At 41.6% G+C, this 72,089-nt stretch overlaps 2 protein-coding genes across 2 annotated transcripts; one reads left to right on the top strand and one right to left on the bottom strand.

Moving 5' to 3' along the window:
* The first annotated feature begins 24,611 nt into the window (after positions 1-24,611).
* Positions 24,612-44,643, top strand: cracr2aa (calcium release activated channel regulator 2Aa). The gene is made up of 18 exons (XM_030054125.1): positions 24,612-24,782; positions 28,445-28,855; positions 30,892-31,003; positions 31,096-31,282; positions 32,562-32,708; positions 33,787-33,877; positions 33,992-34,087; positions 36,188-36,375; positions 37,191-37,262; positions 38,031-38,076; positions 38,513-38,592; positions 38,677-39,037; positions 39,986-40,118; positions 41,068-41,149; positions 41,448-41,562; positions 42,189-42,290; positions 42,773-42,849; positions 43,422-44,643. The coding sequence occupies exons 2-18, from the start codon at positions 28,625-28,627 to the stop codon at positions 43,507-43,509; spliced, it is 2,208 nt and encodes a 735-aa protein (XP_029909985.1). The 5' UTR covers positions 24,612-24,782; positions 28,445-28,624; the 3' UTR covers positions 43,510-44,643.
* Positions 44,644-44,728: 85 nt separating this feature from the next.
* On the bottom strand, positions 44,729-65,883 carry LOC115360934 (protein arginine N-methyltransferase 8-B). Its single transcript, XM_030054126.1, has 9 exons — positions 65,776-65,883; positions 64,120-64,275; positions 58,537-58,600; positions 56,918-57,060; positions 56,019-56,106; positions 54,618-54,733; positions 51,823-51,973; positions 47,996-48,117; positions 44,729-47,050 (listed from the first exon to the last, which is right to left on the bottom strand). The coding sequence occupies exons 1-9, from the start codon at positions 65,854-65,856 to the stop codon at positions 46,967-46,969; spliced, it is 1,005 nt and encodes a 334-aa protein (XP_029909986.1). The 5' UTR covers positions 65,857-65,883; the 3' UTR covers positions 44,729-46,966.
* Between the last annotated feature and the right edge of the window lie 6,206 nt (positions 65,884-72,089).

Here is a 72,089-nt window from a genome sequence, read left to right as displayed (position 1 = left end):
CGGGGGGGAAACACAAGAGACCAAGAATACACCAGTCCACAAAGTCCAAAAATAAAGTCCAGGCAAAAGTCAAAACACAAAACCATTGTATAAGTGACAGTAACAGGATGCAGAGCTCTGCTTCCTACTAAAGAGAATAGCCTTTTTTTCTCCTGAATGATCATATTTTTTCTGGAAATGCTCCTTTTTGTTGATGCCGACTATTTTATTATATTGGACTGCATCTTAATTTTATGCAGTCCCTGCAGCCGACATTGTTGGCTTTTGGCTGCCTCAATAACACCTTACACTGTAAAACAATACAAGTGGACCTATTTTGTTGTAAACAAAGTATAAACTATAACGTTCTATAATCTTAAAAAGGAGAAAGCAATGTGAGATGTCATTTTCGATAATCACACTGGATGTTACAGTATAATTGTACATTATAAGGAGTTATGAATGATTAAATTGATGGATTGATGGATGAATGGATGGATGGATGACCAAGGCAAAAGAGTTGTAGTCTGAATTTTCCTACATGTTGAATCCAGTTTGAACTGGAATTTTGCTCATTGGTTTGGGCTTATACTTGGAATATATTTACTGGAAAATATTTTATTATTGATACACTCATGTCCCTAAATGATTCATGTGTGTGTGTGCCCTTTTGCCAAAATAAAAACTCACACATTTAAGTTTACTTTTGAGCCCTGCCACTACTTTTGAGCTTTTAATGTTCACTACTTCAATATTTCTGCTTGAGCTGAGTTGTGAGATTACTCTGTGTCAGCGTACTTCAACTTAACAAAAGGAAATTCATGTGTTTCTTCCACCATGTGCACATATTTGTCAGTGTGTATCTGCCGTGTGCGCACATTTCTCTATACCTGTGCCTGAGCAGGACTTTGCAGCCAGTGGATTATTTGGAGTGGCTGTTCAATTTGCTGTTCAATTTAGACTACTGCTGAGTCTGTGGATGTTCTGTGCTTGCAGGAAACAGTTAAAATAAAACGCATGAAATAGGAAAGACACAAGAACACAGACAGAGATATATAATTATAGCGTGTTTAAATCGTTCGCTGCTCCGTGGAAATATTCTCCCCTCTGTTGCGGTTTGCTGCTACAGGAAAGATGCATGCATTTTGCAGGGCAAGCCGCGAGGTACTGTAACAATGAGAGATGCGCCTGAGCAGATTGACGATCAATAACAACACCATGTTATCGGTGTATGTGATGAACTCATTCGTCGCAAAGGTCCAAACCTCCGAGGGATGGTGCCAATATATTTTCAATCAAAACAAAATATCTTCCACAGCCCTGGCGAGGCCACAATCTCAAGGAAGAGGCTTATTTGATGTTCAAACGTTGCAGCAGAGTAAATGGAGATCTTAAAACAAAGGCCCGGAGGGAGCCATCACCTCGCGATGGCACCGCTTCATCTCCTGTAGCTCACCTCTTCATTCTCCCACACAGCAGTGGGCCGCTGTCCTTTATAGAGAATCCGGCGATATATGATCTGCATTAATACACAAAGGGAGGCTCAAATTTTCTCCCAGCAGGTTTGGAAAAACCTGGGCCCCCGATTGTAAGTGTTTATGAAGAGATTATGTGACAAAGAGAGAATTCCCTCTCTGTCTGAAGCATTGCCTCATCTGGTGACCCGCCTGGCAGGAAGCTGTGACCTGAGCTCGGCTGGCTGGTGATGTTTGCCGCTCTCCTGTGACACAATCATGTCTGTTGTCAACAATATCTGTGTATTTGTGTTTATAGGCCCCCCTTGAAAATAACTAGATCTCAAAGGGCTGTTGTTTCAATAAATTCAAGGATCCCGTGACATCTTATGATTGTACTGTGGAGGCGGTGATGGTTGTGTTGCTGGGGTGATTTCAGTATCCACATGACCCCATCCCTGTCATGACGGCATCCTCCGGCATAGTGCTCATATTTAGCCTGTAGGGTTTCAAAACATAAATAACAAAGAGCGAGCGATGACCCTCAGTTCAAGCCAAATATCAGCTGCAAAGTGCAAAAAAAAAAAAAAAAAAAAAAAAATCTGTATCACTTTCAGTTGTGGAGCTGATTTGTTGCAGCTTGGCCATCTTTGCTGCATTACGGGAAATTCCACGCGATGAAATCCATGATACAAACAGCAGTAACAAAAAAATAAATAAATAAATAAAAATAATACAATACCTAGAAACATCTGACGTGATGATTCAAAGTCCTGCAAAAATGCAGTCTGAATGCACTGTATCTAATGAGAAACAACAAAAGTTCTTTGAATCAGTTGTGTTCATCCATGTAAATCCAATCAAACCAATGATAATCTGATCCTTGATCTCGATGATGATGATGATGCTGTTCTGTATTATTAGACATTTCACCTGATGTGGCGATTATTAAATTTACTCTCACAGAAAAAGAAAAAAAAAATACATTTTCAAGCTGTTTCTCATGATATTTTCTCCCACATTTTATTGGTTGCGGGGAATTAATTAACCACCAACTTATCTTCCAATTAAATGGATTATTCTAATTAATGATATGAGTCGATGAAGACTTCATTCCTGTGGCAAGTGTTCTGAGCCGCTCATCTGAGGGTGATATGAGAAAGAGAGGAGTAGTATTCAAGTCAGCAGATAGTGTTATTTGGGGACATTAAAGCAAGACGCATAAATTAATTACAAGTTGTGCTTCCCAGGCTGCCCCGGGGCCGGGCTACACTACTTCAGAGTTGTTGATGCAGATAATTGTGCATTCGCTGTGGGAAGCACAAACCTCATGACATAAATAATAGCACAGTCCAGATCCCCTCTTTCATTAGACATAGTCTTTGACAGCAACTGAATGCTAGTGGAAAAGTATGTTTTAATAATAATTTTATGGCATCAAAGAACAACATCTGGTTCAGTTCCGCTGCCGCCCCGCAGCATCCTCAGCTAAACACATCTAAATCGCATAAAATCATTTATATTACTTGTGTGTTTCTAGTTACATCTGCTTGGATGCATGTACAGTTCATCTCAAGCTCTCTTATGAGAATTTACCCCCAAAAACTCAGAGGAAGATGATGACTTTGCCTGTTTACATCGCGGAAAAGGTTGAGATATCTATTTTACTGACAATCGGCTGTGCTCACACTGACGGGACAGTAGCAGGGGCCTGTTTTGTGTCCGACACTGTTCCTCCTTCACTTGTTTGACAACAGGATTATTGTCTAGTCCGACAGGCCTCCTCTGCAGTCCCAGACCGGCTCCCTCCAGCCAGCTACACTGGGTGTGGGGTTACAGGAACACCCACAGGCCACAGTGGCTTTTCTAGGACCGGGTCCCTGTCAGCAGGAACGGCAACGACGCACACCGCAACGGGGTGCCATAAATCCACAGATATTGCATCCCAGACAACCGTCCCACTTCCTGGCTCAAACTTTCCACGGCAGCGCGACCACCCTGCAAACAGATTGCCTTCGAATGAAATATCATTTTGTGACAAGACGCAACATTTCGGAAAATTAAATCCAAATGTAGCCTCGGGGACAATGCTGTCTTGCAAAATGAGGGATTTGAACATGGCTGACATTAAGTGGAGCTGGCTGCGCGCATGCTGTTGCTGATACGCCACATGTGATCGACTGATATCTACATTTGAATCTGACAATGACAATCGTCGGCCTGGTTCCTGCTTTGCACTTTTCGTCACCTCTGACAAAGACAAGGTTCACGCAGCTCGGCGTGCATATGGAGGCACTTATGCCATACTATAAAAATGGAAAGAGAGTGGTTGAAATTGCTCTAAATGGCCATGGCTGAAGTTGTGGTAGACTCTAAATTTTCAATGCAAAACGTCTAAAATCCGCCTTGGGACCAGAGAAGAAACATTTCTTGGTCAAACAGGAGGATAAAGATATCACCAGCTGATATAATTTCTACCCAATTACGGTTCATCCGAAGCCAAAAACTTGTTCATGACCGTGCTCACATGTATTCTTGGGGTAAACCGGCCAATATTTTAGACCACTGCTAAGATAAACATTTTTTTGTATACATTGTACAATATCCCCACATAAACACAACTTGTTGGTTATGCTGTCATGTCAGAGTTTCATGTTTCTGATTGGAAAGGCCTCGGATGGCCACAAAACCTATGAAATACGGCATAAACGTCGACCATGATGACTCTCATGATGACTCCGTACTTTTCTGTAAGTCCTCTTGCATATCTTTCATCAGGGCGGTTTAAGAGGCTACGAAATGCATGCACACCAGAGGGAGAAAAAAATGCGGAGGAAAAATAAAAACAATATATAATTTTAAATTCAGAATGAAGAAGTGGATTAGCTTTAGGGTCACTGAGCATGAAGTTACCCTCATGAGACTTGGGCTTGAGAGATTTTTTTCCCTGAACTGTGTTTTTCATGGTGAATGCTGTTCATGCGCATTACGTAGACCTTTAGTTTTTAAAGTGAAACCCCAAAAAGGTTAACATATAGAATCACAGTGCTCAAGCAATACATGCAGCGTCATTTTTTTTCTTTAGTCACAAGTTTGTGTGGATCTCAAAAATGGCGTGTATTATTTAAACAAGACCAAGTACATAAATTCAAGACACAGTGCATGCATACATACACGCAAAGTGGGCCAGTCGTCTAGACTTGAAACTTATTCACATCTACTGTCTTGTAAATGTAGTTTTTGTGGTTTCTGGATGTGTCAGAGAGTTAAATTTTTAAATTAATTAATAATGCAAGAATGAAGTGATGGGAAAATAGAGAATAGAAACATAAAGTCTATAATAGTTACGATACGGTTGCCCTCAGTTCCTCTTGGAGGCCAGATGAAGGGAGTTGAAGACAAATAAAGGGCAAGGTGACTATTTTAGATTTTTGAAAGGATGCTTAGAAAACGGCTGAGTTAAATCGTGTCAATGTCTGTTTAACCATTCCATTCTGATCTGCAGAGCAGGGTTGGGAAATAATGCAAGACCGGATTCCCCCTCTGCATGGAAATACTCATCTCTTCTATCTGCTGTGACACGTCATTCACCATTATTCACTGCTGTAGCTTACAGTGTGTGCGTTCAGATAAAATGTGGCGGGATAATAAAATATTGCAGGATGTGGGATGGCCCTGCATCGGACAAAGAGATCCGAGCGTGGATGATTGCACACGCAGAAAGAAAGCACAGCACAATGACTCATAATCAGTAGCTGCACTGCTCATTAGCTCTATGTGCAATACATCACACAGAATTGCGCGTATATTGAATCTAACTCAAACAGCATAATTTCCTGTGTGTAGGCGAAATTAATTTCCCCTCCCTAAAAAAAAAACCCTCAGGGTAAATTTACCCCTAGGTTTGTCCTGTGTTTCTCTGAGTGTTTCCTCTTTTACTTTTGTCTCTTTAATGTTATGGTGCAAAATCAGACGCAGTTAAAAGCCTCCAAAAAGACAAATAAAGCACAAAATCCCTTCTTGCTCCGTCGACTCGGCTTACTCGGAGTCCGGGAAACTATTTACATCTGAAGTGAGGAGCAGATCCATGCGAGGTGGAAAATAATAATAATAAAAAAAAATCTCACCAAAGGTTGTTTGATAGATAAGCTGCACTGTGGTGTGGAACAGCTGGATGTATTCTGTGGGCAGCTGCGTCTTGGGGCCCAGTACACTTAGTATATTCATCTACATAAGGGGGAGAAGGAAAGCAGAAGCCCAGACCAGATTCATCTTGTCTCTCTCTCTCTCTCTCTCTCTCTCTCTCTCTCTCTCTCTCTGCGTGTGTGTGTGTACTCATCCAAGAGCTCAGCAGCCGATGGATCTCATGAGCTAGGTCGGTGTACACGCCCTGATGTAACACACATCATTCCCTCTCTGCGTTTATCGGTGTGTTTACACGTCCTGCCATAAACTCTGGCCACTGAGGACAAAGGAGATGCTTGCATGTGATCCATCAACACAGCAGATGTCAGCTTTGAGTTTTCACCTAGACAACAGATAACTGTCAAGCTTGAAATGACCCTTAAGCCACACTGAAAAAAATATATATATACATATTGGCGTACTCCATCTTCATCACTATTTTCCGGAGGCTGCAAACGGACACGTTTTAGAAAAATATCAGTGTTGCGTTTTAGATGCGACTCACTGACAGCTTTGACACTGCATCCAGGCAGGCATGATGAATCTCAGATGAAAACAGCTTTCAAGTCTATTTTACAGACACAAAAAAGAGAGAAAAAAAAAAACAATGAGAAAAATGAGATAAAGCATTTTAATGTGCGCTTTTGAAAAATGGAAAATACAAAGAAATATCTGTGTTTGGGAAAAAAAAAAAAAAAAAAAAAAACTTTTCTGATCGAATTCCAAGCAAAGCGCTGTCTCCGTTACCACCGCGGGCGATTGACTCCACAGTTTGTGATCCATGTGAGGGCAACTTGCAGCCATGGCATTTTTCAAAATAAAATACACCCTCAGGACCTTAGATTAATTCACATTAGAGAGCGTCTTGATTACACCTGTCAAAAGGCCTTAAAGGATCATTCCAATTATTCTCCACCTAGGCCATACTCGCCAAGCTTTTGCCATTGTGGTGACTGATTGTGTTGAAAATTTCATGACTTACTTTGTTGTAGAGCTTTAACACCTCAGGAGCACACACACAGAGCCAAATGATAATCTCCAACAGGTGAATAAAAAAAAGAAAAAAATCAATTGAAACACAATAACACTCACACCGCAGTTACTTATACCTCTTTAAATAACTGCGATTGCACAGTTATCACATTATTAAAAGCATGCATATGTGTTTTACTCGTTGCAACACCCCCAGCTATAATCATTTATGTTTATGAAGTCAAAACCGACCAACCAACCAACAAACTATCGCCAGTAATTCTCGCTTTTTGACCGTGATTGGATGTGATAATGCGAATACATCGTATAATTGTGATTTTCCATATTTGGACCATTCATACCATTTATTGCTTGTGTTGGCACATCTATGATGCAGGGTGGGAGGTATCACAGTGTATCAGCCATTCCCACATATTGAAATTACTACATGAGGGTTGACGTGAACGGTTTTCCACAGTCGGCGGTTCATATTTACAGAACATCCAGTGAATGCAACATCAGCCATCTGCTTGCCAAGCAGCTCACACTGGTTTGAATAAAATATTTGATCCTGCTATACGGACAGGCGTTGGACACTGGATAATCAGATATTGTAGAAAGGTCCCACTGAGGTTTGAGTGTTACTGCGTTTTGATTGTTTTTTGGATTCGGCTGTTGGAGGTTTCCCATTGGCCAAGTGTGTCTTTTGGACGGCAGCATTCCCGGTAACCTGAGGGTGTGAAACGTCTACAGGGAAGTAAGTGAGGAAATATGAGCACAATCGATTGTCATGATGGCAAAAGCTAATAAAATAAGATCCAGAATTAAAATTACTAGGATTAACCATAGTGTAAACTGTATGTCGATCAAGCAAAGGCAATATCTGAGTGATCATCCAGCGATAATTAGCAGAAACGTACCTTTAATGAGATAATAATGTAATCAAGTTTTCCTGTAAGCACTTTAGGAAGCCCAACCAAAACACTCTTTAGAGAATATATATGTCAAATTACCTTGAAGCATATTGATAAAATGTTGTTGCCATGTTCCCTCACAGATGATTTTCTGCACATGGAGTTGTGCAAGGGCAATTAAATTTTAATGAAAGCGATGGTTATAACTTCCAGGTCTGGAGCACATATCATGGCAGACTGACACATATACGATCTATCATAACAAAGAGCTTTCAGGCTTAAAATGATCTACTCTGACTGTAATGACAGCTTTAACTAATACAACAACTGGTTGTCATTCATAAAGCAAGCCCACATGAGCTTCAGAACTAACCAAAACATTCCCTCCTCCGGGGACTTTGAGAAAAGCCACATCATCTCACTGTTGCCATCTGAAACTCATTGGCTTGAAACTGACAGAGGTTTTTCTCTCACTGAGTGACATTTTAAAAGACCTCTTTGTTTACCAATCAGCTTATTTTTGATCGCTGCGATATAAAACCCCGCTTTGGTAAGAGGTGCCTTTCAGAAATTTTAAGAATAGTTTTCCCGAACCAAGAGTTAAGGCTTCTGTTAAAGAGTGTCTTTTGAACCTTGTCCTATTCAAATATCCCACCGAGCAAAGTTGGGACATTAATTATACGTCCTTAAGCATAGCTGGCGTGGAAAAAAAACAAACACCGCTTCAGCTCTTTAGAGTTGAACTTGTGTCACTGTGAGTTTTTCTGGTAGGAGAACACAAGTATTCCTCCATTGTGATTTATGTTTTTGCCACTCATTCATCACGACTGCCTGGATGCAATTCAAATATACTTCTCAGTCCTCACTGCTCGGCAACATAAAGCTCGGCATGCAACACACAAAACGAGAGCATTCCTTGGGTTACTTAGAGTTAGGCAAATACATTCTTTCCCCAGTCCTATAATGCACACGTTGATGGATGTTTTCAATCTGGCAGCGCTTCAGGTCATACTTAAACCATAAAAAAAAACATGCAAAAGTAGATATTAGTGCATTTATTGAAGCCGTCGCAGAATCAGATGGAGTGGTGGTGTCTGAAAATGCAGTGCCTGTGCCATGTTTTTGAATTGTTGTCACGTTATCATAGTTTGAGAGCACCGACCTTGACATTTAGAGAGGAATTCAGTTTCGGCTGCATGATTGCAGCGTCGACATGGACATTAAACAAAGACCTGAAAAAATTCTGTCCTTTTCACAAGGGCACGAGTACCTGATGAGCAAACATGGAAAACCACAGTGAATGGAGGAGAAATAAACAGAAATCATCGGCGTTTCTCCAGCATAAAACACACTGATACATGTTTCTGTGCATACGTGTCAGACGAGAGGTTGGTGAGGTCACTGCGAGCGCCGAGAATTGAAAGCAGCAACTGAAGGGAGGAGTTAGGATTTGTAAATGGTTGTGGGCAGAGATGACATCCTGAGACGTTAAGGCATGCACTTGGACGGATCAAACTATTTTATTTCTCCCCATAATGAATGGCTTTTGAGAAAAATAAAAGGAGGCGATTTGCGCTGTGACACTTTGACACTTTCCTCGGTGCCAAAATCATAAGCCCATTTGAAGAAACTGTAATTTTAGTAGATTTCAGACAAGTAGGATCATTTTGAAGCTCAGTATTCATTTCTTTTCAAATGCCACTGAAGCCAAATCTGTGCGAGGATTCTTAATGTTCAAAAACAAGGAGTGGCACTTCTGCTTTTTTCCCACCCTAATCTTCACATCCCAAAATAAAACGCAATTCAGAGTTAATACAAGAAATGATTAAACATGAACTGAGATTTGTTAATAGAGCGCAGATTTTTGAGTAAATTACTTGGCATTGATTTACAATGAGGAACAGGCCTTTCTTCTTCTAAAAATATTGCAACATTAATAAAGCGCTTTGACTTACCATAACAACAGACACTTTGTGGTTTTTACATGATGTGGGTCGTGTGAAGCGCTCATCACATCTATTAGAGAGTTAATCCAAAGGACATCTTGTGCCGGTACAACAATAAGGGGCCTGGAACAAATCACCCTGTGCTAATTTGCGTACAGGAGAACAAAAAGGGAACGGCCACTCCAACAACGATGCAAGCATCAAAGAATGTGTTTTTTTTTACTTTGAATGAATGAAGTTAATGTAACAAAACTCATGAAAAGGGGATTCGTCTACTCTATTGCCTCATCAAGGCGACTGCTCTCCATCCAGAGAGAAATGGGGATTGCATGCTGAAATCTGTAAAGCTTTTTCATCCAGGTATAATACAGCAGATTTTATGGGCCATGTGGTGTGCAGATTCATATAATACTTCATACAGTGGAAAAGGAGGACACTTGATTCATGATTTTTCGGTCAGCTTGATAGCTCTTATCTTCTTCGACAGCATTCTTTGCTTTGCAAAACGAAAATAACAAAGACTGGAAACATATGGTGCGATGGAGCACAACCAGACTGACCCACTGTGCCTCAGCCATGAAAGAGCATTTGTTTTGAAATACCATTTTTCTCCATTTACATCGCTTCTTTGCACTGCACGAATATAAAAAAGTAGCACCTCTTTCAAGCGAATTCTTGGATATCAAACAAGTGCAATTAGCTCACACTTTTATCAGATTTTCTGTCAACTGATCAAACGAAAAATAAGTTTTAAAAATTCAATATTAGTGAAAATGACTCAGGTTTGTTTGTGCCTCCAGGAAAGGCTGCAGTTTGCTTTTGATCTTATGAATCTCATCATGGACAAATGTGTGAGGAAACAGAAAACTTTCATATTTCATCTAGTTACTTGATACATTTTCTATGTCAGTGTCACTTGGTGTTAATTGGGTCCTATGCCAAGTAATTAAAAGTAATCAGTATAAGATGCAATATGTATGTTGTACAATCATTTTTTGTTACCTTTTATTGTAAAATAAACAAATTCTTTTTTTTTTATTTCTGTTGTAAATCACGTCATGCACGGCTACTTGGAAAGTTTTTTCTGTTTTTTTTTTTTCTTTATTCTTTTTTATTTACAGTGTTCTGGCCCAGATTTGACTGCAGTAAATCCATGTAGATGATAAGAACGCACATCCAGGTGGAGGTAAAGCACAGTGCTGCACAGGTCAGTTCAGCAGCCGCCCATTAAAGCGAGAAGGAATTCACCGTGGCTTCTCGAATAGCTCCCTGGCACGGCCTTACAAGACACAGATAAATTGATAATTTCTGCTGATTGAGGCCAAACAAACTCTTGCACCTCCACCAAAATGATCATCTCTTGGTGATTTATTTCCTCACCGTGTTTGTGCTCCCTCTGCCAAACCCAGAGCTTGTTTTAAGGTATTTCCAAAGTGTTCCCTGTACTAGCAACACTCAAAAGTGATTAATATGCTGAGAAGGCCAACACAACCTTGACATTAACAAAACTTTAGCAGCAGAAATTGCGGTCAAGAACAAATCATCCATCACTGATTAAAAATGACTTCATATTGTGTGATTACTTGGGAGGGTGTTATGTGTAGGTACTCTGCATAACTTGACGTATTTCCCTCTGGGTTGCCCGCCGACATCCATAACATTCACTTCATTTGTTTGATTTTAAGGTCAGATGTATGTTTAAAATGCTTCATTTGATATTTTGGACCGGAGTGCGAGAGCACGAGTGAAGGAATGCAGCAGGTTTCAGAGACGGGAAACCTAACAGGGAAAATCATGACTATCAAATTGGCAACAGGTGATCACTGGGATAGAGGTCATCAGTTCCAGCTGAACCCATCTAATCTATTCCAAACATCGGATAAACTTCGCCTGGTAAACAAATCAACAGACTGAGGCTGCACCGACATGTCAACCAAACTTAAGAATCCATTTATCCACCCCTAAGAAGTCATTTTTAAACTTTTTCCGTTTCATTTTGTGACTTGAGAGGTAAGAAAACTAGACATGACACTAAATCAAAGTCTTTATCGAAGCATCTAATTTATGTAGATGGACAGCTCTGTGCTAAGCCTTTGTGGTGGGATTGAATATCCATGATGGGCAAACCTGCAGTGCCAAACACCCAATTATTTTATTTTTTTTTTCAACTGGCTGGGAGGCGCGTTACATGTGGTTCTCCTCAAACTCCAGGCTCTACTGGAGAAAAAAACAACCTGTGTAATGCTCCAGTTGAAAAAGCCTCAGTAGACTCATTAATCGGAAAGTGGATGCATTTGTCTTGATATTGCATCATGATCGTGGGTACTTCGTAACTGTTATGAGAACAGCCCGGAAAACGGTGCACAAAGCACTATGTGGCGTTACCCTGGAAAACAAATGAGTCTGCAGTCACAATTCACACAAAAACCACTTCAGCTCGACATTTCCCACGTGTGAAATCTGAAGAAAAGGCCGAAACCGTGCGACATTTGCAGTTCCGTGAAAAGCGTATGGATATGCCTTTCAGATATGCAGCACAACAAGTGCCAGCAGACATCACACATGGCCTGTTCACACGAACATCTGCAACAACTCCAGAATTTGGGCTGATGAGAGGCTCTATGGTTAGATTTATGTGAGAGTATAATGAAATTGCAGCTAAGTGCCTCGGTTTTCAGATGCAGAGTTGTGACAGTTCCCGTTTCACTTTGCACTCTGACAGGCGTGAAACCGTTCAGAAAGTTGAATTTCAAACACATCAAACGTTCAGTTTTGGTCGGGCTCTGAATTTACTGCTTCACCAAAAATCATATTAAGTTATTTTTTTTGTTTGTTTTTTTCACACAATAGGACGATCTCGGCTCCCAGATGTTGGGAGCTCAAATCGTGTAAATATCATATTTTGGAAATTGCATAAACTGAAGCAAACAATCTACTCGTGGAACGCCAAATCCCTCACCGCAGCAAGGCTTGGATGCTCCTTTACATGGCATGAACTTAGACGTTTTTATAATCTTAATAGTCTGACCTGCCAATCACCTCTCCCTACAGCCAACGGCAACTATTCTAGACCTTTACAAAGAGTCAGGGACATTCGATCTATCTATTTATCTGTCTGTCTACGTCTTTCAATTGTTGACCTCTCGTGAACAAATGTGCTTGTGTCTGTTCGAAATTTTGATTGCAAAAGTATATAGAGGATAGGCTTTGGTAGCTATTCAAGCTAACCAACCCCAGTTCATGTTAAAAAAAAAAAATGTGGAAAAAGCGATCGGTGAAAGTTGAAAGGTGGTATGCATAGGCGATTCCATCCTTTAAATAATTTGCCTACATATATGTTCACTAAAAGCATTGTTTAATCTTCTGTGTATGCTCAGTAGAAAGTGCTCCTTTCATTTCTAGCTCACGTGCACGGAGCATGTTTCCATGTTCTGTGGTGCAACTTTGTGCCAAATGCTGTCTTCCACTATACTTTTCAATTTCAATCTCAAGCGACAAGCCAGTTATTGAGCAGAATTTGAGTGTGCCCTAACAAAACAGTTGTTTTCAAGAGTGCAAATGTTATGGATTTACGGTCATTTTAGGGTAAGTACATGCAGGACTAGTATTCATAAAACCAGATTTGGACATGAATGGAAGTGAATGAGGATGAATTAGCTTTGACTTCTATGCTACGAAAGCATGTTTGTACAAATGTATGCAACCAAAGTCAAATTCAAAGTTGAACACACACTGGACACACAGTCCATGTAGTGTAAAACATTATAAAAATGCATCATCGTTTGCAAAATCTGTACAGCATTGTGTCACGTTTGTTTTTGTGTGAACTGATCACAACCTCAGAAGTCATGTAAAGTTGTGTTATGACTGTCTCCGCAATAACACCACCAAGGAGACTTCTTGTACCTTCACTGAGAAGGTCAAAAGGACTCAGGATATGAAATTCATCCATCTTCTGGTCAGCAAGCAGATCCCAATCCAGCAAAACCAGTGACCCACTTTAATCTGGTGACTAAAAGTGTGCCGCCATCTGCCAACCACAAACCTCTGTGGTAAGATTTTATGGAAGTGACAGGGCAAGAGCTATTTAGACCCTCTGACTGTATCGGACAACCTCCCCTGCCCCCCCACCACCACCGAAAAAAAAAAAAAAGTTGAAACATTACCCTGGATTAACAGCAATTCTCTCATCTGTAAAATACATACCACTACTACAAAGCCCATCCAGAAACCCTCTTTGAGTTATAGCCCACTGCTGGTTGACATTTACAGTTATCATCCTGAGCCAAAAGTTAATAGATCCAATTGTTTTAAATTATCTTTAAAGTTCTCCGTTGGACAAAGGCAAACTATCTTAAATCATGACTTGCACGAATAACAGAGCATTCCTGGTGTAAAAGATGTCTGTGGAAAGTAGAGTGACTTCATAGACGTATCTTGCGGCAATGCTTGATAGATATATGAGTTGGGCAATCTATCAAAATCTATTGCTAGAACAGGAGGTATAATGGATGATGTCAATGAAATTCAGCTCTACTGAGAATCACGTCCATGAATTCAAGGATGGAAGAAGCCATTTCGGGTGCTTTAAAGCAACATGTGCCATATTCTAGTACCACACCTGTGTTAATTCACCTCCGACGGATGCACGAAGGACATCGGGCGCCCTCGCATATCCAGAGGAAACGGCGTTTAAATCTCCCGCTGGGCGGTTGTAATAACAAAGTGCTGGACATCAACCGCTCCCCATCCGCCGTGGTTGAGGTTGAGCAACCTTTCTTCCCCGAAGTTGCCCTTGAGTCTGACTAATGCCATGGCCTTCGGCGGGCCTGGTCAACCACATGGTCGGCGTGGCTGTGGGTGCCTGCTTGTTGGTTACAGCAGAGAGTTACAAGACATGCCACCCAGAGAGACGGCGGTGCCCGCTCAGCACAGTCATTACCAGTGGGAGGTCCAGACTCTCTGTCTCTCTCTTTATCTCTGTGTCTGTCTCTCATTCTACAAAGAAGGGTAGGCACACTTTTGGTGATTTTGCCCATCGCGTGCCCTAACCGAGTCTGTGTTTACGCACACATTCCTCATGACTCCATGTGAAAACGCTCTGCGGTGTTCAAACTCTCATGCCAACAGTGTTCAGATCAAGTGTAACCATTATACACCACCTATGCACTCAGTAACTAACCCTAAAACCATTCCCTGCTTCTTCTTTCTTTTTTTTTTTTTTTTTAACTCAAAGCTGTTTTATCTCTCTGCGGACAGCTGAAAGTCTCTGAGGCTGTTAAGCTATGCGTGCTGTGCTCTGGTTTACAATCTCTCGCTATTTGAAAAAGCTGGCGTTTTGGCAGGAGTGCTGACTGAAGGCCAGGATGGAAAGTATCAGTAGGAGCTTGGCTGTGGAAAAGAAGCTGTAGCTCTGAACTGACGCTCCTTGATCCCTTGAGGAAGATACAGTTCTCACCACACTCTTACTCTGTTGAGGTTCGGGGTGATGTTAAGCTTATTGCATCTACTTGGAAACCAGTTACATTTTGGCACATCTGACATGAGAAATAAGCCAGGACTGTTTTGCTGCATGCACGGTATATGCGGTATGTAAATAATACTCAAAATGAATCTAGAGAGGCAAAAAATATTCTCTTTCTGTATGATTACACTATGACTCTTTTTTTCATCTAACAAACAACACAGTTGATGATTGGTGTATATAGATCAACAGCAATATTTTTTACTGTTTCACAGTTTTGCTTCTAATTTTTCTTACTTTCCCACTGCTGTATATATTTAAAAATAGAAACACCATAAAGGAGATAAGTATAGGGAAATAAGGCAGCATAAATGGGTAACCAAGGGAAACAGTTGTCGCAGCATACAGATTAATATTGGGTCCAGTAAAGGAGAATAACATTAAAGAAAGTTCAAAATGAAGGTCAACCGTCTCTGAGCGACTCTATCCTGATATTATGGGCTTATGTCTAATATGCTGACAAGTGCATGGATCTAGAATGGAACTAGAGTGCATAAATATGTTTTCCCCCGAATTAACAAGTGATTTTTTTTTCTTTTTTCTTTTTTCTTTTTTTTTTTTTTCAGTCACAGTCGCTGTATCTTAACCCCGTGATGGAAAAAGTTCTGGTAATGAAGAGAACATTGAAACACTTGGAACGGACAAACTCTGCATTTCTCGTTTCACAGTGTTTGAAAGCCGTGGCGGGCCAAAGCAACAAGAGGAAGTGTTTACTGTGCCAGAAAGACGTTTGCTTGCTAATAATATCCTCTTTACAGTACTTAATATGCCAACAACAAATAAGAACCAGGGAGAGGAAGGATGTTTGAGGCGTGTTGCCATATGCCAGCTCAGCTTTCAAAACCTTGCGCTGCTAATTTTTCCTGGGATTTTTACAGTCGGATTTAGAAGCAAAATCTTGAAAAGGCATAATAAAACGTTTAAATTTTTAGTGCATTGTTGTAAAATCGCTGAACGCTACAAACAATAAACGATCAAATCAAAGGTTAAAAGTGGCCTGAAGGCAAAAGTAGGTATAATGTCAGCATTTTTTCGCAGCAACGTGGGTTCACAGTTAATGGTGGGTCCTACTATAATTTACTGTACAATTTAAAATAAACACTTTTTCACCGTATGGCCTCGGTATTGAAAAAGCATTATTTCCTATATTCTGTCTCTTAAATTATGTCTTGTAAAACCATTGAATCTCTGGCTAATGCCTTCTGCTCCTTCAGACTCAGTGAGGTGAGGCCTGCAGGCTCAGTTCATTCTTTTCCCAGAGTATTTCACTCCCTGTGCTGGAGGAGCTTATAAACTATTTATTTTGGCTAAATGGTGCAGAGCAAATTACCCCAAAACACTGAGACATAAGCAAAATTTCAGAGGAGCCTGTCACTTTCATTTTGCTTTCTTAAACACAGAAAAATGACAAGTTTTTAACGCTATGATCACCAACACCCTATTTTAAAGAGAAGCCTGTCAGGTCCTGGGTTTGTTGACCGAATAAACTGCGCACTGCACACAGAAACGTCTGACATATTGCTGACTGTATGGGAACTGCACAACCATTTCAAGATGTGTGATGCAGTCTGAGGGATACTCTGCATGCTGTATTGACATTTAGCTTCATCTTATTTATTTCTGGGACTATTTGCCTTTTAGCACATATCTTAGAACAGTGGGGTTTTGATCCTTTCGCCCTCTTGATCTAATTCGCAGACTACTTGACCATAAAACCTTGATGCACCTTAGGATAATTCATGTCATGTGGAGCGTTGTCAGAACGTGGTGGTGATACGGTCAATCAGGGTTTCCAAATAAAATCTACAGGCTGGACGTTATTTAAAGATAATTGAAAGGCCATTGGTAGTCTGCCATTCCTCTGGCATCGCTGATGGTTTCCGCCTCACTCCAGTTATTTGTAGAGTTTCAAAAAAAGAAAAGAAAAGAAAAGAAAAGAAAAGTCTCATGCTGGCTGTCACTACCGGTGCATCTGCTAAATTTATTCCCTCATAAATGTATGTGATGGTGGAACGTTACATCATGAAACTAAGGAGAATAATGGTACATTGGTGTAAGATATCTCAGAAATTATATCCTCGGACAATAAAACCATATGGAAGACATTTGGCACGGTGCAATATTGCAACACACTGCTGTGTTAATATTGGGCCTACAGTCTTTGTGTGAAGTTTATGAATTAGACAAGGCGATTCAAAAAGGTGATGTATCCTTAATGCATGCTGATTTCCGCAACTGATGATTTAAGCATATTTTCTTTTTTTTTTTCTTTAAACTGTAACCCTTCTATCCCACCTTACACTATGCAGAGAATTTAAACCATGCCTTTATTTAAATACCACACTATGTATAAGCATTGAAAGCAGATGTGCACAGTTGCTAGCTTTCTTTTCTTATACTTGGTAGGCTACAACATTGCCGTACAATGAAACAAATCAATATCGCTATTCTTGTCTCCGGTGAATCCACTCCGAATACGCCCTCTTATCAGACGGTTGAGGGATAGGAAGAATCGGAAAAGGATTAAGAGCTGAGGCAAAATTTTAAAACAACGTTGAGAGCCTCTGTGACCTATGAGACAGAAGGGAGTTACCTCATCTGGCCGGCTATCAGCTCCATAAATCAATCAAGTGTTTATGGCAGGCCTGTAAAGAATGTAGTGAAGCTGGAATTTCATTTTTACATACGTATTCACCTTGCATATTGTTCTATATAACAGTGATATAAGTAGTCTTGAAAAGTTTAAGAGATATAGGGGAGGTAAGCTATTGTAAGAGTTCAAGTTCAGAGGGGAATCAGTGGATAGAGAGAAACTGGATGGACTGCGTTAAGATGTTGTATGAGCGTAAGTCACACCTACATTAAAGTGGCCTTAAACTTACAAGAAGATGCCCTTATGTGTGTATAACAGAGGCTAAATTGCTTGTATTTGAGCTGTAAAATGTGTAGGTGCTTGGCCAGCTCATGCTGCCAAAGCATATTTCATTTCACTTATCCACTGACTGCCTGCTCTATTTTATAAGTCACTAGAACTAGCAGACTACTATGGAGGGACCGATCAGATGTCCTTTTTACAAAGGAAAACCTGTGATGTCATCTCACCACCTGGCCCCAAGACCGACACCTTTCCATACAAACTTGGGCGAGGGACCAGACAAGGAGGAAAAATGGCTGGAAAGAGGTTGGACATCAGTGATCCTCGCAGATGAGTCAGTAAAGATTGAGTAGATGATCTCATGAGGGAGGACTGATGGGGCTGCTATCAGATGAACACCACACCACCTTAAATTTGTAGAACACTCAATATATTATAATCTCTTAAAATAGCAACTCTCCATGTTAGATAAAGGAAAAAGCTGATGAATACAAAGGTGTGCGTCCAAAAGCAAGTCTAGCTTTATCTTTGGCAAAAACTGTGAAATTCCAATTCATCTGTACAATGCTCTGTCATCTTCATAAAATGAGACTGTTACACTCTGAAAGGGGTATTTGCCAGGATGGGAATCATCATGTATTCACAGGGTCTGAGTGTGAACTGAGTGAAAGACCTGTTACTTCATGAGGAAAGGACATGCAGTTTTGTTCAGGTCTGCTTTAGGGAGCGAGCCAAAAAATCATACGCTGAGTTTTGTTCTGCTTAACAAAAACTTCAGACTATTTATCTTAAAACATGGCTATGGCATGATTGAAATAACACCTGCGATTCATTTCTACCAGCAACATTTATCTTGAAGCTGTGCAGACCAGAAAATTGGCCTTTTTCCTTCTATGAGCACAAGGTTTGACTCTTGTGGGTTGTTAAAAGGGACTTGTGAGAGCCCCAGCCAAATAAAAGATAAAAAGATAATGTTTTCACTTGCCCAGGTTATAGCAGGGACTGAAAATAAAGTGGCTTTAGCAACTGGGATACATGTTTAAAACACTATTCTTGACGACTGACTGGGAAAGCGATTCTGTGAGGCTTTGGTGTTCTTTCATGAAATGAGAGCATTTTATTGTGGCTCTCAAAGACGATTTGCTCCTTCAGATTACAGTTCATCAAAAGAGAAATCGGCTTTGTGATTCACGCATTTGATGCTAATGCTTTCGGAATAAAAAGTGAAAAGATTATAAGGTTAAAAAAGTATTTCATTCAGTGTTTAAGCATGGCTAGATAGAGAAGTTGGCTCAGCACTTTGCTTCCCATGCTGCTTCAGAAGCATAGCTGCTTCAGGTGATATGATCTGAAAGCAGCTGGCAAACAGGGTAAAGGGATCTGTAGAGGTGCAAATGTTGAATGAGATAGTGGGAAAGTCAGTGTGGCCACAGTGAACGTACGTATGGAGAAACCCATGCAACAATGGGAAACACATGTTCCCACATTCTCTTGGGGAGAGACCTGTGGGGAGTGGTACTTACATGCAATCATGTCTAATGGCATGAATCCAATTTCAAGAGGCAATGGAAATCCCTGATGCAAATGTACAGTAAGGGGTGAGTGCAGACACTCAGCATTAGTTACCATAAGAGCTTGACTAATCAGTTTGGTAGCAATTACGGCATGGTCTTCCTAATGGAATCCAGGGTGCAGGGGATGGGCTGGTGACACTCTGCAATGGCAACTATGGGAGCTTTACTTCATATCGTACAGCAGTCTGCAAACTCTGGCCTTCCACAGTGTACCAAGCAGCCATCCTGAAAATGGAGCGTGTAATTGCTTGTCTTGCATAATAACACTTTACGCGATAAGAGGAGATAACAGCAGCTTGCTCGCTCTGTATGCATGCAGCCTTTCGCTCCGCCTTGGCAGCACTTAGGGGCCAGGTTACCACATGACTGCAGGCCAGCCATGACCACATCCTTGGAAAATAAGTCAGATTGGTCACATCTTTCATCACTTCAGTGTAAAAAAAAACCCTAAGAAGCAACAGCAGGACCAGAGGGACATGAAGCAAGGCGGGGTGTTTGTGACTTAGTGATATGCCACTCGGGGTATTTTTGCTGTGACAGCAAATAAGCCATAGCTTATTGAATCCCAGAGACCTCTTCAGCAGCTCAAAGAGAAAAACATACCAACGGCATTTTCCATTTCATAAGGACATCTGACTCTCCCGGCGAAAAATATTTAAATATGTAAGGCATTTGCATCTATGTAGGAGTATGGTTTTCCATCTGTATCTCTAATGTTTATAACAAAAGGTAACACAAAGAAAGGGCGTACTGGGTCTTCTTCTTCCCTTGCACATTATTCCAGTGGAGGAACAGTGTAAACTTAGATCACCCATTCATAAAAATTTTCTACCACTCAGCAGCGCTAAATGAACCATGACACATACTCTATCTCTGTGTTCAGAGCTCATTAGTGTGAGTGTTTTGGCTGCAACTGCAAGTCAACAGGTGCTGTGCTGGAGTCTTATTCTGCATTAACCTATTTTAGAGTGCCACCTAGGGGTTATAATGAGAAAATGAAACATCAACAGAGGCCACCTACCCATAAATTATCAATCGGGTGATACTAAGGAATCAAAGATTGCAATATTTATCAATGCATTTCAAGAGCATAACCGTAAAATACTGAATTAAATAAGGAATCAAACAAATTACCCATGCATGAAGTTTCCTTTTTAAATAATTTCTGAAGCTCAAAAAATTGGAAGTTCATGTGCAAAAAAAAAAAAAAAAAAAAAAATGCTGCCTCATAACTTCTTTTGTGTTTTCTTCAGCGATGCAAGCAATGACAACCGGGTTAAAGAGCGCAACAGGACAGCTGCCAGTGAGCCCAAAGAAAAGGGGCACTGCAGTTAAAAGGAGCCAGGATGCCATTTGGGAACCTCTGGGTGAAAAGAGGAAGAAACACACTGTATCATGGCTGTCAGAACAGGGCTAAATTTGGAGGCCTTTTGGGTGACAGAAATTAAACAACCCTTCAAAGTAGGTCTGCCCTATATGAAAGTCTTCAGCTTTACACAGACTGCGGAGACACAATGACAAAACACCGAGTACTCTTCATAAAGTTTTACAGTCTGCAGTTTTTATGCGGGAACACATTATCTGGATTTGTAATTTGGAGACTGAAGGCACAATAGAATATGTCCATAAGCACCCATGTCCCGTAGCCACAGCCAAAAATATACAATAATAAAGCCAAAGTCGTGGCTTTAAATCGAAGCACTGTCCACATCTATATTCACCGTCGCTGTCATATATATATCATTATAGCTACATAGCGTGAGCCTAGAGGCACTGAAACACTAGTAAAGCAGTACCACAGATGTCTCCAAGCCCCCAACCACACACCCTCCCATGCTCGGGGATGCAGAGCAAAATGAAGCTCTCCAAGTGTGATGTCAGTCCTTCCAAGCCTTTTAAACCAGAGCAGTGTGGTGACATTGGCTGCACACTCTCTCTCTCTCTCTCTCTCTCTCTCTCTCTCTCTCTCTCTCTCTCTCTCTCTTTCCTCCTATTGTGCTCTGCTTTCCCTCTACCCTTATGGAAGTGGCTCCCAGAGATCACATAGTGGTGGATCTCTTCTAGGCTTCCTAGCCTCGGGTAATTTCCCGTTCCTCCTGTGAGCTTCAATGATGCCAGAGCTGGATGAGCTCAAGTCCTCAGAAGACAGACTGGAGGTCTATAAAGCTCCTGTCCTCAGAGGACAACCAGAGGAGGCAGCCTACAGCTACATATAAAGCAGCAATCAGGCAATGTGATCAGCAAAAGACAAAAAAAGCATGAAAATGTATACTGAGTTCCATTTTTAGGAATGCTGTGTAATCACTATGTCTTATTTGTGTGTATATATGGCTTAATCACTGACATACTTACTTGTGACACCTGAAGCGTCTTGATTTAGATTAAAAGCCTTTTGTATGTGTATCACCAGTGTGCAGTCGTGTACTGTTTCATAGTTACCAACATCACAGTATATCTTGTTCACAGTGTGTCTATCCTGGGCAACATGACAAGGTAACCTTGAAAATTTAGTTTGTTCCTTGGCTCATGATTCATACATTGTTCCATTTTTTTATTGTTAGTCTTTTCACCGTGAATGTAACCTCTGACCAATGCAACAGTATGTTCAGTAAACATTATCATGCTCAAGAATATTCAGTGTTGTAAAACTCAGTTGAAATGAAGAGATTCTGGCTCCCGATCTGCAGACTGAAATATAAAATAAATATCACAGTCGCTGAATGTGAAATATAAATTCAGAGGAATCAAACAAAGGATTATGTCAACAAGTTTTCCTCGAGTGCTCTTCTAGCCGTTGTCTGCTTTCAGTCATGCGAGAAATGAGCTCTATTTCAGTGATCACTGCCCAATAATCCCCAGTGTAAACACATCTGGCACTGAAATCTCATCTGGAACATCACCTCGCATGCATCTGTTTGCAGCAAATCAGGTTTCTGTAACAACATGCAAGGGATGCAGTCAAAGCTCAAGGGCCCTCATCATCGCTCAGCGTGTGGAACATCCATGCAGCTTCAGTCCAGGAACCGGGGAACAGTGACAGCCATTGCCTGGGAGAGTGTTTTTACACCTGCTTGGCTGCTGTGTTATGGAGCAGACACGTTTTTATGGTATAGTTCCCTCGGTAGATTAGACCCCCTCGTTAAAAAAGACTGATCCCAAGCTCATACCATTTATTAGACTATATCTGTCAAACAGGAGAATATAAAACATGCAACAGTATGTTGGAAGGTCAATAAGTGTAATATTAACTTCTTTATATACAACTGATTGAAAATGAATATGAATTTCTTTTTTTATATATAAAGGAAAAACTGGTGTTGAAACGGTAGTTCACTCATTGCGAAGAGTGGCCATCTGTGTTCCTTTCACCGTTACATGTCCTGTAGCGCCCTCATCTGAAGGGCATTGGTACTACAACTGCATAGACATTTCCCATATAGTATAGGAAACCCTCTCTCATGTGCATTCGACGGGGAGTGATATCATATGGGCATTGTTTCTATGATTTGCACTTAAATTAATAGTTAACAAGAAAAGGAGTGATGTGTGTTGCTCTCATAGATAATATGAAATCATGAACTAAAAAAAATGCTCTTCACACCAGGTTGTCTTTCTTTTTTTGTACTTGCACATTTATTTTTGCATATACATTTTTGTGCACATCTTTTTGGGAAGTGTGTACTGTATGCTCTTGTACTGTATGTGTACTGTATTTTCACCTGAAAATCAATTTTTTCCCATCTGCCCTAGAAGAGTCATCACAGAGCTGCAGCATTTGTCTCTGTTTTTGCGTCAAAACCAACGTGCCATCAGTGCAGCATAATTTCAGCACACCTTCCTTCGAGCACTGGCATCCTTTCGTGTCATGAAGAGAATATGAAATAATCCATGAACAGTCTCAACTTTCATCATTATTTTGGTCCTCACCTGGTTGTTTATGAATCCTGGAGCTCTGATCATGCAGGCGTGAATATCATCTGAGCACACACTACACCTTTCTACTCCACGGTGACTGAACAAGGTGGACAGAGCACTTGTGCAGCATAAGCATTTCAAAGGTAACAGTGGCTTTGAAGTGTAAAAGCGGTGTTGCCACAGTTTTCTGAGGATGTAATCTGTCCACATGGGATGCAACGACAGGATGTGAGCAGGCGAGTGGCCGACATTGCAGAGGGGAGGCACAAGCAAAAACACAGCTCTTCACACAATGTGATGTTAAAATGTTTACTTTATATGGAATCATCACTGAAATTCAAATTGTTAAGATTCACTGATAGGCCTGTACCAGACAACATGATGAATATCTGCTATTATATATGAATATTTACATTCCATTCCATCCTATGTCCCTTATTTTAGAACAACCTCCACCACCTCAGCCACCAACTATTTTATTACAAATAGTCATTTCATTCATTTCATTAGTTTTTCTGGGACAGTTCGGCTTCTGTTTTTCAACAGAATTAAGTACTCTAAAATAGCAAGTGTCCAGTACAATGGCATATTAGGGCCATTGTAAGAAAAAAAAATTGAGCCAGTAGGTAATATAGAAGGGAGGTAATATTTAGAGAAAGAAACTCAGAATTTCTGAGATTATAATCTTAATTTACAAGAAAAACGTGAATATTCTTGACAATTCTGAGATTCTGAGAAAAAAACCTGGAAAAATTGTTTTGCTTATACCATCGGACAACGGAAATATTTGAGATTGTTGATGTGGTTCCTTGGCCTTAAAAGATAAATAGATAGATAGATAGATAGATAGATAGATAGATAGATAGATAGATAGATAATATACATTAAAAAAAATATTTTCTGATTTTTTTTCCCTGTAAATTTGTTGACATTATAATTTCAGAATTTTCGCCTTTTTTCTCATAAATTTTTGAGTTTTGTTTTTTGTAAATTTCTGACTTCTATTTCAGAAATTCTGAGGGGTTTTTTTTCTCAAAAAAAAAAAAAAAAAAAAAATATATATATATATATATATATATATATATATATATATATATATATATATATATATATATATATATATATATACATGCTTTTTTTTTTTTTTTTTTTTTTTTTTGAAAAGACGAAAGGAGTGGCACCTCTTGCTTCGTCTGGATTGGCCACTCTTTGCTTCCAGCTTGAAAGTGAGGGAGACTTCCGCTCCGCTCGCAGGTGTTGCCATGGCGACAAACGATGTCTCCTCGAAGTCCCTCCCCTGAAGTTTACACAGCCACAACTCCGTCAAATTCCTGCACTCAGCCGGATACTTAGTAAAGTTAGTGGATGAAAGGCGAAGGCAGCGGTAGATACAGAACACAGGAAGGTTTTGTTCCTGTCCTGCACTTTTCATTTGAATCTACCGGTAAGTCTCCTGAATTTTTCCTCCTGGACTGTCAGTGGGTGAACCGTTAAAAAAACTCTTGCTAGTCCTCTGTTTGCTGCTGTGTGTTAACTTACAGGCGACTGGCTTGCTAATGTTAACGTAGTCATGTTGCTCTGCTTGTTAAAGTTCATGTTTTTAAGGCAATGGAGCCGTCATCCGTCACAGGAAGTTTCATAAGACAATAACTCTGAACTCTAGTTATCAGGAAGGAAGTGATGATGCACCTTGTCACACGTGTTTTCTCTGAATGTATTATTCTATTGTTTTTCTTCTCACCAATCGTCCTCTTCCATCAGCTGTTTTTTTTTTCTTTTTCTGAATAGACCCGCATTGCCCACCACCCCGTGTTTCATTGCTTGTTTTTGTGACACTCCTGTTGCTGCAGTGAAACACATGACAGGCGCTGTGGTATTTACTCAGCAAACTAAGAACCACAACTAAGAATAGCAGCTGTAGATTTGTGTGGTTGCATGAGGCCGTGGCCCTTAGTACCACTCCAGGAAGACAATTCTTTTGGCAACTTGGACCTGTTTAACTTGAAATACTTAAAACAAAGCAGGGGCTGGCAGGGACGGATGAGATCTGACTAATGCTTTGTCGCATGTTTGCTGTAATATCATTGCCTGAGTGGTGACATATTATGTGACTGTCTCTCTGTCAAGACAACAGACAGAAATATAGTCATATAGCCTAGGCGTATGACCTTTATGAAGAGTGACACATGGAACAAGGAAGGACAACTTTAAATGATGCAGTGAATGGTGATGGTGTTGAAGACAAATTAGTTTTTTTTCTCTTCTTTTAAATTTAGCACAAGTTTGTGACCTCTAAATGCAGGGATCCTATAAAGAAGCTCATATTTTTGTTTTCTGTCCTGTGTGTATGGTGACTTCTGTTTTAGAGCTTTCGGAAACAAAATCAGATAACCCGATGAACCATGTTCACACAGAAGTTTGTCAACACTTAGGCTCACACTGAGTTGGATGAACATCCGTTACCCTTTGATTTTAGATTTCTATTGCATTAAAACTATAACCTCTCATTCCATTGTAAATTATTGGGCTCATCTGGGCCATTAGCAGCTCCGTCCACCACCTGCTTCAAGCCAAACCCTGAAACAGATAAGGTAACTGTATGCAAAGCAGTAAAGCTACAGCAGGTGACTTGCGTCAATTGCTGTTCAGTTTCAGTTTGTGTTACTGAGGGAAGCACCATAAAGCATCTCATGGATGACTTGCAGAGGACATGGAGTTGGGTTGGCTCCACTATTGGTTCCCAACGCAGAATTCAGTGATCCTTAGAGAAATTCAGAATCATTTAGCACAAGACGATCAAATTGTGGATAACTTTAGGGAGTTTTGATTGTGTCCCCAGCATTATATTGTTTAATATAAATTGACAGTTATAACCATTTTAATCCCTAAAAAACAATGTGGCACCATGTATCTGAATTACCATTTTGATCAGCTGCTTGCCACCGCTCATGGTTATCTCTTCAGCAGCCGTACAGATGGGTCTGTATCTTTGGGACAACATGCTTGTCAGTGGAATAACAAGTAACGGTGTCCTTGACATGAAAAAGGTTGGAAACTCCTGGCCTGTGCCGTCTGTATGTTGTTTTTCTTACCTGATAGCCTTTCGCTCATTTTCCACCTGTCTCAACATACTTGTGTTGTTTCAACAAAGGATTACATCTTAATCACCCCTGTAAACCCACTGCTAAGTGCCGTAAAGTTTTGCATGGCTTTTAGCTATTAAGTTGGTCCGCAGAGATTAGACAACACTATGCATTTGGGCCTGACACACACACACACACACACACACACAAAAAGAAGATAGACTTGATCTCTCCTTCCAAACAACAATACACCTCAGTTCCCTTTCTTATTTCCTCCATCAGTATGACACACAAACCACGTTTATTGCTTACTTTCCTCGTGAGGCTTTTCACTCATGCTCTGTGTTGCACAATAGTTAGCAAAGTTGCAGGCATGGCATGTGGACAAACAGTTCCTTTTAAAATTTATTCAGAAAAGTCAGATATTTGGTATAGAGTAGGCCAATTGATACTGGTAGTATTTAACAGGTTTATATTCATCCTCAAATACTGCCCTTCTCAAAACCAGTTATTTCAAGAAAAACCTAATATTTTAAATGTTCAGGTTAAGTATAAATATTTCTTTCATTACTGGGGAAATGGTGTCAAATATGGCTTTGAACATCTGAGTTTAGATACTTTACTTCTTGGAGAATACATTTCAAAAGCAGCCAGGATCATACTAACCCCAGTGAATTTAAGTCAAAGTTTATTCAGTAGTCCCAAATCACAGTTTACAGACGAAACATGACGACTCCCCCGAATTAACCCTTATAGCAGGCAAGAAAAAAACTCCCCAAAAAGCCCCAGGGTGGAACAAGGAAAATGGAAGAAATCTTGAAAGGACCACAGAGACAGGTGTGCAACAGCGCCGACCCAGTGAGCAAATTACCAAGGCAGGACAGTCATATTACAGAAGAAGACACACCAGCAGACAAAATGACAACAAAAGCAGCAGGGGGCCTCGACCAAGGTGTGTGTGTGTGTACTGTGTCTCTAGTGCTGTTGGTCTCTCCGCCTGATTTGTTTCTCTCCCTCTGGCCCTGATATCTGTACTTATTTATTAATGTGGGTCATTTCTTGCACAGTCTGATGCTCTTTTCCTGAGTTGACTCAGTCAATAAACCAAGACAAGTCTTCCAAACCAGCGCACACTGAGCACCACTCTACCCGTAATCCCCCACTCTGTGGCTTATACCAGTCAATATTTCCGGGCAGGACCCTCCCAGTCAAACCACAACTTTTTTTTAGTTTTGGCTTTCCTTGTCAGAAGACATTATCCTCAACAGCCACAGGGGCCACAGTCCCTGACGGAAGGTGAGCCGTGGGCTTTTATACTGTAGGTGTACAACACACAGAGGACCATGCTGAACACTATGTACAAGCATATCTAGATTAGATTGGTTATGTAAGTGTGTGTGTGTGTGTGTGTGTGTGTGTGTGTCTGGGAAGTTTTTTTTGTTTGTTTTTTCCAGGTGACGTTGATCTCTCCACTAGGCAGTACTTCCTCTGTTAATGTGTTTACTAACATTAACATATATTCGATTTTGCATAATATAATACAGATAATTGATAAACACAAGAGTCTGAGTGTTCCTGTCTGCTTTTGGTCCACAGCCCTGAGCTGCTGTTAAACTGCCAAGGCATATTTGGTTTACTGGTATAACTACCTGAAACTGTATTGCAGTACTCCTGTGCCTAATACCTGAAGGGCTGAGAAACAAATGCAAGTGGGTCAGTGAATGAGTCAATAAGATGCTGGAGATTACTGTGACATTGTGATGGATTTTTGTTTGCATTTTCTGTGATTGAAAATGCAAACAAAATAAATTGTACTTTTTTTTGTTTTTTTTTTTTTTTAAAGTGCTGTTCTTGTGGGATCCAACATGTTTTTAATGTCATGACCTTATTATTAAATTAAAAATAATTAAGAACAGATAATTACTTTATCACATATAGTATTACAATAAATAAAAGTATATTCCTTGTACAAGAGAGGTTAGACCTAGTTAAAAAGAAGTCTGTCCTCCTGTCTCTCTTCTAGGCTTTATCGACCAATTAAAGAGGCGGTTGCTAAGAGATGACAAGCGGTGACATTGCTGAAAGCCTCTGATGTACAGCAGCCTGAAGCTCTGCTTCTCCTGGATCTCTTCCCTCTGCTCCTCTGTGTGTACCTGACTGATGTGAGCTACCCGGAGCGTACATCAACAGACTCATAAACACCATGGCAGCCTCTGCTGCTACCTGTGCTCCTACCAGTACCACTACCACTGCAGTGGCCCGAACTGTGTGGCTCAGGAATGGAAGCACTGAAGAGGCTGGTGGGCATGAGAGTGACTGGCAGAAGAGCGTGGACAGGGACGCGGGACATAACACTATCCAGGAGAAAACCCACGAGTTCTTCCAGATCTGTGACATCGAGGACAAGGGCTTCATCACCCGACGGGACATGCAGGTGAGATGGCTGGTGTGAGGAGGTTCTGCGAGACTATTGAGCTGTAACATTTTAAATTATTGTGTGTGAAGCTCAGTCCATGCTTGTTGCATGTAAGTGATTAAGTGAAATTAGGTAGTTGTACTTTAAAGGTGCACTATGCGAGATTGCATAGAGTTAATTTAAGTGAGGACCCTGTAGACTCAACAGACATAAACATGGCATAAGCACGTAATATGATCATGGTTGAGTCTGCATCGTTCTCATTGGACAAACTCACTGAGAAATTATGTTCTTATTCTATGTTTTCTTGTCACTTGAGTCTAAACGGTCCTCATGTACAACTATTTAAAGGTGCAATGCGCAAAATTACCGAGGATTGATCTAAGTGAGGACCCTTTAGCACCGTTCAGCAAGAATTCTGATGAATGTAATAGCCTATAAATTAATAAACATGCATTATTTTAGTTTGATAACTTGTAGAGAACATTTTTTTTTTTCTCTTCATTCAATGAGATATCAATACTGCATGGTCCCATTACTAAAAGATGAGCATATCACAACACCTGTAGTGAATCAACTTTAGATTTGTACTATTTGTTTTTAAGGAGAAGCAGCTGCTTATTCAGCCAGGCTTGTCACGGAGTACAAGGACAGTGTGTACACTCATTAATGACGCCGAACAGGACATGCATAGGACATGTGCTCCTCATTCAATATGGCATGAAAAGAGACTGAGAGGGAGCCACAGTAGAAGCCGTCCACAGAAAGCCATGCGGAAGCTTTGTCGTGCGGCTCCTCCACTCACATTATTGTGCAGATTCATTTGCCCCTCAGATATTCATCCCTGTTGTGGATAACCCTTTGATGAAGCACTTGTAGGCTCACGCTCCAACAAGAATATCTCCATAGAGGGAAAGCTTTGATCCGATGTTTATGGTAATGGATTGGAAATTAGACTGCTGACTGGAAAGTGGTCCTCTGCCTTTCACTATTTATATGACAATTGGTGTACATACTGAGAAGTTTGTTATGTAATAGCCTTACACTGCAGCATATGGATTGCATTTTCAGTACTTTAGCTAAAATTACATGTAGATATTTAAAGCAAAAGTGAATTGCATGTAAATAATAAAAAAGATTTATTGTTGTAAATTTAGGCTTCAGTACATTATAGAAAACTGCTTCATTTTTGCACAGTATCTGTTATCAACCCCACTTACATGTGTAGTTTGTGTGCATGTTTTGAGCGTAGTATTTTCTGCTGATGTTCATAGCTTAACAATAACTGTGACACTGTGACCAACAGTGAAGCTTTACACCCCTGCACAGTTTGAACATTGCTGACATAAGGGATATGTTCTGCCCAGATAACAAATTTACAAGGAAGGAACAACTGATGTCTTTGACGGTCTCCTTTGCCCTGCCTTGGATACTATGGGTGGGCTCAGTCAACATTTGGAGCAGAGTAAACATTGCCCTGAGCCCAAGCTTACAGAGGTGTGGCTCTGTTGGAATAAGTCTAACAGTTTGTTTTCATGGTCAGAATGTTTTGTTTTTTTTTTAGAATTAACCTTTTGCTAAGAGAATGAGTGTTAATTCCAACTTCCTCTCAAAAACATCTAAGTCTATTCAAAATCTACCATCAGGAGGGCCTTGACCACCAACTACTGCATTGAGGCTGCACAGTGGTCAGCCTCTGAAAACTGTAGTTGCACTGGGAGTCTCAAACTTTTGAATGTGTGTGAATGTATCAGTCCTGCTGAACAAAAATGCATTCACAGCAAACATTTTCTGGTTGAGAAGATGAGAAGCAAATATGCAAATTAAGTCATGAATTAAATATGTTGTTTGGTGTGTGACATGCATTCTGGGTTATTAGCAATATCTATGCTTAACTGTGACAAGCCCTGAAACTACAGAGGAAGGAATCATTAACACATCCATTGCATGTGAATGCTTAAAGCGCACGTGGCCGCTCTTACATGTAGTAGTTGTTACAGCAGTAGTTAATGTCCTTGAGCTCTTTGTCTTGTGTTTTGTGTCTTGTTAAATAGAGGCTAAATGGAGAGCTCCCTCTCAGTGCAGATGAGCTGGAGAATGTTTTCGACACCCTGGACTCGGATGGCAACGGGTTCCTTACACTGGACGAGTTCTCCTCTGGCTTCAGTATGTTTTTTAATCTGTTTTGTGCTTGAAATGCAATTTATGGTACCATTAATAGTGATGCTGAATATTCATCTAATCTCTTGATTTTCCAGGTGCATTTTTGTCTGGCCAGACAGCTTCTGTAGAGGAGAGAATGGAGGAGGCAAACGGCTGTAAGAACAGATCAGAGGCCCTGTACCAGAGCCAATGGGAGGAGAGGCTGGCAGGCAGCGAGGATGAAGAGGAGAAACACTTTTGCATGCTTATGGAGAGTCTAGGAGCCAGCAATGTGTTTGAAGAGTGAGTGCTACATATGATTTTGCTCACAACACATACTGTATGTATTTCCAGCCCTGTTTGCATGTGTCATTACGTCCATTTCATATCTCCGAGCCCTTTATCAACACCTCCTCTAAGTCAGAGCAGTAATTTTGGTGACTTAGCGTGAGACTGAAATCAGCTGCACAAACCAAACAAGAGTTGGAAGTTTCCACTCTCAAAGCAAAGGTGTTCCTGCCCTCAGTCTGTAGTCTGTGCCTTAGTGTTAGAATCTGACTGCCATGATAGACATTATTATAATATTCATGTTCAGCATATAAATATAGTATGAAAAATAAAGAAATGGGGGGAAGCTTTTGTCATTTATGGAAAATCATCACATTTAAAAAAACAGTCTGCTCACCCTTGACCAAATTGTCATCACTGGCATTACTTTCTAGGTATTCTGGGTGTTTCACAGCAATACTAACCGGCCACTAGTAACTGTAGCTGTGGTCTGTGTAGCCATTGTCATGTAAGCTTGAACAAGATGTAACAGAGCCTCTGTGAATGCATGACTAGACACACCTTTATCAAACAACTGCAACTCGATAAACGTAAACAGGATAGAGGTGGATGTCAGCTTGATAAGTACATCCTATTGACTTCTGCCTACCTGGTTAGACCTGAAGATATGACTACTGACATTTTGGATCAAATCACTTTGTGCAAAAGTAATCAAAGTTGATGTTAGCCATTTCGGACTTTGTACTTGAGAGTTTTCCAGAGATTGGTTTGACCTGTTCCCTTATCAGACTGGCACACATTTAATTGTTTCCTGTATAAATTTAATCACTTGTCAGTTGCGTCTGAATTCCCCTTGGATTTCTTACATAGTGCAGTTTTGATAGTCTGACAGGAGTGTATGATTATGTTTTAGTGCTTAATTCAGTGTTTGACTTCAGCTTTTTGCTTTTTCTGTCTTGTCAGTGCATGGCTTGGAGACCTTGGAACACAAAACATTTCACTCAAGCTGTCATGACAGCCCGCCACATACACTCACACCTCCAACCCCCCAATAGTAAATGGATGTTTCAAGGCCAACAGCACCTTGACCAAATGGTTGCTTTTTAAAAGCAAAGCCTTGGTTTCAGCCAACAAATCTGCCTCTACCTGCTGCCTTTTTCTACCTTGCTAGTTTTCTTGAAAAGATTGTACAACACATTGAAATCTTACAATAAAGACAGTAAATGTGATTAAAAAAAAACATTTTCACAGTAAGACTGAAATTGGTTTGTTCTGTTCCTTCATATCTCCTCAGTCCTGCTGAGGTTCGTACTTTGTGGGCCCAGCTGCGCCGGGATGAACCACATCTCTTAGCCAACTTTGAGGACTTTCTGTCCAGAGTGACTTCCCAGATCAAAGATGCCAACCAGGAGAAGTCGGAGATGGAGAGTGCTCTCAAAAGGTCAAGGGAAATCTTCATACATTTTAATTATGATGACAGAAACATCCATCATTTGATGTGCTTATTTTTTTTTTTTTTTTTTTAAGAAAATTACAGGCTAAAACACTAACACATTTTATAAAACTTGATTGTCAGTTTGTATTGAATTTCTGGTGCCATTTTGTTGTGTCATGTTGTATAGCATACTGTACCTACAATAGGAATAAGAAACCAACTAACTAAAAGTCAGCGATGTAAAACAGAAATGGAAGCTGTTGGATTTACCCAAAAGCAAAAGATTTTAGAGAAAGAGATTCTTTGTAGAGTCACTGCTATGCAGCAGTGTTTAACAAGCATACAGACAGAAATCCAGTATGGAAGAGGGAGAGTACACGTGTTTCTTTCTTCAAGCTCCATAGCAGCCGTCACATGCTGCAGCTGCTCTCTGTATGCATCACGTTTGGCGATTTTACCAGCAGAAAAGCAGAATTACACCCTGAAACAACAAAACCAGAAACACTATGTATGTCAGTAGTCTCTGTTTTTAGACAGTGTCAATGTGATTTAGGGTGGAATTGTCATTTTAAGATGTAGGGAACTGGTTACTGATTGCTCTGAAAGAGGCAAGTGACAGGTATCATGATCAAACACTGTGGTTAAATGCAATGCAGCTTAGCAGACAGAGGTGTCTTATCAGATAATATGACTGTTTTTCAGACAAAACTTAAAGTGCAGACAGACATCACTGAACACATTTGCAAAGAATATTTGATGATTAGTCAGCGTGATGGGCTCAAGGGTTATTAGAGCTATTCTCAGACAGTAGAATTAACACAGGAGTGTTTGGATGGCCAGACTGATAATGAGCTGTGAAGCGGTTCTATATTAAATATGCATCCATCACCTAAGTGGACTGTTATGTCATACTCATTTTTATGCTTTGTGCACTTAAAACATTGATTTGATGTTGTTTTTTTTCTCACGTCTCTTACAAAAGGTCTTTTACAAAGAATAAAACTGAGAGGGAATTAATTTTATGAACTAAAGCAAAATTGGTTGATATACTGTCCCACCTTTTCTTATTCGAATATGCATACAGGAAAGAAGCAACACATGATAATGAGATCCAGCGCCTATATGAAGAAATGGAGCAGCAAATAAAAAACGAAAAGGATCGGATTGTGTTGCAGGTACAGGCTTGTTACTAATGCTGATCAGACTTCTCTTTGTCCCTGCCTTTCTCTGATAAATACTGCACATCTCACTTGCCTTTGTGCTGTTCCTCTGGTCTCTCCCTGCTGAAGGATCATGAGCGGTTCCTGTCTCGCAGTCAAGACCTGGAGATGCAGCTGTCCAGTAAGGAGAGAGAGTTGGAACAGCTCTTCCAGAAACAGAGGAGGGTGAGAAAGACAAAGTATAATATCTAGATAGAGAGAGAAGACAGACAGATATTATCCCACAGGGAAATTCAACTGTCACAACAGGAACGCACTTGAGACACAACTGAACAAAACACTATAATACAGCTAATCCGCTATTTATTTTCACTGTTCAGTCACCAGGGGGGTATTCCACAAAACAGGATTGGAAAGTTGGCCAGATAACTGTGGAGAAGACTAGGCTCAATCCTGGTGGTAGTCATTTGAATCAGTAAAACAGAACTTGAATTTTAGGTTGAGGTTTAGGGATATGATCCAGTTATTCATATTCATTTTTGCAAATAGCCATTTTTCCTGCTTTTTGGAATACCCAGATCTATTGAAATATTATCATATAACACACTAAATGCACACCTCAAAATGAACTTTTTAGCAGTAAGCAGTAATATAAATTCTGTCTCCAAGTATTGAACACTGTAAATTCTGCAATACATTTAGCGCAAAACATCGAGACCTAGAAGAATTGAGTGACCCTGAGGTTTGCTCTGGTGTCACACAATTATTTATCGACAGAGTTGCAGCGTCACATGCTCGGCAGCCTAACTGTTGTCGAAGAACCGGCAACCAAGTGGGTTACATCGGGTTGCATCACAGAAGTTGAATGATTAGCACACTATTTGTTTTTCCACTAGCTCTAAATCAGGTGGAGGTGTTATTTGGGCAGTTTTACACAGTGTTTGTCTCAGGGCAACTAATCAATGCCTCTCCAATTGGTTTCTGTAGCAGCAGCAGCTTGCTTTAATAGAAACTGATAGATCTTAATATGTGCTGTCACTCTTCCATTCACACAAATCCACTCAGGCTTTTAAGGATAATTAGTTGAATTGAAATTAATTTCGGTTGAGTCAACGAGGACTTTTCTTTTCCTCACAGCTCCTTAACACCTCTAATTATTGTGTCAGCAGTTGAGTGCCCCCTCTTTACCAAGCTGCTAGTCTCTGCAGAGCAGGCATCCAGACACTGCAATAAAGGCTCGCACAGCTTACAAAAGCATTTAGCATGATTAACGCTCCCTGTTGTTTTTGCTCTGGGGTTTGTGGCTAAAGCAGCATGTTGAGTTGTATTTAATGGCGGACTGATGGCTGACCGCACTTCTATCTGTGTGTCCTCACAATATGCCATCGTCTCCTCACAGATGTCCCAGCCTCGTCTGTGTCGACCATTGTTATTCACACTATATTCAGCCTTTGACTTTGGGTTATCATGGCCATTGTACATTGATCAGCCATGCATTATCTGTCCCAGCTCACAATGGTTGAAATGGGTCCTCTAGTTTCTAATTAAATATTATCAGATTGTGTTTGCTTGTTGCAGTTTTAATCTTGCAATTGCCCATCTGCTAATTTTGTTGTGATATCTCCACTAATGTCCCCCCAAGGCCTTGGAGTGTTAGGAAACATATTGTAGGAAAAAAAATTCTCATCCATTTTCCCTTTCCTGTCCATGATTCGCTTGGGCTGCATCCCTTACTTTCCCAGAAATTATCCAAGCATTTCTTGTTTTTGAATGTGGACTGGGGTTTGATAATCATGCATTTTTGAAAGCTAGGACCAATTCAGATATTTTTAGGTTGTAACTGCTGATAGGCAACATTTTATGCTATTATAAAACATGTTTACTGTTGACCATTTTTGTGCCAGAGTGAATTAAAATGGCCAGTAATCAGTTTCAGTTTTGGCAGTGTGAAAAAGCCAGAGTGCCAAAACTTTCAACTAAGACTCATACAAATGAAATTTTTGAGTTAGAAGCTGATTTATTGCAGGGTGACCTAAACCACCCAATCGGCTGTGAGTGAAACTCTGGAATGTATTAGGCCTTTAAACATCAACTTGAACATTACTGTAAAATTAAATGAATAAGCAGATGTTAACCTACATCAGATCAGAGGTGGAGGACTCTGGCGGGCCAGTACAATATTTAGTTTATTTAATTCTCAATCCGATAATACTTAGAAGGTCAGTGTCAACCAGATGAATGAGTTTAACCCTGTGTGAAAATAATATCCTACTCTGAAGCATGTTGACTCCCCTTTGATCTTTTTTGATGGTGGTCTCTGTGTAGTTGGAGTGTCAGTGCCAGGAGCTGCACAGTGAGCAGCATGTGACCAAGGTGGAGAATGTCAAGCTGAAGCAGACCAACGATGAGTTAACGCGGGAACTGGAACACACCAACCAAGAGCTGGTGCTGGCTCAGGAGCAGCTGAATCTGCTGCAGGAGCAGTCCTGTCGCCTGCACGAGGAGAAGGAGATGTGAGTCGTAGCTTGGAGCTCGTCTTTTTTTTTTTTAATGACCTCCAACCTTCCTTTTTTGACACGTCATTTCTTCTTTCATGATCAGAGTCTAATTACAAAGTTTCTCATGTCCAGAAGGGGGAGACGTGTTTGCTCCATGTACATAGAGAGGCAGGAAAACAAATCAACTGTAGTGCTAACCCTAACCCTAACCCTAACCCATACTCTATTCATAAATTTCCTTCCTAACCATGTATCTTTATACTGTCAGCAAACCACAGCTAAAATCCTATTTTGCATTTTTTGTTAGCCTGTCAAGGCAGTACCAATGTCAAGTTCTCATATAATTGGCTGTCTCTGCTGTCACCAAGCTGTAAAATTGGAAAAATCCATCTCTTGTAATGCTGACAGGCAAGAAGAGAGACTAGCAGCTGTAGTAGCCATTTTGCTCCTACCCTGCCTTCATGATGTACTTGTATCTGCACTACAGTACATCCTCATGATCCCACTGAAATTTGTCTTGCTTATTGCGCATTAATATGCATTGATATTGATTCTTTTGGCCCTGATTTTTGAGTGGTGTTATATTTTAAACAGAATAAATATCACAGGATGTGCGTCACATTAATTCACTCCACAGAAGTTGTTTTTGCCTTTCCCAGTAGAGTCTGATAAACTTTTAGTAAATGGTGCTAATCCACTTGCTCGATGTTGTCATCAGACCTAAATTATCTCAATTCCTAATGAAGCATCAGCAGTCCACGTGTCAGATTAGTCACAAAGCGTTTTCCGCAGCCACAGTAATTGTGAATGCATTGTTGTTTGACACACAGGGAGGTGTACAGGGTGACCGAGGGACTGCAGAGAGAGCGAGCAAGCCTGCTGAAACAACTGGACCTGCTGAGGTATGGATCAAGAGAGTAACATGAGAACAGAAGACATACAAATACACATATTTAAGCATCAAATCATTTAATCACTATCCAGTCACGCTGACATAGATAGTTATGTAAATTGCATACCAATTTGCAGTATTTTTTAAAGACTTTTAAAGTGTTTTTTTTTTTTTTTTTGACAGTTTCGTTTAACTGCCTTAACTTTTTGACAAATACCATGCGGCGTGGAATGCCTCAGAACATTGTTACTCAGCCAAAACTGCTGTATAATGTACCAGATCACTTTTTTTGGCAGTTACGTTTCCTCCAGAATGGTCACACTGCAAAGCAAGACTGATGCATGTCAGAGCTGAGAAAAGGTTGTTTATCAGGAAGACTTGCTGAGCATGTAAGCCCCTTTTCAGAAATGTTCTGCTTAACATGTCATTTGTTACAGACATTTCTGCTTGGGAGCTGCTTATTTCACACTCCCCCAACTCCCCTGATATAGATGACAGTTATGGGCATGGAGAGTGTTAAGCACTCTCCTTCACACCAGTGTTTTCACAGCTGGCCCAAGTGAACCTACTTCTCTAATCTTTAGCCTACAGACGTATCACAGTCACCCATGAAATTCCTCCCTGTGAACATGAGTGAGAGCTGAGTCTCAAAAAACATTAAAGGGCTAACAGTGCATCACAACAAGTTAAGTTTCATAATGAAAATGAGAGAAAATTGCATAATCGACCTAACAGCGGCATTTTCACTCTGTCTTTCATGTCTGCGTTTGTTATCCAGGGAAATGAACAAACATTTACGAGATGAAAGGGACATGTGCTTTCAGGTACGTTTTATATGCTGCAGCAGAATCCATCTACTGAATTATTTTTAATGTGCCCCATATATTTAGAATATATCCTATGTGAAGAACTGTAGAAACAAGGCGAAACATTAAAGTAATCATCAGAATCCCCCCTAAAATTTTGACTGAACACTCAATAGCCCCTTTTCCACAGCAGGTCTAGCTAGAGCTTAATAATTATTCATACCTCTTCATTTTCTCCAACAATAGGAACAACATAATTTAACTTGTTTCTCATCTTGTTGCATCCAAATATGATTTTTAAGCTAAGACAGTCTCATGTCAAGGAAACAGCACCATCAAATTTGTGTTATAGTCGTGTAATTGGCCAAGGCCCTGTTCAGGCCTACTGTGGAAAAGAGGCTCATGGATTTCATACCACAATCTGGAAAAAGAAAGAATCTTTTTGATTCCACAGAAACCAAAGAAAACACCAGCTTTGAACCAGAGGCCACTTCTAAATACCATGAAACACACAAACAGAAGCCTCTTCAAAAGGTAAATCATTACTGAGCGACACTGTTAAAACCTGCAAACATGTATGTGTGTTTTTTTCTAACTGTAGTATGTTTCTGTCTGCAGTGAGGATGAGGAGGAGCTGGGCCCCAACTCTAAAAAGCAGATTCTAGTGAATGGCTCATGCCAGAACACCAGCGTGGAGGAGGGGGACAGTAGACCCCCACCCCAGAGACGGCACCTCCAGAGGATCATCTCCATTGAGGAGGATCACCTCCCCCACCTGCTCCAGGACGACACTCAGGCCCAGTCCCCGCTGCAGCAGTGGAGCGAGGGAGAGGAGGAGAATATCGACTTAGTGATGAGTGATATCTACCCCGCTCCATCATCTGCCCAGCAGCAGCAGCAGCCAGTGGGCAATGAGGGAGAACGGGATGCTCCCACCTCTCCAAGGGGTCAGCCCGTTGGCAAAGAGACCAGCGTAAACGTAAGCCTGCGTACACCGAGTGACCTGTGTATACACAAGGGCATGCTTGAAATAGAATCATGACAGCTAATGATGAATCTGAATATCTTTTTACTCTGCACCCACTAGGTAAAGCAACAGTTCACCTCACATGAAAAAAAGATATGTTCCCACTTACCCATAGCACAATCCATCCATCCAGATATTTATTTTGTGAATTTGCTGCAATCTTCCTTGTTTCCTTTCACCCCAAAACAGTGGGAGCTGGATGGAGATTGTCAAAATGTCAAAATGTACCTGTGAGAAACCTAACAGCAACAGCTCCTTCTAAAAATAATGACATGAATACCCAGCATAATCCACAGAACTGTTCTCTATTGAAGAACACTAGGAAACTGTATCTGTTCAACCTCGTGTATGAATTAGAGGCAAATAGATAGTTTTCCAGTGTTTTTTGGTAGGAACTGAGCCTAACAAAATCTTTATTCTTAAGGGCAGTAGATTATGTGCCAGGTATTCATGTCATTTTTATGGAACAAGCTGTTGCTGTTGAGTTTTTCTCATGCACAGTTTGAGCTTCATAAAACAATACCAATTTAGCCCCATTGTGCTGCTGTGCCGGTTGAAAGGGAGGATTGTGACATAATGGAAACATTGCCAGATTGCACAAACTATCTGCATAAATAGATTGCACTTGGGGTAGTCGCAGGAAATCTCTTTGTAAAGCTTAAGATAGGTTAGGCTGCACAGCAGAGTGTATTCAGGAATCAAACCATGTCAAACCATGCACTAGGTTTGGGGTGAGAGTGAGACAGGGGTTGAGTTTCTCAGTGAGAGAACATCAATATGTATGTATGACCTGCTGTAACCTATGCTGCACAAAGAAGTTAGCCGCTAGACTGACTGTTAAATTGGAGTTCCCGTGACCTTCCCCCAATCCCTGCTCCCATAATCCCTCTGTTTATTCAGGAGGAAGGTGCTGCCTTGCCACCTGACCGCCTCTTCAAGATCGTTCTGGTGGGGAACTCGAGTGTAGGGAAGACCTCTTTCCTGAGACGGTTCTGTGATGACTGCTTCTACTCTGGCACCTCTGCGACTGTGGGTTAGTAGTGCAAACACACACACACGCACACACATATGCCCCATATTATGTTCCTGTGAGCTGAGGCATCAAAAGATGAAACCCTGTGGTTTGCCACAGACTCTCTCACCTCTTGAAGTGTTGGCCCACTCAGCTGTTAAACGTAATACCTGGTTAGAAGCTGAAAAAAAGAAGATAACAAAATGTCTATTTCAGTAAGACTGAGGGAAGCAGTGTCAGCAATGAACAGTCACAATAACAATGGAGTCATACACTATCCTCCTGTAAACCATGACTGACAGGGAAGTATGCGATGTTATCTCCTAAATTGTGTATAGACTTGAAATATTTTAAAGCCAGCTCTGGCCAGGCAGCATCACGTGGAAAGGCTTGTGAAGTGTCACACTGTCTGGCAGCGGTCGTGTAATTCTCCGGTGAAAACAGCCAGCTAATTGGCTTTATTATGTTTGTGAACGTCCAGAGTAAAATCAAGAGTTCATTCACAGAACAGCTTACTTCAAACAAAAGCTGTTGGATTTCTTTTGGAAGTCAGAACTGACATCCATAAAAAAGACTTACTGTGAGATAAATCAATTTAATTAAGCCTTTGAAATTTTATTATATGGAAGTACTTGTATAGTACTGTACAAGTAATAGTGTGTGTATTTGTCAGTGTCAAATCCCACTTTTTTCTCAAGTACAAATTTCATTTTGTATAATCAAATTTCTTTCCTTTGACCTGAATGTAACCTTTTTTATGTGAAGTTGCTCATTTTAAGCATTTGACAGATTGAAAACAAATGTCACAGTTACAATTATTGAGTACAGTTTTTAATCTGAGTATTTATTTACTGGTTTGTTGCCTTGGCATGTTTGCTTAATGGCTTTTCTCTATATGTTTAACATCATGCAGCCTGCTTGAGGAAACAGAATGTGCCTACTAGCAGCTTGTCTTGTTTTCAATGTGCAGGCATCGACTACAGCGTGAAGACAATAACTGTGGACATGAGCCAGGTGGCGCTGCAGATATGGGATACAGCAGGACAGGAGAGGTGAGAGGCTTAAGGCAAAGAAATGATCGCACTTGAAAGAAGAGTCACAACATTTCTTGTCACATTAGAACTGTATTGCACTGTTGCAAGCGAGGAGAGTTAAATGATCTACCAGAGTGTGTTGAATTTAATGCACCTCTACAGGTTCCCATGTAAAGACACAGTCACACCACTGAAGTGTAGAGGAGCGAGCAGCTTGCAGATAAAGTGCACGGGGAGTTTTCAGTTTTGAAGTAATAGTGAAAACATGACATGACACTTCCTCTCGCTGCCTGCCTCCTCCCCGCCGTCCTTTCAGGTACCGCAGCATCACTAAGCAGTTCTTCCGGAAGGCAGACGGTGTGGTTGTGATGTATGAAATCACGAGTGAGCAGAGCTTCACAGCTGTCAGACAGTGGCTGACAAGTGTGCAGGTGAGACACACACTCACCCCTCCTATTGCATACATTACACACAGCAACATCACATTATGCTTTCAGGAGGAAAATATTAAGCAGCACAAATGTTTGCACAAAACCTGTCAAAAGAGGGGAATAAAAATGTAGCTGAGTTGGTCTGATGCTGTAGGAGGAAGTAAAAAATTGGGTAAATTCATGTTGAATATCCATGGCGCATCTTTTTAGCTGTAAATTAAGCCACTGTCTGATCTCTTTTTTTAAAAAATAATTTAATCTCAAAGCCTGCCTATAATCCTAGTGTGTCTCATTTATGTGTGAATTTGCTTTTTTAAATTATGTATGTTTTAACTTTTTTATGTACTCTGTATCTAAATCTTGTTGCACTCTGCACCTGTGGATTTGTAAAGTGTCCTATAGATAAAGTTTATCATTATTATAGATAAATGCCAAGAGGACATATATGGGTCACTTGCTGTGTTGGTGAGCAGTGATGCTTCTTATGTCTGTGACACTGCTGGCTAGCCGCCCAGCAGAAAAATGATGGGAAATGATGGTCAAAGCCTTGAGCCTTAATGGCCTCCAATAAGACAAGTTTCATGTCTCTTTTCTGTCCATCTCTCTTTCCTTCTCTCCATTCACAGGAAGGCTCAGGTGAGGACATACCCATCATGCTCCTGGGGAACAAAACAGACAAGGAGAGTGACAGAGAAGTCCAGAGTGGAGTGGGAAAGAAACTAGCCAAGGTCTGTTTTTTCTGTCTGTCTGTCTTTCCCACTAAACTCTAGACTCAGTGCTAATGGCATCAGTTTATAGTCAGGCAGACCACTGTCCCAAAGTGGCCCATTTTCTAAATGAATATGACTCAAAACTGTGGGTTTAGTAGAGTTACATGTACAAACATGCCCACAATGTCTGTATTGTCATCTTTCTCCTGTTTTTTTAATCCCTCTATCTCATTTCCCTCTGGTGTTTGGTCTGTCGTTTCTATGGAGATTGACTGGAGCCCTGTGAGCCGCCGCTGAGACATGCTCTTATTTTTCACAGTGCTCTTACCACCAATAGTCCACCATTTACTTTAATGTTATTTAAGAGGCCTGACTTTGTTGTTGTGGAAAACACAACATCTGGTCAGACACACAGCTTGTTCCAATCATAAAAACCTCCTCTCTGTTTCGGTAATCATGGTCACCATCATCATCATCACCATCATTTGACTCGTTTTCAGGACTGCCAGTTGATTTTCTATGAGTGCAGTGCGTGCTCCGGACACAATGTGATGGAGTCCATGGTGCATTTGGCCAGGTGAGCACAATCCATGATCATAATGGCCCTTGTGAGTAATTTTATGCAACAGAAAAACAAAAGGCAGTAACTGTGTTAGGGTAAAAATAGAGCTTGAACACATTTCAAACTGGGATTTGTGGTTTGTATTGCAGTTCACTGAGAGCCAAATATTTAATTTGTTCTGCGCTGGAGGCACAAAGGGCCTTTTCTTATTAACTGGCTCTGTAGAGCAAAACAAAGCAGTCACATAACATCTGAAACATATGAAAATATCATTTTGTTCACAATAGGGCTGTGACGATATCAGATTTTCATTACACAATTACCTAACCCTAACCCAAAATAATCAACCATATTAGTGCGATATCTACAGAAAATTTGAAATAACAACAACAACAACAATAATAACATTACCAGTCAATTCCAGTTTGACCTATGTTTACTGTGCTTTTTCTTTCTTTTTTGGCAAATGAATTACCCTCAAAATACAAGTGTTGGGAGATAGAGAGAGTCTGTAGCCATGTCAGGTGTGTGTGTGTCTGTATGTGTGACTTAACTGCTTCTTCTTCATGCATTAATGTGTTTTCTAGAATCCTGAAAGAGCAAGAGGACAAAGAAAAGGAGAAAACCATCCAGCTGGTCAGCAGCCCCTCGCAGAAGAAGCGATCGTGCTGCTAACAGTGAAAAACACAACATGTTCCCTCACTACAGCGCACAGCGTGGCAGCGTGAACACACAGGTGAACACGCGGGCCCGTGAAGTCACATCACTCTGAACCAGCACAACCGTTTTTCACTGTCTTGATCTTAGCAGCACTCTGTGGTGAATCCCGGACCTGAAGACACACATTTGCCATATGACACACACGTTATTGCACTATCAAGAACAATATAGATTATTTTCAAAATAGATTTATTTTGTAAATTTTTAGGAAAATGAATTATGATGTAAAAAAAAAATGTACTGCTTGTACTTTTCATAGAAATATCAAATGAACAAACGAAAATATCAAAAAAGTTTGCCTTTTGAGAAACAAGCTACAATAGAGCAAAAGTTTGAATTCACAAATTAAATTTTTAAAATGTAATTCCCTATATAGTTACAAGTAGCTTTTCTTTCTTTCTTTGTGTCTTTCTTTCATCCTTTCTGTTAGATCCAGTAAGGATGGTGATGAGTCTAGTGATAAGGCACCATGTTTGAAGTGGCAGCTTCTTGTTTTAGGGAGCCTGAAAGAGGTTTTTCCCTCAGAGCAGTTTGACTGTAATTCTGTAGCAGGTGTGTTTAGCCTTCATTGTCCCTAAATCTGTCACATTGGGCTTTTTACCATGTGTACTCATGTATTCATCCAGTGTTATTTGTGAAACTTTGTGCTGGTTTGCTTGTTCACCCTCTAAACGTGCTTTAATTTGTAATTTTTTTTTTTTCTCAGTTTATTAGACTTGTGCTGTGTTTGTACGATGGGGTTCAGTTGCATTGTACATAACAGTACAAAGCAACAGTGGAAAACACAAATTATTGACTCCCGACAGACCAAATCAAGTGTAGCTGGGATCTAAATGCTCAAATATTTATAAATGCTTTCAATATTTATTTCACATCACCTCAGTGTACTTCAAAGCCACTGGAGGTGTTGTTCTGTGATAATAACTCTCTGCTACAGGGCACTTAAATTTGCGGGGGCTCTGGTGAAGATCTCTCATGTCGCAGTTTGGTGTTGTGCTGTGGTCACTAATTCTGCTTCACTACTACCAATGTATTGCACATCACTATAATGTATATATGGAACTGTAAATAACAAGAATATTATCTGAATGTTTGAATGTGTATGAGCTGGTGATTTCTCATTTCATGCTGGTTCAATGAAATCAAAACGAGGTTCTACAGCACCATCTGGTGCTCAAGTTTGGGCATTGTCATTTATTCAGCTTTTATGTTGACATGACATGTGAATCAACATATTTGATATGTTAAACAATAATAATAATACATTGTGGAATTAACATGCCAGTTTTCATTCTTAACAATCTATATGGCAGTCTAGATTTGTGTTTGGTCAGAGCAGCCAAATGTTTAATCAGCAATACTTTGAGAAATGCTATGGCCAGACGCCAAGGATACTATAAAGTTTCTTTCAACACAAGCATTTATTCCTGCTAATTAAATAACATGTTTTATTATTAGTGATTGATTTTAATCATAAGCAATAAGTCTTTGCATTGTATTGCCTATTTGTACCAACTGACACTCTGTAAAACACACATGATCAAAGAAGAAGTGGGCAGAGACAAACAATATGCTCACACTTAGTTTGACACTGCACACTTTGTCGATTGTTGTAAGCATTTGTTTGCATGCCTTATAAATTATGAAAAATGTTGCTCTAATCCACCATCGCTTCCAAGTCCCCCATCCTGCACATTTTGGTTTCAGGCCTGAGAAGATGAATCAGGGAGTCAGTGCAGTGTAGGAGACATGGGAGAGGAGGCAAGTGTGTGTGAGTGTGTCGGGGATGGCGGATGAGGGCGGTTATGATCTGAGCAAGGTGACGTATTTCTAAATGGCTTCAAGTATTTGAAAAACTTTAAATGCACTTGATGTATTTTTCCTTTGATGGTGCATTTTCACGTTTGAGGCTTTTCAAATGCTCGGAAAGTTGAACACTGTGAGGCTTCACAAAGTCTTTGAAACTTTTATTTTTTTAGATCGTCTTTGCCCAGATCTCAGATATCCTCACATCTTCAGTGGAGGAGGGATACCCTTGGCAATGACCTCAGTAAGAGCACAGGTGAAGTGGAACGATAGTATTGTCATTGTTTTCATCAGCTTCAACACACTACATTAAGTCCCCATGGACCGAGTGTGTGCAGTGATTTCCACACACTCCAGATCTCACCAAGGATCCTGCATAGCCATGCTAAAATCTCCTGTGGGCTAAAGCCAAGGCATTGGGACTGGGGATTTCGCAGGTCGTCGTCTTGATTGTATTGACTCTTCTTTGGAGTGCTCTTTTAGATCGTGAATGGAGCCGGCGACTGGCTAACCAAAGCTCACAAGCAAAGCTGTTCAAAGAGCACAGACGTCAGACCTGCTTACCAAGGAATTTGGGCGGCATTAAGGGCTAGAGTTACTGGACATGGATTAGACTAGACTAGACACAGACTTCAAAAGTTTCAGACTTTTAGCTACTGTTTAATTAAGTTAATAGCTAACCTCAAACTAGTAAAAGGACAAAGAAGGGTGGCTAGTTTCTGTATAAGGAACAATAGGAAACATGAGCAAAATACAGCAGTGCGGAAAAGTATCAGGTACACTTGGGCACCGAGTCAAGGCATTTAAAATGGGAAAGATATGTAATTGGCATGTCAACATCACAGCTCAAACTGAGAGCACAGGGCACACGTTGGAGTCCAAGCTGTGCTTCCACACCGTCTACTGCACACTCACAGAAAGCTACTAGTACACTGACAAATTGCAAACACACATTACCTTTCACATTACACAGATACAGTACCTACACAGATTTTTCCTTGGCTGATTTGTTGTTCAGTTACTGCGGCTTTCCACCATTGTGGAAATGAACTGACGCAACTACAAATTAAATCGCTTCACTGATAATCATTCCCTACAACACAAAATATGACATGAACAGTGACAAATTTAATAACTACCCAGATGGCAACGAAAACAGCGGAAACAAAATCACTTCATTTGGTGGTCTCTATTGTATAACTTACGAAATGCCAAATGTCCGTATATCTAAAGTCCAATGAATGGGGAAAACTTAAACTGGCACATCACTCCATCTCACATATATATCAATAATCAACGACATTCATTAAGACTACAAAACATTCTTGATTTCACGTTGTCAGTGTTACATTCAGAAGTGTTTAACAGTCAGCCCCAACAACTTGCCTCAGAGATGTACTGTGGTGACAATGTTGATGTCGTCAGAGGGGCCACCTCTGCCTGTCTTCTGTCCCAACCCTCTATCTGTCTCTGGCCTGGTCTGTTCCCTCAGATTTGCCCCTCTGTCATCACACCATTTTGTCTGTGGTCAAGAGGAGTGCCTCTGCCTCCCTCTAAGTGCTCGGGGGTTCGCCCTGCGTGTGGCACCTTCAGCCCCAGCCACAACTTAGCGCATCTTGTAGTCATGGGATATGGCGGCTTCACACAGTTGTCCTTTGAAATCCAGCTCGAACGTAAAGTCCAAGTCGCGCTGCACCACGTTGGAGAGAAAAAAAAAACAGAGGTGTTTATCAGGAAGTAGGAAGGGAAGAGAGACAATGACTGAGCAAAACATTTGAGTGAGGAAGAAAAATGCAAAGAGGAAGAAGAAATAGTTCTGTGAAGGAACGGAGAGCTGAGAAAACAGAGTCTTCCATCAGATTTTCCATTTTGACCTGCCAGCTGAACATGGTGTTGACTGAGTACTCTGTCACACATTCACAGAGTTAGATATTTTTGTGGTGCTAAATCAAAATTGTAGACTTCCAATGTTGAATACCTAGAAGTAAGAAAGGTAGCACACACACAGATCTTCAGGAAAAAGTTGACTAATCTCAGTTTCACGAGTTTATTCTGGCCAAGTCTACAAACATGCTAAAGTTTCAGCCTAGTGGCCTTCATCAGAGCATGGGGGGAAACTGGATGTCATGACATTCAACGTTGGTACTCTATTACAGGCTGTTTATGTCAGGGGATCAAAGCAAAGTCTCCCTCTCCATCCCAGAGGGGGAGGAGAGGACAAGGTCAGCAACAAAATCTGTTGTTGTTAGTCTGGAGGTCACAGTGCTGCTGCCAGCTTGACCTCTATCCAACACCGAGGAGTAAACATCCTATCTGCTGTGGAAAGGCTGGGGAGGAAATTAGCCCTCTTTTAGATAGGGTATACAGTAGGTAAGAGGAAATCGATGGCAGTCCTTATGGAAAAAGAGACTCTGTGTTGACCCAGACAGGAAAGTGAAAACATTCTGTGATAACTTTTTTTTTTTTTTTTGACTCTGCACTGCCATTAGCACTTTACACAGTGAATCTGTACATGTATTTCTTTAATTTGCAGCCGGTCTTGAGTGCTTTTTTTGTGCTATCTCATCGTCTAGTCCACACACTCCTGAGATAATATAAATATTAGACAACACGCTGCACTGTGCAGCACACTCACAATGTTTTTCTCATTGGGCTTCATGGCAATGCTGCCGACGATCTCCTCTCCTCTTCGAACTGTCAAGTAGTCTTCCAGATAAAACACCGTCTGCTTCCAGTGGGTGTATGGAGCATCAGGAGCTGGGACACACACGACGACACACACATACAAAAAGAAACCCTTGACATGAGTATCCCTGCAGAATGAACATAAACCAGTTTAACCTTTTAACTTTGGAAGTGAATCTCCGCCGTTAAGACCATGAAGAATAAAGGCAGCAGTAAAAAAGTCATTCAACATGGATGATGCATACATTCTTTTCTCTGCTTGGGCAATCCTCCTCAAGGTTGCACATACCTGAAGATACACTGGGCAGAGGGCATAAAGACATCATGTACAAGTTGTCAGTCTATCATAAGGCCAGCATTACATTTTTATATGTCGTTTAGAAGACGATTTTGTCCAAAGGGACATGCAGTAAGTGCATTTCGTCAGTAATAACCACACAAACCATATCAGTCTTAGTCAGCCTTCGATAGGAATAAATGGCATTTGTAGATTTTTTTTTGTTCTATGAGTAAAGGTGTTAATGGAAAGGTATGGCAATCCAATGTAGATCGGTGCAAATGCAGTATAGTAGGGTGAAAGTGTAGCCCGAAGAGGTGGCCCTTCAGTCCCTGGCAAAACATGGGTAGTGATTCAGTTGCTCTGACAGAAGGAGGATGTTTGCTCCACCTGTGTGGTGCAAGGCAAGCAGATTGACAGACACACACTCTCCTACCCAAGGGCAATTTCAAGTCTCCAATCCAACTGACCTGCATGTCTTTCAAATAAAGTGGAGAACCTATCTAAACTCAGATAAAACATCCTAAGTCTATACACAGAAAGGGCCCAGGCTGAGAATCAAACCTGGAGCCTTTTGTTATTAAAGGACAAGTTCTCTATTGTGGAACCCAGGCCCCTATTTACAGATTTTCTGGCATCATTCTCAGACTGAGAGACCATCATTTCACCAGCTGCTTCAGTATTGATCCTGATATCGATGTGCTGCAGGCTCCTGCGCGGCTACAACAGTGGTCAATGGGGCAATCGTAAATGGTTTTGAAAAAACTAAGATAACTTTTCCAAAACTGGAAGGTCAGTGTATACTCTTTCCAATCTCAGAATGTTCTCCTGAAAAAGGTCTTGCAAACTGAGCATTTTGTCAGTAGTTATTGGTTTAGACAGCAGTATTCTTTTGGCACTTGTTTTGGCTGCTTCTGCACAGTCTCGCTATGGCGCAGAAGTTTATATTTTGAATGGTAGTGCTTGGTTTGTGGAAAAAAAAAAAAGTAGTTCTCTTCCAAATGGAGCAGTTCTGTTGATTTTAGAATCAGTTTGCGAACTCTTTTTAAGGAGAATATTCTGAGAGCACACATCAAGCTTCCTGTTTCAAAACACCAACCTTACCTTAGTTTTTCAAAGCCGTTTATGATTGCCTCACCGACTGCTGTGGTAGCCGAGTGGGAGCCTGCAGCACGTCGATATCAGGCTCAGTACTGAAGTGACTGGTGAAAGGATGGTTTCTAAGTCTGAGGATAATGAAAGATAACCTGTAAGTGGGTGCTAGCTTCCAAAATAGCGAACTTGAGCCACCATGTCACTATAAACGTGCCACCTTATGTTGGCCTGTAAATGCAGAACCCAATCAGTACAATTTTTGGATGATTAACACAGTGGTGAAATGCATCAGTTTAAATCCAATCAGTGTGTTTGAGATACTGTGTGTGACAGATGGAGGAGCAAACAAATGAACAAACTACAAAAGCAAGCCACAGGCCCCGTCAACAATGAATTCAGCTGGTTAAGAAGTGCTCAAAAAGTGTTACCTTGACAGGCGCTGGGAGCAGTGAGAGCAGGGAGAACATGATGAGACACATGGTCACAATACTCACTGAGCTGAATAATTTACTGCCAAAATCTTTTGTCAAGCTTTATGTCACAGCGAGCTCCACTTCAGTTCAAGATGTCAGCACTGAAGTAAAAGGCAAGCAGTGACTGCATGCACTGACCTCTCCACTGCTGCTCGACTCAGTCTTCTCTCATTACCATTTCACTTTGAATGCACCACGCTATCTTCTGCGAGTGTGTGTGTGTATGTGTGTTTGTGCCTGCCTGGAAATGTAGTTCCAGCTGCACAAAACTGATACCTGACACCCAGTGCCAAAACAAATGCCTGCGTTCCCCAGAGACTTGACCATTAACTGATCGCTTGGCTGAGATTCAAAAGGTCAGTACCACTTAAATCGAATTTCAGCCGGCTGTCCCGCGGCAACTTGGTAGCTTTGCCTTTATAGACAAGCTCTTTGTGAATCCATAGATAAAAGGGCCTGGCGATCAGCGGGGTAGCGCCACATCCCCGGCTCTGGGTCTGCGCTGCTGCCATGCTGATGGGCGCTGAGGACACTGACAGGGTAACTCTGTTTGTTATGCTAATTCGATAGGTGAGATGGCATTTCTACTGACCAGCAGGAATTCTAATCTTTGACCTCTACTCCCCGCTCTCTCTGTTTGGCTGAGAGTCTGCGTCCGTGTGACACAGCTGTCCTACAGGACTGCATGGGAAATCAATGGCACACCTAGGCCCTTATACATAAGTTAAGATCTGTATCGCAGAGTTTCGGCAGAGCTGCAGTCTTCAGATTTGACATTGGCAATTCAGCCTGACAGATGAGCTCAAATCAATAGAAGAGAATCGGGAAGGGCAGGAGAAGTGTCGAGGGAGGATTGTCAAAACTTTTCTAGATGGAAATATCACATGATCCCAATGATGCTATAAGCAGCTAAATCAAAGATATTCAATTGTTAGATAACAGCCATTTTGGCTTTTATAGAGATGAACAGTCTCACTACCTTTTATGCTAAATGTTAACACAATGTCTTTGATCAAGGATGACTTTCATTTCATCAAGCCGCCACTAGAGGTCAGTCACACCCAGATGTTGACTCAATAAAAGCTATGCAAATTCACTCCAACTCAGCTCTGTCCGGATCATACAAATCAGCCTGGTGTAAGCTGCTCTAATTTACAACTAAAGTGACGTTTACTGCTGAGGTTCAGGCCCTTTAAGCCTCATCAGACTTAATTAACAAATGGCCTTTTGTCTATGAATGAAGTTTCCTCCGAGCACCATGGGGGGGAGAACGGCAGAGTGAAAGCAACCTCCTGATGACCTGTAAAGACCCCGCCGGGCTCCTCAGCTCTCCAATCTGGCCGCAGTAATCTGCTACCAGAGCTAATTATGAGCATAAATCCACACCAGGTCTTCCAGGGCTTGGATGTAACTTACCGGACCGGAGAAATATGAATGTCTGGCTTGAGATTTCTGTTGCCCATTTTAGTTTTTATATCTACATTCTGCAAATGAGGTGCAGCCCTAATTCTGTCTCAGACTACAGGATTCACATCGAGGCAGCAGGGTGGAACAGTGAGTGCAGAGACAATCCTGCAACTGGAGGACCTGATTTCACAGGACCACCACATATAGGCAAAGAATCTGCCCTACCCAAGTGTCCTTGAACAAGACAATGAATCCCAACCACCTCCAGGGGGCGCTATTTACCTAACTGAATCTGTGCACTTACTTCCTTGAGGTGGTGGACAAGCAAACAAGAATATTTTCCTACATGGATCAATAAGGTATCATATTAGTATTATTATCATCATTGCTCTGATGACTAAAAAATCATTACTACATAAAGCTGGCACACACACACACACACACACACACACTTATATTGCATGCTCACACAGCCAAGGTCCCCTTCCATTTTATTAATGCACAAGGCACAGTAAGACATGTTACCGGTAGAGAAACCAGTCTTCTTGTGACACTTTGTGAACTCGATGTTGAAGTAGGTGACCAGCGCGTGGATGTAGTCGTTCCTCTGGATCTGCAGGCAGAAGGCTGAGGTGAATGACAGGTCCTCCGTCTTCACGGTGTAGATGTCCACCTCCTGCGGGAGAGGAGAAACCAAACATCAGGATATCTGCTAAAACATGTAGTCACTTAGATCCTTAAAGTGGTAATCTGCATGTCGTTGCTGTGGTGTTTTTTGCAGTTACAGTTACTTTGTTGTACTTTACTGACTGCACTGACTGACTTCTGCCCTGCTGTGTCTTTCTCCTTGGATTTTCTGTTGAGGTTCTGTGGGTGGTGGTCTTCCGCCACAGTGGCTTTGGCTGCTCGTGCTGACCACCCAGTTCCTCATACACATAGCCTATATATATTTCAAACTAACCTCTGTTGCTGTTACTGGAAATGTGAACCGCATCGCTTCCTGGGCATGATTAGAACTCCAAATGTAAAAGCGTCCTAATAAATATCATGAAAACCTGATTATCTAATCAGTCTGAACTATACTGATGTTTGATGGTGTCACAATCTAATTTATCTAATTTATCTACATTACAGTGTCACACACACTCCCTTTTCATCTGTATTTTCCATTGTTATCTACCAGCTAAAGGCTTATTCTGACTCTACTTTGACCATTACCTGTGACTATCCATCTCAAAATGCTGCAGTCGATGTGATATGCAATAGTGAAACTAGACTAATCTACCTTACACACCTTACACACACAAACAGCTTCAGCCTGCAAAAAAGACGCAGGATTACCACTGAGCCCCACCTGGACTGTGCCAACAACCTTGTAATCACTAGGGATGAGGTCAGAAACCCTCATGTAGGTAAAACAAGGAGAAGAGGGGGGGCTGGCGTCATCTGGGAGCCCTAACCATTGTCAGACTCCAGGTGCTAGCCCTGCACCGTGCTGGTTCCAGTCAGTTTAATAGGGGATCTGATACCTCATCATCCTGCTAGGCCACAGGGGGAGAAGAACATGCCGTCCTAGAGCTCCATTTACTCTCATGTGTGAACAGCACTGCGGCAACACGGAAATCACGTTAGCTTTCATTACTGTGCAGTAGAGGGAGAATCCAGTGCATCTAAAACCTGTGCTGCAGGGTAAACATGTAGGTGGAGATGGGATAATGTTGTTTATGCACTATCTGTGCTAATAACTATTCAGTGCTCATATAGGGGTTGACTGGTGATGGTGCCAGATGCCAGATTTGCTGTGGGGGAACATGGCTTACATTTGTTGGCAATAAAAACAATATAACATCAAAGTCAGTCTCCCCCTGCTATCCTTAACAAAACAATCCCTCCCATAAAAGCTTTTGCCAGATATTTACTCTGGCCATGCAATTAAAACTTCTCAAAGTGTCGTTTCAAAGTTTAAATCAGCAATATGTTGCATCTCCTTTAAAAACAGTTTAAAAACAGTAAAAGTTTTAGTTCCACTCCCACACCGACTGCTAATGTTAAATTTTAACTTTCTCAGAAATAGATTTGTTGACCATTTCATTTAATCATGCTAAAGTTCAATAACATGAGGTCCTATGTGCACTACCTCTGTGTTTTTCAAAGTGGGGTTTTGGGACCTCCAGGGGTCCTTGACGGCTTTCCAGGGGGTCCTTAGCAAAATTAAGATTACTTTCATTTCACTGTGATTTAATTCACTTGACATTTTTACCATTTTTATGATTACAAAAATGATTGTATCATTATTTCAACATTGTCTTCGCTCATCTAATCTCATCATCACTCTGAATTTATTTATCAATATTCAAGTCACTTCACATGGGGTTCTATAATGAAAGTCAACGTGGGGGTCCTGAACATGAAAATGGCTGCTCATACATCTTGAAAAACTGGAGTACACTCAGTAATCCTGTCAAAGGCAACAAAGCTTGTCAGCGGCTTATAATTTTCGAAAATATTCTTTCTTCATAAGATCCAAAGACAGGCAACATTCCCACCAACACCATCAAAATCTATATCAAAAACAGACTCTCATGAATAATCTCTTTGCTTATTTGCTTTGATATCCAAAAGCATTTGAATTTATGCCAATACAGGGGCGCCCCTGCAACTCGGCAGCATTTGAAAAAAAGAGGACACATCAAAGTCAAGGTGTGATCGCATGGCAGTATTCACCAGTGCTGAGGTGAGATAGGGCAGCATGGTCCAATCAATACCAGCGATAAGAAGGTCGCCACGCAAAGGAGTACAATCAGAAAGTCTAGACAGGGTGCCATTGACATGCATGGCACAGACCTGATCAGGCTCATTCACACTGTGAGGGGAACAGACAGGCCGGCGGCCACAGGTCTCACGCATCAAAGCCCTATTCATGACATACTGAATGGCTCTGGATGGTTATGTGCAGCATGGTGGTGCATTCATTTTCACCACTGCAGATATGTCAGCATCTATGCATGGATGTTAATGAGGGACAGACTAACTAACATGGATAGTCACTCATTCCCATTGCATATGCCTGCTGCTTTCAATTCTGCAGAGCTAAGTCAGAAATTGCTGCTAATCATTTGTTGTGTCACTTAAAGACCACCGTTTGATTATAAATGCACAGTTATTGGTTTGATTGTTGCAGCATTATCAGGTTAAAATTATTCACCTACAATGGACACGTCGAGCTTTGTGGTACACGAGCGGCATCTCTGAATGCTCAATGGCTATGCATATTCTCTGGCTCTCCATCAAACAAAAAATATTATCCGTAGTTTACCGACCTTGACCAGACAGGAGTTGGTCACCACCTGTTTGGGGTCCACTATGTCCACCAGCGGCTCCTTCATGGCCACGTTACGGATGCAGGTCATGTCGAACCCGTACACGTTCTCCCACCCTGATGAACAGATAAATCACGGTTTTATACAGCCTATTGGAAGTTATGAAATATGAAAGCTATTTTTTTTGTGACCAAGTTTTTATTCAGTTTGTGAAAGGAGAGAGACATTTGACATAGCACGAAAGAAGCAAATATATACAGAATATTTCAAAGAAGCAGCTAACAAAAGCACTACTGGGCCTTTATTTACACAGATATCCATCTTGAAAGACAAAAGTCGCATTATGTTTGGATATGATTTGTAAACACAGGCCTCCTCCTCTCTTTGGCCCGTAGCCTAAGTGATTGCACAGCATGCATTATTCATGGAGCTCCGTAAAAGCTTGTGTGAGCCAACATCTCTATCGTGACCCATAAGGACAGAACTACTTGAGTGTATCGGGTAGTTGTTGATAATGAACAGGTCACAAACCCGCCGGGATTTTTGTAATGTACTGTATTTGCATTTCCGGCTGCCCACTCCACTAAGGCAGCGTGCAGCCCAGAGTGCCGCTAATGACTACAGGATGCTCTTAGAATACTGGAGTGGCTCCGAAGGCCATTTCCAGCTCAAATGTGAAGGTCACCGAGGGACATCTGTCTGGAGAGAATGAAGTTCGGGGTCAGTTTGTGCATGTGACTCACTCATTCCTGTCTGGCCGCATGTAAACTCTCCACTGACGGCATCACGGCAGAGAAAATTACAAGAGTCTGGATGTCACTGCGAAGATTGCCGGTGCAGTATGACTTTCTCTGGATTTCGTCTGCTGCATTGTGATTGTGTAATTCCCCAGATGCGCGGGGGTGTGCATGTGGGAGGTCTACGGGCTATTGTTCTGTTTCTGTGTCTGTTGTCACTGAGGTTCTGCACTGACATAACTCTGAGTGTGTTGGCTGCGTTTTCAATCTTTGCGTCCAGAAACGAGGACTGCAAAACTGCCCACACTCCTCATGGTGAGTTTAGAACGAGGTGATGCTGAGATGGAGAGGCTTGTCGACTTTTCATAACGATCATCGCCTCCAGTGTTGCGCCTGCTGAACAGTTAGCACTGCTCTGTGTGTGTGTGTGTGTGTGAGTGTGTGTGTGTGTAGGTGCACTGCAAGGGTGCTGATGTTGCTCTACATCCTCAGTCCATTAACAAAGCAGAAACATAATCCAGGTTAGAGCCATCCCAGGGGAAAGAGAAGCGGCACACCAAGTACAGTAGGAGACAGAAAAGTTTCAAAATCAAGAGTCAAGTTATACTTACACTCATTCACACACACACACACACACACGCATAAACACACACACTGAACTTACAATGTATTTTGAAGTCTTTATACTGCCTGTCCTCGATGGCCACCACATACAGAGTGGCACGGTCAGGAAACATTAATCCACCCGGTTTCTGTTAGACGGATGAAGCAGAAAAAAAAAAAAAAAAAAATGCCAGCAATTAATCCTGAACATCCAGTGAGTTACACCATGCATGACTTTTCATCCAGTTTGAAAAATAACATGCACTTCAAACTATAATGCAGTTTAATAAGTTCAATTTAGTGCAATGAAAAAGCAATACATTTCCCATTAATGGAATAAAACTTACCAACTATTAAAGCAATAACTTATTTCCTGTTAAAGTAACAATTATTACCTTAATGGGCCTTTTATAGAAAAAGGCTAATATTTTTTCAAGTGGAATCCATTTACATTAATCACCAAAGACACTTTCTGTATATATATGACCCCATATTTAATCATCAAATCTGTAAATGAATGACAGATTTATATTGAATTATAGCTAATATCATATAATCGGTTCAGTGACTTTTGTTTTGAAAACTGACAAATTTAGCCTTAATTGATGTATTAAATCCAAATAATGTAACAGATATTACGTTGACTGGAATAAGATAATAAAAGTTCTTACTTTGGCAGGAAGTAAGATGCATTGAGTTAATGGAGAATTCAGGAGTATGAGATTAATTACCGCAAATTGTTATTACATGACTGATTTATTATGTTAATGACAAGCTTTAACACTCATAGTTGGAACTCAAGGACATTTCAGGCGAGGTTAATTTGCATAAAATATGATGCTCAAACAAATGAAAAGGTTGTTTTTCAGATGTGACATATTCGTGCCCAAGTGTTACACATGCACGCACATGCACAGACACACAGACACACACACACACACACAAACACACACTGCATACCAGCCACTTGTCCCTGGCGAAGATGACGGTGTTGAGCATGGATTCGTAGAAGAGGCAGTAGCCCATCCACTCTGAGATGATGATATCCACCTTCTCAACAGGAAGCTCCACCTCCTCCACTTTGCCTTTGAAGATGGTGATGACTACAACGCACAACGGAGCTTTTAGATCACATACAACATATTTTGGCATGTGCAAAAGAAACACGCATCATACAAAACGTGTACACCAACGTCGCAAACGATGAGGCTCAAAATATGTCTATATGTGTGTTTGTGGGACATGTAACATGTTCTTGGAAACACACGTCAGCTCTGATAAACCCACCGCAACCTACATATTTGGATATAAACATTCATACGCAGTTGCCAGGTGGCAAGACTTCAGCATTGTCTGAGAGAATATACAATCAAGTCTTTCCCAATGCAAGTACGCAACCACAAAGCGCCAGAACTAAAGAGCTCTGATTGATGGAAATCAGCGAAGAATAGAAACATGGCTAAAAGGCTTGAATATGACTCATTTACACATTCACAGAATCCGCTACACAAAAAGAAAATGTAAATGTGTTAATATATAACTGCACGCAAGAATGAAACTGGAGGGAAGAGCTATAATTTGCCAGTGACACCATTTTGTATATGTAATATAGGGACAATGGGCAGATTCATGAATGGTGAGCTTCAGCGTGTGTGTGTGTGTGTGTGTGTGTGTGTGAGAGAGAGAGAGAGTCAAAGTGGCTAGACATCTTCTCATGTATTATGTGCCACCACAGTAGCCATGGAGTTTTTATGGAAATCAGCCCAGCTGGGGTCTACAAAAGAAGGAACGGATCTCTGCTTTGATTAGCTGAGATTAGCTGACACCGGCCTCATTTTTTCCACCATGGCGATAAGTTACTGAATAGTTTCCCTGGTAGTGCCACTCAGCATGACATGTGAACCCCATTACTCCAACCAGTGATTGCTTCCTGCTTATTCACTGTCCTTGATGTGCCAAAACACAGAGAAAGCATAGCGTTAACTCCCCGCTCAATCATTTCAGTGTACTTAATATTCATTGGTTTATATGTATGAATTTTGCTGACAGTGTTTTTTTATGGAGCTATTATTTGGTGGACGCGTTGGCATTGGCCCGGGCTGTAAATTTGCTTGCAAAGTTGCAGGGGATGTTATCGCAAAATGTATGCTGTGTGTACGCGGTAAATATGCCGGTAACAATGAATACAAATGAGGCATGGTCAGAGCAGTGTGAGGTGAGCAAGGTCATCATAAGTTGGATATAGACAGCCATTTAAAACCCTGCAGTGTGCGCCGTGCACGACCACCCCGCTGCACTGTCTCCTCCAGGTGCACCATTCCTCATTTTCCTCCTCCTCCTCCTACGGCATCCTTGAATCCTTTTCGTTCTCCGTCTTCACCCTTGGCTCCTCGTCAACAATCTATTATATCCCTCCTTCGCGTTCTTCTCATAGCTCTTGATATCTGCCACATCTCATCTTGTAGCTCTCTCTTTTCTCTCTCTTTTTTCTTTTTTTTTTCTTTTTTTTTTTTTTTTTTACCGAGGATAATGTGCGGTAACATTGGAGTGGGCAGAAGAGGAACTGCTGCAGCTCTTACCACTGTCCAGGTGGTTAGACTTGATGATCCTCTCTGAGTACTCGGATATACTGGAGCATTCAATCTGGCATAGGAAACAGAAAGCATACATGAATATAGACCTGCAATATAATCCTGCAATATAATGTCAATAGAATGTGCTGTATACAATGCAGTTATACAATACAGCTCTAAGGCATATTCAAAACAATTTCAGTTTCTCTGATGTAAGTGTGTGTGTGCCGACCACCTGCACCATGCCATGAGAAACACTGGATTAATGCAAACTTCTTCGGATATACCGTTGACACAAAAAATATCTATTTGTCTACTTACAGCAACAAAAGGTGAATGAAAACTGGTTGTAAATTAATTTTTATAGTCAAGCTTTATGAGAAAAAAAGGCTAAAATATGAATTGATCAAAATAGTGTATTTAACAATATAGCCACATGTTTTCCATCACCTCCCCGTAATTCAGTTGCCTTTGCGTCATATAACCTTGGCCCTCTCACGTGACCCCTAATGTGGCTTCAAACACAACATTAGGCACATCAAATATTCAAAATCATTAATCATTATCAGCCATACCTCAAAACCCAAATTTTGATTTAGAAAGTGGAGCTGTCCTTCTTTCTTCTTTCCTCTAACAACACACATATACGTATGGTGACCCATCCATTCAGCTCCACTGATCTATTCATTTCAAATTGGCACCTACATGAAGCTTTTCGCAAAATGCTGTCACACGATGATGCTTTCTGATGCTAAGAGGAAAATGTGTTATTTTCTTGCTCCCGCCTCCACCATAAATTCAGTGCACACTTGATACCCATAAGTAGACAGCCTTCCCACTCCAGTGAAGGAATTTGTCTCCTGCATTGTCAATTAGGACATTATTACACTTCAAATTAGACTTCCCCAAGGGTTTTGCCCAATAAAGCTCACAGTAACGTTATCTTCACAGCTGAAGACGTAGCTATGCTTCAGTTATCGCCTATACGGTGGTGGATTCAAGTCCACTGACAGCATGAAAACAGCTTCAAGGGCACTGACCATATAAAAGTGCAAATTGAATCCTAATCTTTGTCTCTCAAACTGGCCCAACAGAATGTGCCTTTGAGCGGTGCTGTGAAGGTCTATATAGGAGCCGTCACTTCACAGAAAGTATGCACCATCCGGAGACATCCGACAGCAGGCTGAGAGGAAGAAGGTGAACGCCTCGGTTTGAACTGTTTTGTGTTGAGACAAAACCACTGAAAGCCTGGCGCCCTTTCGTGCCCTGCGTCTTCTCAATCGCTGTCGACGTAGAGAAGTTCTCCGGATTCTCTTCAACCTTAACTGACAGGAATCCAATGAGATGAAAGGAGGCAAACTCTCCTTCAAGTGCGACAAGTACAGTGCGAGGGATGGAGGGTCCCTCAGGAAAGGAAAATTGAAAGAAGCTGGAGTGGCCTGAAACTACAGGAAGCACAGAGTGACACAGGGCACCTTGAGGGTGTTAAGATTAATTCCCATCCGGTTACCTTCAAGCCAAGTCAAGTCAAATTCGTCTTTATTGTCATTTCAGCTGTAGAAATTGAAATACGAGCATCCAAAACTGCATTAACTTTACATGGTGGAACAAAATTATTAATCTTAGGCCAAAGTGAAACAGTAGCAGTATATGAGCAGTTTCAAAAGATAGTGATGAGTAGGCAAAAGGTGTTTATAATTAACTAAACTCACTGTAAAATCCTGAGAGCTGTAAGTTTCTAGCTGCAAATTCTGATCCTTCAACTTTCTTGAATTCTCTGAAACAGGAAGGGGTTATGATTTAACAAGAAAAAAAAAACATGAAATGAAACTGGACTTAACATTGCACACTACAGCAATCTCAAGCTCTGGCTGAATAAGCTGAAACGACACAGACATTATGCTTGTACGTGCCCATGTGTAGACAGTAATACTTGTGGAGGCTTCGTGGTGACAGATACAAGCTGCAAAACCACATTTAAATCCAGCGAGGGTGCTCTTTATCGAGTCGGCCAGCAGTCTGCCTCCGTCGTCCACTGCCACAGCCTCTCACTTGAGATAATGGTGAAGGTGCAGGTTAGTTGCCGGCTTAAGTGCAACCGGCTCTGTATGTTTTGTCACTAACCTTCATGAATGACTCAGCATTGAATCACTGAGAGAGCATTCACTGTGTGAAATCTCACATAACCCAACTTGTCACATAGCTCAGCTTTTGTTAAAATCAGCATCTCACGCAATACCTGCACCACATCGCTCTCTCCTCTCAGCAGCATCCCTGCCACATTGTTGAAACTCCCTGACTTTCTGGCAGCGTTCTCTGTCTACCACCCTCTGTTTCTTTATCTTTTCTCCATGAGCCTTGAGCTCTAGTGCTTTATGTGTTTTGTACCTCCTGGCCTGCCCTCCAATGCAGAAGCCTGGAGACGATAGAAAGCAGATTCACACTGCAGGGCTTACAAGGCTGATTTATTGAGCTGCCAGCCGTAATATGGTATAACATAATAGAGGTCCTTCATTCATCAACATAATCTCTGGATAGTTCAAGCGAGTAGCCTTCGTAAGAAAAAAATAAAAGGAAGGCAGGGAACATCAGTGTATAGATTTTTACCGCAGTTTGTACACTGTGTTCTGCTCACCTCGGGGATGTTAGGCAGCCTGTGAGTGTGAGCCAGGTGTGTGTGAATGCATTTGAGCTGCAAGATATCCATCTGGTCCCATTCAAGAGGAAGACTCTTTAATGAACTGTTGGTGCTCTCGATTATGAGGGCCAAGGCCAGGCTGGGACCTTCACACACAGGACAGACCGAGTTGGTAGAGAGACCCAGCTGGGCCTCCCATGGACAAATGAGAGCTACTGCAGGAGTTGATTAGGCATGCTCTGTAAGCAGTGAACCATCTGTGAGGTGGATAAATTAAGGGATATCATGATTAATATCACTGCTCTTTCTTTCTTTCATTCTCTTTCTTTCTTTTTTTTAACTCGATCTTAAGTGCCTGTGCCAGCCTTCTCTTCCATGGGGAGGCACTGCTCCTTATGGCTGTTCATCTTGTAGCCAAGCATCTCTAGGATCCCTGATGCTGTTGCATATATCAACCAGTGATGGTCTCAGTGTGATGCAAACATACTGTATGTGCACAGGTGAGGGATCGTCAGCAGCTTTTGTCTCTCAGCCTTGGCAAGTGGGAGAAGTTCCAGTATTGCAGCTTCGATATGATCTTCAATTTCAGGTCAGCTGCCAGTGTGTTAAGGTCGGACTTAGTTGTTATTGGGGCTTGGTACCCAGTCTCGGAGTGATGATGAAATCTCCCCTCTGACCTTGGCTCCCCCTTGCTGTAGCATCTTTGTACCGTCGATGAGGTACATGGTGCCGCATTAATTTCGAGTTGTGATAGTGGCGTCCCTTTGCAGACACTGGAACACTGAGCAAACAGTTGTTTCAATCTGGATGTCAGGTTTTGAAGTATACTCTGTGTACATACACACACAAGGATAAGCACAATAGGCCCCCTTTAACATATACAAACAGCCCACAGCTGTTGGAATGATAACACCTTCTTCCAGGCCTTTCTTGAGATTTCCATACACCATGCAGAGACTGAATGTTAGTTCTGCCTCTGCAGAGCACTCCTGCTCCTCCTGCTTTCCCTTTTGAGCATACAACACCATTCAAGGATTCAGCATTAGTGCTGTCTCCCTGGAGTCTTCCTGCTCCTGTTGATAGAGGGCTGGTCAGTGGGCTGCTGGTAGTGCCCAGAGCCCTCTGTCTGTGTGTCTGTCATCTGCCAGCCAAGGACATTGTGATGCATCTGCCCACCAAGAGCTCTGCTGCATTAACTGTGTGAGCAAATGGGTTGCAGCAGGTGTGCATGCACACACATGCATGTCTGTATCCCTGTGTGTGTGTGTGTGTGTGTGTGTGTGTGTGTGTGTGTGTGTGTGGCCGTAGGGCTGCCAACACCAGCCTTCTAATTGGCAATGATTCCTTGTCTCTTTGCACAGCTCTGTGAAGAAGAGACAGCCATTACTCATGTGTCCATCAGAGCCACAGTTCAGTGGGAAGACCGAAGCCTCCAGGCGTGTTTGTAGCACACACCCCCTCACACTCTGCCATACCAGCTCTCACTGGTGTCAGGAATAGTCACTGTCACTGTAGTGCTCCCTGTAGACTCACACTGAGGCGACTCTCTAGAGACAGAGTAAGGACAGGTTTCCAAGTTTGCTTAAGTGTCGTGGCACTATTCTTCTCTGCCAGGGCTGTTTAACTGTGAGTTGTGAGTTGGAATTGAGTTGGGATAGAAGAACAGTAAAACTAACTAAACTGAAACTGTAAATGAATGCAGCACTACTTGGATGCCTGTTTAAGAGTCTGGACCTGCTTTACAGAGTCTTCACATCAGTAAACCCATCCATCCATCCATTTTCCACAGCCGCTTATACCTAATGGTGGTCTTGGGGGCTGGAGCCTATTCCAGCATGCATTAAAAAGAAGGCAAAGAAACAGCACAGGTCACCAGTCGTGACTTGGATGCTCATGCTTAGACTCAAACCCATGATCTTTGCTCCTCAGGAAGGTGACAAACGGATTGAGCCACTCAGGAAGTGGCAATAAAAGTGTAAAGTAGGACAAACACTGATAAAATGTTAATTGTACATTTTTACACTAGCAGGAGGATATCAGATTTGGGATCTAGCACCAGAGATGACTTACGGTATTCTGTGGATTCAAGATAAAGTTAATCATTTTTCTTCTCTGTTTGAACAGGTACAAGTGGCAGAATGGTGTTGAGCCTGAGAGAGTTGGCCCACAGCCCAGATCTTCATCTTTCATGCGGAGGTTTCAGCAGTGAAAAATGATAAAGGTATAGGGCTCCGGTCCGTCGCTCCAAAGAAGAGCACGACAGTCAAACATGATGACAGCATTCTGGGATGAAAGGTCACAACCCTGCTTACATTCATAAAATGCTGCCACATGTATAGGGGTAGTAACATGAATGTGAGATGAAACGTAAACTGAAATTATATAAGAGAGTAAGAGAGAGAGAAAGGCAGAAGAAAGGAGATTCAAACAAAGATGTGAAGCGAGGCTTAGTCACATACACAAACACATAAAACTAGTGACTCAGGATAAGTCCCTTAGCAATTGTAAGTTAATCATCCCTCCCCTAAAGCAAATGTGTGCTGTCTGGAGCCATACAAAAGAGGTTCCACATGGTTATCCAGAGCTAGTGGTCTGTAACCAGCATGTATTCTCAAAAATGCCCCGAGTAACAATTACTTCTGCTCCAAAACATAACAACAGACAAGAGAGCTCCCAAACAGCAAGGGCTTGGTCTGTCAACGCGCCTGAAAGGCCACACACTTTCATCACCTGCCTGTCAGACAAAATTTGCCTCTAAGTTCAAGGGGTCTGACAAAAACACTGAAAAATTCATGTACGTGCTTATACAAAGAGATACAGTCACACACACACTTACATACAGTACAAACAGAGCCTGTGTGTGCAGCTCGTCAGACTAGGCTCCACAGCACAGTGATTTGATCCTGATGGTTCAGGATGATAACACTCCAGAGAGAGGCGGCATGTCTTACCCCATACACGTGCTTTGCCCCTGCCTTGGCAGCGAACATGGACAGGATCCCAGTCCCACTCCCCACATCCAACACGATTTTGTCCTTGAAAACGTGCTTGTTGTGGTACATGGAGTTCCTGTAGGTGAGCGTCCTCACTTCGTCCTTCAACATCTCCTGTTGGAGAACATGGCAAATAGGTAATGTCAGCAGGAGACGGCATTGTGGATTTCTTCTGAGGAGGATGACAATTTGTTGTTGAATTAAAAAACAGTATCTGCTGCCTAGACACTGGGCTTAATATTTGCTGCAGTATCTGTGTTTGGGCTACCAAGGGAGCAGTGACAAATATCAAACAGCCGCGTGCAATCCCCGTAATCTTAGTCTATTCCAACTCAGACACATGGCTCTACATTAAAAACCATCGTTGGTGTTACTGAATAAGCCCCGTGAGCCTCAGGCTCAGTCTTGGCCTCTCCTTGTCTCTCTCTCCGTCTCTCTCTCTCTTAACCTGTGCACGTATGTTTGCGTAAAGCATATTCACAAAGCAGAAATGATAAAAATCCACATGACCTACATTCCAAAAATATAACAGAACAAAACCCATCTAGCAGGTTGCACTTAGAACTTGCTCTTTACACTATCTCTAATCCTTTCTCCATCTCTCCTCTTTACAATGCAGCTGATCTCTGAGGATAAAGGTAACCATGTAGAAGGATTAAATCACTGTCTTGAATGGTGTAAATAGTGGAACTGTAACTGAGAAAGACAGACATAAAGAAAGAAATAAGGAAAGAAAGAAATAAGAAAGAAAGAAAGAAAGAAAGAAAGAAAGAAAGAAAGACAGAAAGAAAGACAGCTTCCTTTGAAGAAAGAAACCCAGTCGAGGCCCTGAAAGTCCCTCATTTGCATGTAAATATATATGTAATTATATCCCCAAAATGAAAAGTCAGGGATGTTATGGCTTCGCCCTGACTGCCGCCTCCAACCTTCACCAGCTTTTGGCAATGAGCAAGGCAACTCGGAGACCTTTTATTTAAACGTTTTCAGATTTGCAATGTGCATTCATGATCCCTAGAGGAAGAAACCTATTGATGTTGATGACCAACATGACCTTTGCTGTTAAACCACCATCAGGCCAAACTTTCAATTTGTGAACGTGCTAATGATAGTCCTAATGTTGGTAAACAGCAATAGAAGATGTAATAGACACTTAGCGCTGTGGGGAAGGAGGACAGGATGATCTCATGACTGGTGGCAGCAGTGATTAATACAGATGCCCTTTGGTTGGCCAAACCATTGAACCAGATTAGGGACAGAGCCACAGAGTGTCATTACCCTCCTTCACTGACAGCACAGATAGTTCAAATATAATTGCACCCTCTAAAACAAATCCTTATATTATATTGGTTATATCTATTTTTATTTTTTGCCTAGCCTATCTGACATTGATTGCAAGAAACTGGCAGAGAAAATCCATGTTACTCTGGGTCAGATGTTAACGAATATAATGAATATGCCTTAATGGATATGCCTGCCCTGGGGCTTTTATAATATAGGCTCATTCATCACTGGGATATATTCACAGGCATCTTTCTATCCATCCATGACAAGAATAGATACCGAAGTTAGGAGCAGGTTGGTTCTCGTTTAAATGGCAAGTATCAACTGTTGTACCTCATGGATGCCAAAGTGGGCATACGAGTCGAAGTAGTAGTCCCGAGACGTCATCTCGTCCGGGTTGAGAAACTTGGCCATCTTCCCCCGCCCAGGACAGCTGGGGAGGCTCGCAGCGTGGGGTGTGTGTGGCGGGCACGGAGGCCGCGGTGCATGGTGGATGGAGGGCACAGGCTTGGGCAGCGGAGTGGGCTGCGCCGACTGGGACGGGATGATGCGGATTGGCTGTGGCTGAGACTGTGGTTGCTGGAGAGGTGGAGATGGAGAGAAAAAGAGAGAGAGGGAGCGAGAGAGAGAGAGAGAGAGAGAGAGAGAGAGGTGGGGAGGAAGTGAGAAAGAAAGAAGGGAAGAACTGCTGAACTGTGCCTGAGGCTAGTGGGCTGTTGTCAGTATTACACTCAAAAGTTGAGAGAGAAAACAGAAAAAATAATTGCATCATGGGTAATACACATACTCCCCTGCAAACTAACGCATCAACAGTATCAGAAGGATTGAAATAGTTTGCATTCAGCTCTCTGACAGTGATTGGCTCAGATTTGTCAGCCGTTATTATTTTCATCTCCTCCCATGTCTATCAGTTCATCTGTCAGTCTGCTATCCCATGGAGCCGTCTGGTGAGTTCACTGGGATCCTCTGACTGCTGACATGAAGCCAGCCAGTCTGTCAACAGGAAGCAGAAGGCACAGAGCTCTCGTCTGCACAGGAGGTACTCCCATAATGCTCTGTTTATCACCTGTGAGGCCTGATGGGAAGGTCCAGTCAGAAAGGGGGGCGGGGGTTGGTACTTAGCCGATTCCAAGTGCTACCCTGGCATCCGTTCTCACTCCAGCTGAATAATTGACAACGTGGACAAAAATATTTGATGTGTTTCGTTGAACGATAGTGATGCTGCATTAATATTTGATCTGAAAGGGATTTTAAAATGGGAAGATTCACATGACTCAGCACAGCTAATGAAACTTGAGCAAAAGTTCAATCCAGAAGACTACAAGAAGAACATTTGTACAACTTTAGGGATGAAGCCATGCTGTTTTTCAAGAGGGACATTTTCAACTCCATGGTTCATGTGCAGAAAATCCATCAGTCCTCTCAGCGTTTAGACTGAATTGAGACAAATCCACCATCCGATGCCTTCATGGGGTTCACTACCCCAGTTTCACGAGGGGGTCTAATCGCCCAAACCATTTTCTGTAAAAATCAATCACAAGTCAGGTTTGTCATTTATCCTTTAATTTTGTCTGTCTCGGCTGAACTGTAACAGAGTCAGTAAGACAGAAAAAAAACCTCACAGTAACTCCCACATAAAGTAATCCTGCTGTAACTTACGAGCCCTTTGTGGCACATTGATCTACCAGACTTTAAATTGGACTTGGATTTCTTTCAGAGCCATTGATTTTTCCTTGTTTGAGTCAGTTGTTCTCCTGTATCTTTTGCTTGTTTCTTTTGCCTGGGTATCTGCGCCTCTAAGATGTGAATCATCTTTATCTTTGTCCTCTTTGTCCTCTGTTTCCTGTGGAGTTGGAATGACATTGGCTGGGAAGTCGAGTGGAAAGCGTCTGCAAAAGTCTGATTTTGATTCATGCACAGCATCACGGTGCATTCACACAGAAGGTGACCTGTGTCAGTCAGATATATGTTGACTTATAGAGCTGAAACATCTACATATAGATAAACAGCAATATTATTGTAGTGCAAAAGTAAGTGTTTAAACTGCGTGAACAAAAATGCATCATTTGCATACAATCCTTTGCTCCTCTGTCCCTGGATGGTTTACTTTGGATATTGATAAAAGCTGCAATAGTAGTTGTGTTCATGACAGCCATATATAAAACCCCTGCTTTTTGAAAATGGCATAAAAATATCTCGCAGTGAACCACTGACATTTGATGTTTGCTACTCTACCTCTGGAAATGGGTAGACAATGGGTGTAATTCACTTAACATGACAGCAGAGAGCTTGAGAGGACTCTTTGGATCATAAAAGAGTGTTTTGATGTTGTTATGTAATACATCTCATGCTTTATGAATGTTTGTGAGGGACTGGTGCTGCACAGGAATGCAGCTGAACTTCTTCTCCTAAAGTGAAAGGCATGATGTAGCCCAAAACAACTGGAGAGGAAATGCTCTTTATAGCGCAGCATATATTATAAGACATCTATAGATTTTATTCTGCATTGCATATTCTCTCAAACTGCCACAGGAGAACATGACGTTATGTTAATCATTTTAATTATCCAGAAGATTTTATCTATGTCGTTGCCTTAAGACATGACTTCACGGGGAGGTTTCTTCACTCCCAATGGTGTGCAGTGAAGCCTGGACTCCATTACCCGGAAAAGCCACAGAAATGTTTTCTGCTGAGCTACTGGTCAAAAGTTAGGCTTGGTCAGCTAGATCCACTCCTTAGTGTAAACACTACAGATTAAGTGAGGGATTCTGCTGCCATTATGTCATTTAATCCTATTCCTGGCAGGCATAATAAATAAATAAATAAAATAAAATAAAATAAATGATTACACAGCAAAGAGAGCAGAACGGGATTTAATGAAAACAGCTGGCTCCGAGCCAAGAATCAAAGAGTCAATAATTGCATGATGGGCCCAGAGAAGCAGTGATTATGGATGCTGAGGTTATTAAAGAAATCAGATGAGCACGCTCCACAACTTGCAATGCAGAGAGAAAACTGCTGGCTGCTATTAAGTGGTAGATTAGAGGAGATTTGAGGTGCAGTGCTGTGTCAGGAGGGAGCAACTGCTGCAAATGTAAGTGAGATGCCCTGGCACAGAAAGGAGTGGGGGGCAAATGTCCTTGCCACTGACCCATGAAACAAATAAACACATTTGGAGTTGAATTCCTAGCCAGGCAGTTACCTATAAGCTATGATGAGTCTTGCTCTCTGAGAGGGACATACTCTTGCTTCTTCTGTAAGCCCTTTGGTTGCACGGTCTGAGTGTGTATGGCATCACAAAGTCACATTGCACCTGTTTCACTGTCGTAGAGGAGGTTGGCTGACCTCTACTGAGACAATTAGAGGGATAGACTGTCACCCTTTCCATCAGTGGTAATTTGAATAGGGTAATAGGTGGTAATCTCCACTACACTCATTGCAAGTGGGGAGCAGACTGTACACTCCCTTCACTACACTACTGTCTTATCTGCAGCATCCCTGTAAGATTACAGTCTTCTAGGCCTTTACCTCCATGCTTTAATGCTGTTGTTACCTCAGTTTATATTGAGCATAAATGATTACAGAGCATTTTCTAGTAAAAAAAAAAAAAAAAGGAAACCCCTGGAATAAATGGTGTTTTTGACCAATACAGTTATAAAGACCCACTGGAACGAGGGTTTTTCACCATGGTGGGATCAAAGGAAATAACCACCTTAATTCTTAATTTCATGCTGCAAAAGAATCCCTTAATAGTCGGGAAAGAGCACCACTTTGGTCCTCTGCCATCATGGCACTTAGGTGCTTCCAATACCGCCGAGGGAAGGGAAGGATCCGTCCAGTGTCCTGTGGTAATGTATCAAATGGCTGCCGCGCTCAGACTCAAAAAGGATTGATGAGTGTTTCAGGAGGGCTTACTCCCTTAATAAACTGACTTTGAAGGAACTTTTTTGTTGAATAATGTATAGCAAGAGCAACATGCTTATCAGGCTCTCTTCAACCCCACTGCCGTGATCCTGTGAGCAAGGAGCAGTCTTCCATATAAATCAGTGCAGCTCCTATTTCCTCAAACTTATCCTCCACCATAAATGCAGAGCTCAATAAAACACAGTGATCGTGCTGTGCATATCAGCCAAATAAGAGCTAGATTTATGTTCTTGCCAAAAATTACACAATAATAATCAAGGCATCGAAACGTTTTTCATGTTAAGTGCTCCAAAATAGAGTTTCATCCCCAAGGAAATCCAGCCGAGAATATTTTTTATACCTTATTATGATTTATCAGGCTATAGAATGGTAATGCTTTCTTTGGCAGCTGGGGAGCTGGCCTTGAAACGTATGCTTAAACTAGTCCTTCTATACTTGGCACTCGTGGGAACCCTTCAGGAACCCCTTTAGGTCCCCAAAGCCCAGAGGTAGACTGACTGACACACTGCTGACACATTTGCAAGGCAGACAAGCACGTCTCTTGTTGATCCTAGTTTTTTCTTTTTCTTTTTCTTTTTCTTTTTTTTTTTTTTTTTTTTTTTGGGAGGGGGTGGGGGTGCAAATCTGCTCCATAGTTCAGGCAGGGACCCATGGACTCGCAGCGCTCTGTATCGACTGCAAGGTGCTGCAGTACCTTGGACAGCGCAGTTCCCACCGCAGCGCACCGCGCAGCAGCAACACGGTCCCGTCCCGTTCACACACAGAGAATTGTAATCGCACCTTGTGGGGAAAAGTAGGTAAACCCACGGATCCTCAAACGTTCTCTGTGCGTCAAGACACCCGACAGATATCCCAAATTGATAAGATACAGTCTCAGCGAAAAGCCGATGCTGTTGGAAAGGATTTGGTACAGAACGGGACAACTGTTAATGCTGTTGATGGGGAGGTAGCACCGGGAGAGCGAACTGTAGTCCCTGTCCTATCTGCAAATGACATTTCTTTTCGCTGGGAATCCCTCGGAGGCCCCGCAAAAGACATTAGGTTAGACGAAATGATAAGATCAGCCAGCGAGACAAGGCGATGACACATTTCAAGTGTTCTCGATTTTGGAAATACTCGCCCGCTCCGCGCAAAATGCCAGTTTTCTCGGGGGGTAAATGCAGTGTGGTAGAGGAGGGAGCCTATAACTCAGATTTGAAGCCTGACTATCCGGACAGACAGCAGGACAGCCCCGCATTCATCCGAGATGCAACTTCTCACGGCTAGATGCGGCAGGACGCGTTCTGGGACCCTTACGGAAGCATAGAAGTCGGCACTTGCATTTTAGTGAGGGAAATCAAAGGTATTTCTTGCACTTACCTCACTGCTCTCAGACTCCGCCATTTTTCTCCTGAGGAGCATGCAACGGGAAGAGTGCTTAATTCCCATAAGAGCCGGCAAAAATGTGATTTCACTCGATAGGGATAAAGAGGATGAGAGAAAATAATGCGCCTCCTGACTGTTAGGCTTTCCAGCTGTTTATCATTGAAGAATGTTTTATTTCCATCCCCACATACAGTGTTCTTTTGAAATTCTAAGACTGTGACATGACATAAAAGTACATAAAGTCCCAAAAGAATAGCGACCAGTGTTGCTGGAGGAAAGTGTGGTGGAATCCATGGTGCAAAAGTTTGCAGTCCCCCAGTTTGCTTTCCTGGAGAGCATGAGGCGGAAAGCCATCATTTGGCATCAGTTGAGGAAAAAATGTAGTGTAGCTGTCCGGTATCCCATATCCCAGCGAGGGTAGCTGGGAATTTCAGAAGCTTGCACACCCAGAAGGAGCAGATAGTTCTTTTTAAGATCAGTTTGATTGATTCCTCTACCGCAACATTGTTTCTAAAAATAGGATCGCATTGTCAGCCGCGGTTACCACACAGAGTGGAAAGACTGGGAAATTGCATAGCGCTAACAGATATATCTGATTCATGCACCATCCTTGGAAACTCTGAAAACATGTGCACGAATTTTGCAATAAAACATGTTACCACGAATGCCCCTCTCATCCGCTCCGGATCACGTTCTCGCTTGATTTAATTGCTCCTCATCCCGATCACACCGCTGAACGTCAGCTTGCCAGAGAGAAAGTTGAAGTTCATTTACTTAAGTGTTGTGAGGAGGATGCTCTGTGCTCAGGGTGCACATCAAGTGTAAGGAAGTAACCACTCCTGTCTCACCCTCCGAAAGGGCAAAGTAAGGGCTGGCTGCTGTTTGCACGCCGGTATGCCTCACCTGCCCGTGCTCACTGTGATTTTGAGCCATGTTACCATCCCCCCAGTGTACACACACACACACACACACACACACACACACACACACACACACAAGAAAAAGGAGGAATGGCAGGAGATGTCTGCTTCTCCTCTCAACTGTCAGCCATAAATAAGCACCTCACCTGTGTAATCAAATCTCCCCATTAATCATTATGCCCTTCAGTCCTGGTAATACCAATTAAATGCACTCCACTAGCACTGCCATGGCTCTATTCCACTGTGTTGGTAATAATTGTAATTTCATCACGTGCCATGAAATTGCTGTGCTGTAGCAAGACCTATTTTCTCTATTGTTGTCTCTCTCTCACTGCAGAGAGTGGCTTTACCTGTTTGTAAAAATTCAATCTCCAGGTGCAATTGTAATAGGGTTACTGTTAAATAAAAGAAAATGTCACGGCTCTCAAAACGATGTCA

This window comes from Myripristis murdjan, chromosome 6 (genome assembly GCF_902150065.1).
Source record: "Myripristis murdjan chromosome 6, fMyrMur1.1, whole genome shotgun sequence".
NCBI lineage: Eukaryota > Metazoa > Chordata > Actinopteri > Holocentriformes > Holocentridae > Myripristis > Myripristis murdjan.
The sequence above is the reverse complement of the archived record's forward strand: the minus strand, read 5'-3'. Positions and strand labels throughout refer to the sequence as shown.

Bases quoted from the DNA above. Each gene is read 5' to 3' on its own strand.
- cracr2aa (XM_030054125.1), top strand. From the start codon at position 28,625: ATGGCAGCCTCTGCTGCTACCTGTGCTCCTACCAGTACCACTACCACT. The intron at 33,878-33,991 runs GTACAGGCTTGT...TCCCTGCTGAAG, and splicing joins AGGATCGGATTGTGTTGCAG to GATCATGAGCGGTTCCTGTC. The intron at 37,263-38,030 runs GTATGGATCAAG...TTTGTTATCCAG, and splicing joins AAACAACTGGACCTGCTGAG to GGAAATGAACAAACATTTAC.
- LOC115360934 (XM_030054126.1), bottom strand. From the start codon at position 65,856: ATGGCCAAGTTTCTCAACCCGGACGAGATGACGTCTCGGGACTACTAC. The intron at 64,276-65,775 runs GTACAACAGTTG...GTTCTCCAACAG, and splicing joins CCCACTTTGGCATCCATGAG to GAGATGTTGAAGGACGAAGT. The intron at 57,061-58,536 runs GTAAGAGCTGCA...TGTGCGTTGTAG, and splicing joins GTCTAACCACCTGGACAGTG to TCATCACCATCTTCAAAGGC.